Below are 70196 nucleotides of genomic sequence, written 5' to 3'. Positions count from 1 at the left end.
GCATTTGAGTGCCTTTCCTTTTCCCTTGATGATTTTGTCGTTCAGTACACTAAGTAGAAACCAGTGCCTGGAAGCTGAGAGACAGATTTAGCCATTATTATAACTCAGTGATTCAACTACACGTCCTGTTCCCGCATTAGCACCCAGTGGGATTTGCACATTCTTTTATTAATTTCCCGTCTGTTATGATCAGGCACCATTACTGATGTTAATGAGAGGTCTCTGGTGTATTACTTTGAAACAATAAGTTGAGCACCGAGGAAGCACATCCTTCATGCGACATTGACACATCAAACAGGAAAAGCAGTGTAAAATTTCCAAACTGTTGAAATGTTGCAGGGAAACCTTGTTCTGCAATTGTTTCCTGTTCGCACACTTGGAGCTGCAGTCTTTGATTCAGACTTGTAATTTATCGCTTCAGTGCCTCGTGATCTCCTGTGGGCATGAGAGTAAATTGCCCCTCAGTGTAGATGTGGAGATAGAGATCACAGCGCTACAACCTCAGCCTTGGTATGCTGATGGATGGCGGCTGAAGCTTTTTTTTCTTTTTCTTTTTTACTTGTTTGGAGCTGAGAGTCAAGAAGTCAATTAACCTGGGGTGAAAAGGTCGATTTAAGGATATTTTAACTGGCAGGGTTTTAGCCTCTCTAATATATTTCCATTCTTTAACACCTTTTCCAGTCCTGCACCTACAGAATCTGCAAAATCAATGCAGACATAAACATGTTACCATTATAGAAATAATAACGCTCATGTTTTAGCAGGTGTCATTTTTACAGTGTTAAGCCCAACAACCCAACAGTGATAAATGGCATACACGGGCAGACTAAATAGTTCATCTTATGTATTTAGGAATCATATAGAGAATAGTCTTCTCTGCTTCCTTTCAACTTGATTACATAACCCTAACCCCTAACCCCTAACCCCTAACCCTTATCCATGGTAAATGTGCACAAAGGCTTTTTTGGCCTGCATGCTGTGTAGCTCTTAGTCTGAATCTGATCTGATGCCGTCTATAAAGCTTTAAAAAACTCTATAGGATAAATGAATATTCTAGCTGGTAGTCTGGTTTGCTTCTGTATGTCGTATATAAACCATGAGTGTTTCGCAATCAGCTAAAAACTAACAGTATGCTTGAGTAAGTAAACGTTTTGCATTTACGTCTAAGGATGTCTAAGCTGTTAATAACATATATACCTTAAGTGTTTTTCCATTGAGCAACGTGTGCTGTTACAATACCCACTAGGCCATAAGTCAGTCACAGTAATTACAGACAATAATCTGTTTAATTGCTGTGAGGTGGGCGAAGGTTGTATCTCGCTGTCTGCACAGCTAATACATCATTTACACATTAATCAACGTGGGAGGCAGTCTCCAGGGGCCACACCTCCTAACAGACAGGAGTTACTTCATCAGACTGTGATATGAAGACACGCCGTGTTTGCTGAAAGTCCAACGTAAGAGCATCAGCTAATCTCGTCAATCACGTTGAAGATTAACAATAAGCGGCATTCTTAACGCACGCGTCTATTTCGGGATTGTATACATGTAGATATATTTTTTAAATCTAAGTGCTGCAGGATGTTTGAACCCTTAACGGTCTTTGTCTTATGCACGAGCACACAGCAAGCAAACCACGTGTGCAACCACCCTACCCCTAATCATAAATAAAGGGGGTGCTTTAGAAGCGACCCCATCATTGCACCACTGAAATATATACCCATCAAACAAGCTATTTCTGGTCTGAACTGCTTCATGTGGTTGATTTTCTATTTTTGCCTCAGCCTTGAGTTTTAAACTGAAGGATATTGTATACCCTGACCGAACTCAAATTGCAAATTATATGAGGGGAATCATGTGCAGATAGGATGAATCACAGTAGGTTATCATAACCAGCACTAAGTCAAACACAAGTCGTGCTGAATGCGTCCTCAAACCCCTGTCCCGAGGCTGCATCCCAAAGGTTTATTTTTACTCAGATGTGAATGGTTATGGCAGCAGACCGACATATGGCTGTAAGATCGAGTGGTCTTGGTGGAAAACGGGGACGGAAATTATAGAGGGGGAGAGCTGGTGTCACACTGGCCTCTCATTCCTCCTCTTCTCGTCAGACTGATTGGATAAATACACAAGGTTTCTCGGAGACCGGGAAACAGTAACAGGATGAGGACAGTGGTCGCATGCATCACCTGCATTTACAGCGGGAGAGTTTTTATTGAACTTTTCATCCAGAAAGTTTACAACGTAGGCCCGCTCTTTCACAGCAGTGCAGTACGCTTGAGAGTAATTGTGTCGAGCTCTGGAAGGACACTCTGTTTTGTGAGGATGTGTAACACGGCAAAAGACACTGACCCATAAAATTATAGTATGATGGACAGCAACACGAACGCCAAAATTACGGTGGCTGGGAAGTGCAAAACAAAATTACAAAGTGTGAAACAAATTTACATTTTGAAAACACTTTCATGTTTTATAAGACAAATTTACAAGATGTGAAATCCTTTAACAAGTGCTGAGACAAATTTACAAGTGGCAGAATACTCTTACCAGTTCCCAAATTTACAAACAACAGATTCTTGACGGAGAGGGAATGTACCAAATGCCGGAATCGATTGAGTGAGGGGGGTCAATTTGTTTGTTTTGGCAGAGACTTGGCGATCAGTGATATGGAGTGATACAGAGTTTGTGCTTACAGAGAGATGTTTTGCCCGTTTTGAGGAACTCATTCAAGCTAGATTAATCAGTTTTGCTTTTCTTGTGAACTTTTAAAGAATACCGATGAGACAGAAGGACCAGATATGCACTTCCGAGTCACTTCCAGCATTTGGTTCATTCCCTTTCCCTCAAGATTCCGCCATATGTAAATTTGTTTTGGGAGTGGTAAAAGTGTTTTTTTTAATTTTTTTAATTTTGTTTTTCAAAATGTAAATTTGTCTCAAACTTTGTAAAAGTTTTTCTCACTTTGTATTTTTTTTTTTGCGCTTCCCAGCCACTGGACAAAATGTTTGTAGTGCGACAGGGTTTCTTTTAAAAGTCAAACAAGTTTAAATCAAGTTCAGTTTGAGGGTTTAATATGTAGGTAAGAAAAAGTAATACGTCTTTGAATAGGGTTTGGTTAGAATGAAGTTCAGAGTCAGAATTACATAAGACAAACTAATAACGAGAGCTTCCCTTGGACTAACAGGTTTAAAGTCAAATCCTCCTGATCTCCACTGTTTTGATTTGTCTTTTTATGTCTCCTTTGTGTTATCCTTTTATGTTGGGAAATATATCGCTCAGACTTTTGCTACATCGACTGCATTTTAATGTTGCTCTCATTTCAAAAAATTTCACAAGAGGAAGTTTTGTGCGAGCTAACATTATTGTAACCTTTAGTTGTGTAATGAATCTGTGATTTGGAGTAAAGTTAAAGAGAGTCGGGATCTTTTTCCTAAAAAAAACAAAAGTAATGCCCCTTAATCATCACTTATGGGCCTCAATACTAGTGTGGTGGTGACTGCGTCTGCAGAGACCCTGTTATCTGCCTGTATCTTTTTATTTTTTGGTCGACTCTTGACGTTTCTGGGCGGGGAGTGTATGTGTTACCTCCAGCCAATGACAGAGCCCAGGTGAGTTTGGGGGTGACTACAATTCAGTGATTGGACGCCATTCCATCCGGAAAATATCGGGTACGCAGACGTTGCGGCAAAGAAGAGAAAATGTAATCATAGTGAGGCGAAACTCCATGCGGATGAAGCTAGATCTAAATCTAGGATGAACTACGGGTTGGCTCTCACCTGCGGATGCAGAGTTTGCCTGATTTCTGTTGGATAGGTAGGTAGCAAACATCGGTGGTTAGCTTGTGTTAGCTTGTAAATAATCCACTGGTGTAAAAATTAAGTGCTAAAAAGCTGCAGTTCCTTGACTGTCCACTTGAGTCTTGCTCTTAGAGTAAAGGTACCCAATTAGAGCCCAAATTAACAGGCCTGTTATTACAGCAGAAATAAACAACGTGGTTTACAACGTGGTGCAATTTATTTATTGATAACAACTGGACGGGGGCAGTTTTTAATTTTTTTTTTATTACTCATCCATTTTTTATTATATGAGGACTCACCGTGGCATAATTGGACATAATAAAAGGGCCGGGCTGATTTGAATGACATGCAGGTACGTTGTAGCTGGTGGCTTTGTTTGTGTTGTTTTTTTTAAACCTGGACGATCCTAGCAAGATGACGAACTAGACGGGTGTTTTTTAGCAACCAAGATTTGGATTTTGCCCGCCTCCGCTCCACCTCTCTGCCTTTGTTTGTATTAGCCCCAAGTTTGTTGGAGTCAGCATTCCCAGTAAGGCCACTGCTATCTTTGGGCTTCATAAGAAGTCTTCAGAAACCAGTGTTGCATGTCACATTTGAGTTGTGACATGTTTAGCAACGAGGAAGTGTTGCTACTGTGATGCTGATGAAACTCGGTGATCAGTCTCCATCCGGCTGTGTTCACTTTCACTCGTCGAAAACAAAAGCTAAAGATCCTCAAATCCACACCTGTTAGCCACTTAGCTTTTTTTGTTCACTGCCTTGTTAGTAGCACAGCTGGAGCAATTTGCCTGTTGACTGTTTTGATTACGAGCTCCTAAACTGTCGTGTTTACAGCGGGAGCGAGCTGCACACTCACTTTCTCCTGCCCAATCTGTCACTGCGGATCAGGTTTCTGGGCCATTCAGTGACTTCGAGTCACTTCTGACTGTTCCCTTTGATGTCAGTAATGTTGTACAAGGTTTGATAGTCTTGGAGAGTTTGTTGTGGCGCGGGACACACTGTACTTTGTGAGTGTGTTGACTTTGCTGCCGTCTATCCAGAGCTCTTTTTTTCAAAGACCAGACCTATTCTAAATGAGACACAATGAAGGATCCAAAAACCATTTAACCTCAGTAAGCAAGGCTGTCCTCAAACCGTGAGCTCATTGGTCGTACTGTAATTACCCGTACTCTTTGAAATCATCCATTGTCACATGTGAATTGAAGTGGATTTGCTGTGAGGGGACAATGAAGCCCCGCTGCAAAACGTCTAGCGAGTGACACTGATGTCAAACACATGTTTCCCCCCGCAGCCCAACAGAAATAGACAAGCCTATTTAGAGGTCTGGTTTGCATGCAGGCTCCAAGGACTGATGTTTGCAATCTGGGAGCCACAGTGGGTTTTTACATGATCAGTAATTCAAAAAGTGGTCGGCCAAAGAATTCCTCTTGTGCCTCTTTGTTTTGCTGTTGCCATGCACTTGTGCTAAAATATCATTTGGTGCTACGGGCCGGCATTAAGACAGCAGAAAGTATGTCGGCCGCAATCCAATAGGCCTATCAGATGTCCAGAGGAGCTGCAGAGGGGAAAACAAATATTTTCAGTAGCAGGGAGCGAAAAAACCAAAAGGCGCTCTGGTGGACAATCAAAGTGAATTAGGGGGTTTCTCGATGTTTATTACAGCTGTAACTGTCCAGATAATATCCAGATGTAGGTTTTATAGATTTGTAGCTGGGTCATTTTGAAGGACGGGAAGAAGAGGTTTGACTTCTGCGGTGCTGCTGAGAATCTGGAGTTGTCGTTATTCCGGGCGCAAGGTGTTTTTTCTGCGCTCGCCGTGCACTTGTTTTTTTTCTTGACCGAAAACATGAAACAGGAACGCAAAGTTACCAAAAAGCTCCTTCAAGCCTTTGAACTCACATCTAACAGCCAGCTGTGCTGTCTCGTAGAAGACAGAGGAGGATTTACCCTCCATTGTGGCTCAACAAAGGACTTCTGAATTAACAGGCTGCCTCAAGCAACTCTGTTCAGCGACAGGAGGAAAATACTACCTTTGTTATAAAACATTCAGCACACACTGGATTTCCTCTCTCCATACATGCTTAATGAAAAGAAAGACGTCTTTTCTTTTTTTTTTTTTCTCCAGAAGACAACTTCCCTGGATCACAAGCCGGACACATCTCTGTGTGTTTAGTGGGGGGGGGGTTGTTTACTCTTGAAGACCAGCGCGATCGCAGGCAGTTGTCAAAGGAAAACATTATTCAAACTGCCCTGCAGATTCTGCCTCAGGATGTGGAGAACCGTCATTTCAGATATGTCATTTTCACGTAATCCCTCAGCGGCGCGGGGCATGTCGTGGCACTGCAGCGCTCCACGGCGTCGAGGAAACACAGATGTGTAAATATAGAGAGAGCTAAACAACTACCGGCGGCTTTGACAGTTCAGTTTGGATAAGCGTAAAAAAAGAAGACACATTAAGTAACTGACAAAACAAACTGACAGGGCGCAGTGACGGCCTTTTTTTTTTCCCCCAATGTTTTAGATACTACGACTGTAACCAGGGTAGTTTTCCAGGAAGTCTGAAACTTCAGCTGAGATTATACACTATAATATAATATGTACTGTCGTCAGGTTTCCAGTTAGTGTCATTGGACTGACTGTGTAGTTTCTGAACATCATCTGTGAGTGATTCATGAGATACACAGAGCTGTGTTTGATGAAAGATGTTGGAGCAAGTTTGTCACATTTTCACTTCTTACAGTTTCACTAATGTAAAGATGTTTTCCGCAGTGATAATAAACCGAAGGCGAGAATATTGTCGACTTCCTGAAACCACAGCATCTGTGGAACTCTGGTTTCTTTTGCCACAAAAAGCTGTGTGCCAATCTTTCCCTCGACTGTCCTTTCTTCTCTTTGACCTCTGTTTGGCCTGGCGTTCGGTGCCTCATACCAGACGTTTGGATCCGAACGTCCTCGTCTCTTTTTTTTTTTTCTTCTTTCTGTCCACTGTGTGCCTTTTCTCTCTCTTTTTCTCCCTCTGGGTTTGCTCTTTTTTTTTTTGTGAATGTTTTGCCTCTCGTGTGTTTGAGAGGAGGTCATATGGCTGGAGTGTGATTGGTGACATCTGATGTTTCTTGACGTTCTCCTGATTGCATTTTTGTCGTTTGCGATGTTTCAAATATTTTTTCTCTGTCGTCCGGATGACTGTGATCATTTGACCATGTTTGGTCTATTCAGCACATTAGACATGTTTTTGAGTGTCAAACCATCGATCCTCTATTGCTCGTCCTCTTCTTTTCTCTTTCCAAACAATTTGCATATCCAAATGTTTGGTCTGAGGAAGTCTGTATGCTTGTGAGGCCTCTTGAGGAAAACATTTGATCTTGAGCTTTGCCAATAAGAAATCGAGCAGACTTAAAGATATCATGTTTTTGGACTGTTGATCAGAGAAACAACAGTTTGACGTCCTTCATATTAGGCTTATAGACATTTCCATCCACATTTATTTTTTACTATTTACGTACCTCTTCAAGACTATCTTGTTACCAATGATCATGATGATGATGATGATCGTTGGGAGAGGAGTTATTATGTAAAGGTAAAGTGGCCTCGGCCTGTAGAGAGTCTAAAACATAACTGACACATATCAAGTTTGTTTTTGTCTGTCTCCTCTTAAACACCAGAAACAGAATGAAACAAGCAGCCTTCAAAACAGCCAACTTTCATCAAGGGAATAAATGACAGAGAAACAGTATGCTCATAAGTAAAGTCAAAAGACATTTCTTACTCTAATCTTTAAAAGAGCAACATGTAAGATATCTTTAATTCAATTTGAAAAATGATCTTACTATATCATCAGACATTAAGGAAACATGCTATGTTGAAGTGCTGGCTTCTCTGACAAAAATACAGGAGCAAGTAAGTCCTCTCAAGTTTCGATTCCGGTCCTGAATGATCTGTATTTGTTTTGAACAGAGAAGGTAGGCCGCTTGGAAAAACGATGGTTTTTCCGGGCAAACGCCAAACCAGCAGGTGTCGCAGTGATGGAAAAGCACGGTGGGAAAGCAAACTGGTTCAGATATAAATGAATCTCCCCGACCTAAAAAAAGCCTCTGCATGTTTCTCATGAGCTCCACGAGCAGAAACGTGCTCAAACTAGACTGACACAGAGCTGGCTAAACACTGACGCTTCAGTGTCCGCGACATGGCAACTCACGCGCACATCGACTCTGGAGATGAGGGGGCGGGGCGAGGGGGAGACAGCCCTCTCTAGTGTTTTGAAATTTGGCTGCAGTACCAACTTTAAACACTACATGTCAGAGTGACATATTGCTCCTTCTTAAAGAGCTCGGCTGTTTGGCCCTGCCTCAGTTTTTTTTATACTGAGTGTAACTTATCACCTCTGGCCTCAGGTTTAATTCTTTATGAACACACATGAAAGCTATCTGATTGTGATACTTTTTTTTTTTAAAACACTTTTAAAAAGTGTTTAAACATCTCTTCAGGGTGTTAGATATGTTTAACTGTGTCTTTAATCATCTGCTGACCCTGCTTGTTTTAGTCATGCTGCCTCTTGTGGGGTCTGAGCCACAGGTTGGGATCTGTTGCTCTGTAATAATAGGATGTGTGTACATTATGGAATAGGCCTTGATGGTATGGTTGTACGCGCTCTACTGTACTTGCTGATCTTTCAGACTTTGGACTCTGCTGCTGATGAGTCAGTTTCCAAGGCAAACCCCGCAAAACACTCGTTACATGAGATCTCTAAAAAATAGCAACAGCGCCAAATGTTTACCCTGTTGTGAACTTTGACTCCGATGACACGACAAGTTACCAGCTCGATGAGAAGGCGCTTGATGAGGCTGTATAACCGACTGTCACGTACCGCACTCCGCTGTCTCTGTGCACTATCTGTCAGCGATGTGTGGGCTGAGATTACAGCAGCGTCTCAAGGCCAGCACGGTTGAGCACTCGGCTATAAGCTCCTTAAAACCAATATTGTTCTAAAGTCTACACAGGAGGATGGAAATTTCCCTGCACTTGAGGAATACCCTGCTGTAAATCCAGCCGGGACCACACACTGAGCCGCTGCTGCTGCAACAACTGTTTCAGGTTTTCTGTGTGAGTGTGTGTGTGTGTGTGTGTGTGTGTGTGTGTGTGTGTGTGTGTGTGTGTGTGTGTGTGTGTGTGTGAGGAAGTCCCTCACATTCCTCGGCTTCACCTATAGTTAAAACACCTTTTCTCCGGTTACTGCCTCAAAGTGACTCATCAGCTGTTTGCGTTTCACAACCGAGGCTTTCGCACACGACGTCTGCAGGGGCACCCTTGCATGCCTGAGAGGGGAACGACCTGTCTTGACGTCACGCCAAGATCAGAGTCCTGATGCGACACGCGAGGATATCCCGGTTGCTAGGCACCCGGGGTTCCGTGTGCAGGTAAACACAGGGTTCCTGATTGTGGCACACCTGCGTTTGACACTGCCACGCTGTCACCTGTTGCTTCATCGTTGAGTAACCATGGTTATTTTCCATCGACAGTAACTACACTAAAGGTATCTGCCATAAAAATCTGTGACAACAGTGTTGGCATGGCAACCAAATAACTCCCTGAGGGCACAGAACAGGTAAAGCTATTTTACTCTAACCTGTTGGCCTAGTTATTGCATGAGAAAGTTCATCTGCGAGTACCAAATAAAAGCTCAAATTATGTAATTAATTAAACATGTTATTACTGCGTTTACCACAGGGTTATAATTACGTCTTTGAAGTCGCTCTGACGTGTGTTTGCAACATGAACGAGCACCCTGTTCCTTAACTTGACATGTTGTGATAACCCTGCGGTGAATCTACGATAAAAGAGTGTATGTTGATGGTAAATATTTGTGAACATAAGAGAGGATACTCATGTTTTGCTTCAACCAAAGCTTCTGTAAGCAATCGTGCGACTCCAGGTACATGTCAGGTCTCCTCTCGGGCTCCGCAGAGGACTGATTTTGCCTCATGAATGAAACCTTCTCATCACGGGCCAAATATTCACGAGCTCTGCCAGAGAGAGAGGGAGAGAGAGTTCCACAGAGAGGAAGGGGGCACACGTCTACGACCTGCAACTGAGGAGCAGTGGGGATTTTTTTTTACGACTTTCTGTTATAAATGATCATGGTAGTAAAAGTTGTAAAGATGTCTGAATGAATAGACTCTGTTACAAATGTGTGCTGTGCAGAAGAGGATCCAGAACCAGAGCTCTGCTCACACAAAACTGCTGAAGAGTGATTTGAATCCAGCCTGACAAGGTGTTACTACCTACTTCAATACATGACGGCAGAATAGTCCTCATACCATCTTTCTTCCTTACGTCAATTCACACCTATGCTGTGTACCCCACACACACCCCACACATACAAATATACATTTTATGAATGACTTTTAACAGTTTACTACTAACCCTCCATTAGTGTGATGTGATTGCTATCACTGTTGTTTGGCCTCTCTAAGTAAACTGTATGAATCCTGATTTTTTTTTTTTAAACAGAGATACAGTTAGAGACAGATTTTATTTTATTTTGTTTAATCTCTTAAGGTGAGGTTTTTGAGCCCTCAGGCTTTCTACCTCCCTTGCACATGTGTTTTATTTTTTATTTTGCTTGTACCTGTTTGACTCTTCTTTCAACAACGTGGAAATAAACCAAAACTAAAACTAAAGTTAGAGACGGCTCAGCTGGCAGGCCCCTCCTCAGAGATGGAAACACCCTGAAGCTGCTTTTATTCACCTAAAAAAAAAGTCAAATGTAAGATGAGCAAAATCTCAACCCGCATACTTTGCCAGCTTTGATGCCTTTCTGTCACCTTATTGTAACCTATTATTTTGTGATTACTTGTCGAAAATAAGATCTACTTTCTCTCCTGATGCAGCAGTTTCGAGTGTCTTACAATAATGTGTATTATTGCTGTGCTTCTCTTTTAAAGAAGAGGGAGTGGGGGTGGGGGAATTAAATCTCAGTATCAGTTATGCAAAACTTTGTGCAAGTGCTGGGAAGTTCAACGAGTTATTAAGTTGCTTTTTGGTTGGTAACAGAAATTTTAAAAAAAACCTGTAGAAGGCTTGTTTATGAAGCTTCACATGAGTTGACACGACCGGTCTATGTTTTTAGGATTTCTATAAAGAAATTGCCGATTAAATGAAGGCTCTTCACTTCTTTCAAAAGAGTATCTTGGATTTGAACTCTTTGATGAAACTCAGGCACTCTCTCGGGTATTAGTTTGAAAAATTGGCAAAGTTCAATAAAAACCTAAAGCCACAGAGGTCAACTGATCATTCTTTATCTACATATCCCTGTTTTTGTCAAATGCAGCAGATTTATCTGATTTAATATTTCAGTCACTGTCTCAAATATGGAAGAAAATGTATTTCAATGTCATGCAGAATAGAATTATCAAAGTTGTTTTCTCATAAATCTTCATGTGTTGCAATGAAACGTGTCTCAAAGGAAAGAAAAGACAGCTTTGGATTAAACAGCAAGTTGTTTGTTTTGAAAAACAGGCTGCTTATTCTGTGAATACTAAAGCATTTCATTAAACTGAAAAATCTTCTTTTCCTGGACCGGATAAATCTGCTAAATAAGAGCGTCAAAAACAGATGTTTGCAAGAATATTCCTGCCACATGAATTAGGGAATCAAGTCAATCCTGGGATGGTTTTTAAGGCCAGACGTGGCATCTTTAAGTTATGGCGACATGCACTGACCCTTCAGCACCTGCTTTAAGTGACTCATGAATTAAGAATATCACAGTCCCCTTACAAGACTAACTTCAGGAATGACCTCATGCAGGACCACTGCAGTCTGGCTTGGCATGAACAATAGCCGGTCTGTGCTGCGTCCATCCGACATTTCTCTCGAGCATGTCTGCGAGCGCTGACCACAGCTTGAGTCACATCCTCCCCTCGCTCTCCTGCATGTTTACGGAGTGCTGGCGCTCTGTTGCCTATGATATCACGCGCCCTGGGTATTAAGAGGAGCACTGTTTGAAAAGACCTCCAGCACGGCGTGGAAAAGAACCATCCAGGGTTTGCTACAACCACAAACTTGATACTAGAACCCCCCCCCCCCCCTCGGTTTTCCCCTGTGTTCAGCATTCCTCACTGCTTTGTGGGACAGGTGCCTCCAGATGACACGATGTCACTATAGTGTGATGACTGCGGTGACATCACACACAAAATGACGCAGAGAGACGATGGAAAACTTTTCTCTAAATAGACATTTAATGATTTCAAACAGCGTGGTTACATAGAGGGGAAAGGGGAAACAGGTGCCGGGTGGGGGGGGGGGGGTGGAAAAAACAGGGATTTATAACTGTTCTTTTTTGTTTTACTGAGTAACTTCAATGAGCGCACTTCATGTTTTTATGCAAAGCTGAATGTCCGAGGAGTCACACTGACGAATAGAAAGCACAACAGCCGAGCAGGCAGGCATCACTCTGGCATGTATCAATGGCATCAACACGGAGGTAATGGTACAAAAACAAGTGAGCTTTTTAAATTTACAACAGATAACACTGAGTCCAAGTCCATTGACATGTAACAAATATATACAGATAAATCAACAAAAGAGGAATTGTGGTAGAACAAAGCAGCTTCATCTACTACACTGACCGGAGCGTGTTTTAAACCTGTGTGGACGTGATTACAGTAACAAATGTAACATACTCTTTTTAAACTATTTGACCCGCTGTGATAAGATTTTTTTTCTCTTGGGTTAGATGTAAACTTTACTCTTGCTGTATTGGCCTCGCTCACATTAGGAGCCACACAGTAGTATGACGTAATTAATTATTTTTTCTTTATTTTAAACCTTTCCTAAGCGAAGGCTCCTTCTAATATTTGCATTGATCCGAAATGAATATTCCTTAAACAGATACAAAAAAAAAAAAAAAAAAAAAATGATACCGACAGTTGATCTCATGACTGACACCTGCCATTTGATATCACATTAGCGGCTTGACTCCGCCCCCTCTGATTTCCACCTGCCTGCTGCCTACTGGGTCCGGAGCTGGTAATCTGTGGAGGAAATGAACAAGACTTAATCAAATGGACAATGAAAAGAGGAGGAATTGAAGAGAAATCAAGCAGAGGCAGCTGATGCTTTCCACCCAGAATGAATGAAACATGAAGGAAATGAGATGAGGATGTTTAGCAATTAGTGGCAACATTAGCGAAAAGGCCGACATGTGCAACCTCGGCAATCTCGGTGCCACAAGACTGAGGACAGTCGAGAACATATCTTAAAAAAAAAAAAAAGTTCACTTTCTCACATTTCGCAGGACGTTGCCACATTGCCTCATGTTCTACAGTGTATCCCCTTTTTCATAGAACTGCATCATTTCAAAGCTGGTTCCCACCACATTGCATTGTATTGCCCAACTGTTGCCTAATAACTGCACATATGGGCACTCTGTACAAGTATCACTGAACTCTTCGACCTACCTCCGTTCTGGGTGATGTAGCGCACCCACGGCAGGGCCTGATACCCACTCTTCTCGATGATCTTCAGGTAACGCACCTGCAGAGGGAAACAAAAGTGAATGACACAAAAAAATTCTACAGCTCATCCAAGACTGAATTCTGTGATATGAACAATGTTCAGTTTGCACACCACTGAAAGTTTTTTTTTTTTTTTTTTTTTTTAAGATTTATTTTTGGGCTTTTTGTGGAGAGATAGGACAGTGGATAGAGTTGGGAATCAGGGAGAGAGAGAGAGTAGGGAATGACATGAGGGAAAGGAGCCAGAGGTTGGATTCGAACCTGGGCCGCCCGCATGGAGGACTACAGCCTCCATACATGGGGCGCCCGCACTAACCACTGCACCACTGCACCACTGCACCACCAGCGCCTCCCAACAGTCTTTCTTACAATAACGGCATCGAGTGTGAATGCAGCAGCTCGTCTCTCTCTCTCTCGTGGCTTTGGGGTTTTCTTTCTTTTTTGAAATGCTACCTCAACTAAACTTTCAACCAATCTAGAAAAAGACAAGCGAGGGAGCTTTCACTCCACTTGGAAGTGCCCCTAATCATGCAGATTCATGCACCTCTTCATAGCGCTGTTGATCTGCGCGTAGTATCTTCTGTTCAGTTTGAGCGTACCGTGCATCAGTTTGATCATTTGACTGTCGCTTCTGAATGTTTGCAAACCAGCAGGCTGTAAAGCTGCCTCTCAGGTGCTACCTTTAAAGCCTTACAGGTGTTAAGTATTTCAGAGGCCAGAGATATACTTTCAGTGAAGTACTCTGCCAGCTGCAAGTCGTAGTAAGAGTGGTGCTGCTGATGAGGAAGCAGTAGTACGAGTCACTGTGAGAAGAGGGAAGCAGATACAGAACGGCTTTCACTAAGTTCATCTACATAACTGTAACATATTGTTTTACTTAAGGGCCTGTGTGGAGAGAAAAAATGCAGAATTAGCATTATCGGGATACAACTTTCACAAGCTATTGTGCAATATTTCACCACAAACAGTGTTAGCACATCGCTCAATTACGAGAAGGCAATCTAAAAATAACCTGCCAGCCTGACCCATCACTGCACAGCGATTTCGCCCGTCAAGTGCAGAAAAAAAACAAGGTGTTTGAATCGGTCCATGTTATTTAGATCTTTAGCGACTTTGTTTGGATGAAAGATGAAGTACTGACTTATTCATTTGATCTTCATGCCAATGACAGGGAGGACGCTCTTCTTTGTGTCGTCTCACTTTATCTTGTGGTAATAATTACAGACATCTCCTTCACGCTCCGTGTTTTTTGCAGAAAAAAAAACTTTCACACAAAACTTTCTGCAAGTAAAAGAAATAGAACTGCTCTCTCACGATTAGCAGCGATGGAAAGCACGGTACATTTTAAGGGCTGACACGACCCCTTCTCTGGGAAATGTCGCCGCTTCTCAGCTGAAAGCAGGACAGACAGGGCAGGAATTTGTGGGGACGGAGAGATGGCGGCCCTCTGGTGAGGCCTCGGTAGTGGCCGCCTTGTTATTACCTTCTACTACACGGTGAGGTCAGAGAGAGAGAGAGAGAGAGAGAGAGCGAGCGAGCGAGAGCGCCGTGGCCACCAGACACATGACGACAAACACACAGACACGGGATCAGCGAGTTTGCCTGCGCAGCACTTCTCTCCACCGAAGCCAGCAGCCAAACATGCAGCCGGCCTGACCGTGGGTACGTCGTCAGCAAAACGCCACCAGAAGCCATCCTCCGCAAAATATCATTATGGCTTGTAAGATGAGAAGGGGTAGGGAGGATGTTTGTTGTATGGCGTTTTGGTAAGTACAGACTACATGTGTGGTCTGGATTTATCAGGCTTTTCGGTCCAAGCCGGGGCCCCATAAGCATCTGCCAGCTTGTTTGGGATCCTTCGACATCACCTAAAGACGGGAGATGTGAAAATATAACTACACCTCTGCTCTCAAAGTGCGGGGTTCCTTCATTTCTAGTCACATTTACAAGGTGCAGTGACGTGCATTATACACACTCGACATGTGCCACCCCCTGCACTTAGTGGTGGAGTTAAGAGGAACTTTCTCATGCTTTGATATTTACATGTGTCTAATTAAACTCCACTCGGCCTCTTCTCACACGTACAGAGCGCTGCATTAGAGCCTGAGAGCCAGTCTGCTGCTGCTGCTGCTGCCCTGTAATAAGGGAAAAGGTTACAGGCTCGATGGGAATATTGCTCTTATTAAGTCGACTCTGAGTAGACACTGGGTGCACCGCAGTGTGACTGCAAACACGGAGCAGAGAGTTTAGGCTGTTAGATGGAGAGGAGGTACAGGGGACACCTTAGAGCGCTCTGTTTACAAAAAGGGACCAAAACATCGATTTGGCAATATCACGAGTTGTGACTCACTCGTGTGATACAATTATTGAATTGCTGGTGGCAAATGTTGAAATTTCAAATTAGAAAAAAATACGGCAATTTTTGCCAATTCTTCTCACCGCTTCACCACTTCATGCGACATGAACGAGGGAAACGTGAACAGAAGCTAATTGGCCAAACAAAGAAGTTGACAGAGGGATAAAAGAAGACGAAGAAGAAGCAGGATAATGTTGGACAGCGGTAAAAGGATGTATGATTATATTATTGTCTTGATACCAGTTTGTGCAGAATCCCTGAATTGAGATATTATCTGAATCATGAGCCATGTGTTGAGTTGTATCGTACTGTGTTTTCTACTTCTATTGTATTCAGTAACAGCTAAATTAATCCAGATAATTCAAATAAAAAATCCATATATATGTTCTAGGTCTATAATTTCAGATCCTAAATGTAAATGAAAAAACATCGTATGAAGAATCACTCTCAACCTCTTTAGGTAACAGAGCACTACGGTTTTCTTTTTTCTCTTAACGTTGAGGCTGAAAACAATAGTTGAGTCACAAATATAAACGCTGAGACATCAATTTTAAAGTAGTGCACATTTTAGATGTCAAATATAAAATTCGCCAAGGAGGTGTGTGGTTTTCAGATTCAGAGCTCTTCAGGTGGCTTCTTTCTCGACAGTTAATCAAAATACAGTAAACGGTAAAAATAAACGTTTCTTACACTTGGGCTCTTTCGCAGGTTTCTGCATATTTTTCAATGAGGTCGTCCTTTTCGACAGTCTCCATATATATGAAACAGTATATATACACAAACAGTGATGAGGACTTTGTGCTAAGATTTCTCAGACTAAACTCATCAGGTGTTTCGTCCATGCAAAAGGATGCAGTGTGTACTAAATGACTGTATGTGTTTTTATATTTTTATTGGTGTTCTTATGAATAAAGAAAGATGTGCTAAAACACAGATTGAGTGGATCACTGTTCCAAAAGTGTTTTTTTTATTATTGACAAAATCTCTTTTTGATATGAAACTGTAAAAGAAGAGTTGAGTAATCAGTGTTTTCAGTAATATGTGTTGTAAGTGTGAAGAGGAACTACAGAAGAAAAAAATCCATTAGTCACTTTCAGTGTCTTTGACCTGAAACACCTCTGACTCTCATTTTTCGGGTATGAAATGTAATCTAAATCCATTTCTGTCTATAAAATAATACATAACAGAGGAAAAGGCCTTTCCTCTGGGATATGCAAAGTGACTCCACACCTGCCTTTGTCGCTGCGCTGCGACTCCATGCACTTGCTTTTATCGGAGCATCTGTTCATTTATGGATTAGCAAAGATTTGAAAGGAAGGGAGGGAACAGATTATTTCTCTCAGCTGTCAAATGACCTTTAAAAATGACAAGTGTATTTTTACTGCCAAAAAACACCCCAATTAAAAGTACGATATATTTCAATTAACGTTCAATTAACATCAGTGTGAGCTGCTTGTTTCCGAGTGGGCTGTGTCATTTCCATAAAAACTTAATGACCTTTTATTGAGCTTCATAGGAACTGTGGAGAAGCTGGAAAAAAAGGACCAAAGAGTTCTTTTACCGACAGCTACACAGAAAGCAGAGATTTAAATCAAGTGTGAGTACGAGAGAGGGCCCTGAGGTGAAAAGAATAAAGTTGATCATAGAGGATAAATTGTGATCCAGTACCTACAAAACATGATATTGCTGTCTACTTTACAAAAGCAGAGATGCACCGATCCACTTATTTCAGTTCCGATCCGATTCCAAATCTTGTGCACCGATACCGATACTGAGTCCAATATTTTTATTATCATAACTAGTAGTGGTACTGTTGTTCTTGGTAGTATGTGTAAGGCTGCAGACAGCTGTAAGGAACTTGGCATTACATTGCATTGCGCTGGCTTCACATACAAACAGGAAGCAGCAAAAACTGTCAGGTTTTTCAAATTAAATCTTTTAAACTGAAGTGTAAGAATTGAATTTTTAATATATAGAAGGAGCTGTTCCATCTCGTCTGACTGTCGTCATGGAGACGATTTGTCGACACTGCTGTGCCTACATAACACTTTTACATACCGTAGTTATTTCAGCACATCAGGATATTAATAAATCATTATAATTCAATTTAATACTACTCAGAAATGAATATTCACAGCAATGATAATGAAATCTGAAGGAGCTGTTGGAGGAGAGACTGCTTCTTTATCCAAATGTGCAAAGTGTCCAAAGTGGAATAATTATGAGGTTTATGCATTAATCTTCTTCTGTGATCATTGAGCTGCCTTCATTTCGAGTCGTTTTATTTAAAGAAATGTTTCTCTTGTAATTTGAGGCGTTAATAAAAACATTCCAACTTCCTTGAAAAAGTACATTTTTAAGAAAGCACCGGTAAATGTTTAACTTCTGGTTCCAACATGACGCTAGAATTATTCCAATTTCAGAGTTTTAGACGAATAATGTGGAGTAAGATCTGGTGAATGTAACGCTGGGTTGTAATTGTACAAGCTGAAAACAAACTGTATTACTTCAACACAATAATAAGATATGGGTCAATGACATATTTTCAAACCATGATTGTCAGGTTGCCATCGTTCCTTCACTGCAGGACACGGGGAAGCTTCATTTCGTGTTGCTGTGGTGCTTCACACATAATCACAGGACAACTGTGATTACACAGGAGGTGCAGCACATCTGTGTAAATCTGCGGTCAGCCAGCGTTTTCATTCAAACATGAAGGAAAACATTAACTTCTCTTTAAGTATCATGGGAATTACAATCAAGATCCAATAAATCTTCCGACATGTAACCAAGAGAGACATTTTCTATCACTGTGATTAACACAAAAAAAGGCAGAGGGGTCATGACTCAGGCTGCTTTGTTTAACACTGTACCACATGAGGAGTGTCACAGTTCAACAGTGCTCTCATACTGCCCCCTCTGGACAAAAACAAGGCAGACATGAATTGTTTGAATTCCTGCTCTTGAGAGAGTTTGTGTGAGACGCTGCTGCGTGCCATAAATTCTACCTCAAGGATGACAGGGAAACAACAGCGAACCACAAGACATTTAGACTATGCATGCATGCATGCGCACTGGACTGAAAACACACAGAAAAACTGAACTGCTGCACTTGTTTGTATCGTCTCCCAGGTGGTTTACCAAACAGGAATGATCCTCTCGGTTAGACCAACAGTTTCCTGTGATTAAATCGTATACTTGTTCGTTCCCTTGTCCCTCCATGGGGAAGTCATTTCAGCTCATTTGATTTCGGCCTACTGTACGTGCTGAGACATGCAGATTAAACGTTAACGTTGACAGAGATCATGTGATTGTGTGTGTGTGTGTGTGTGTGTGTGTGTGTGTGTGTGTGTGTGTGTGTGTGTTGAGACGTACCTGGATGCCAGAGGTGGTGAAATACGGAATCTCAAACTTGACACTGATTGGTGGCTTCCCCTCTTTGTCTTCGGCCTCGACACTCGGCAGACCGAAGTGGGCTCGCATCAAATACTCTTTTCCACCCTGTGAGAAGTCAAACACAAACTATAAACCTCAAGTTTCAAACACAGACACACACACAAATAACCTATGGACACATGTAGAAACTGACTGTATCAGGTAAAATCACAAACAAACTGTATCCACAAATCACCATTGCTACTTAAAAACAGTCATTTTTTTAATCATCTGTATGATACTAATGAGTTATGATTTCTGCTCACAGGGAAGGACTTGATGGACCAGACAATCTCGCTGTTCTCAGGCACCCACTTCACGCTGCCCACTGTGGTCTTGAATTTGGGTGAGTCAGCGTCCGTTGGCACAGGAATGTGGATCTCCACGTTGTTGGCTGTGGAACGCCTTTTGAACTGGCTCTTTGCCTGAGACAAGGAACAAGCAGGTCAAGTTAAACAAGGCGTCCCGTCTTAGCAGAGCATTAACCCCCGAGGCTTATTGGTAGCCGTGTGAAAACATGAGACAAAAAAGAGCCACGGCGTCTTAGAAAACCATTACAGTATGCAGTACTCTGCTGTGATGCTTCACACGCTTGGAGCCAGTGCGGACAACAAAACCTGCTTACCCTTTTTTTTAAATTATCAGACATCACTATGGAAGCAATTGTCCACAAAAAAATGCTACAATGAAAGACACAAGAACTGGTTTAAGAAGTGAAAAAGAGACAGACCTTGATCATGTACTCGATCCGACTGTGGGAGTGCTTCTCAATAACAGATTCAATCCAGATCAGGGGCTTCACCTGAGACACAAACAACACACTTTATTTACCTACAGTCCATCTAATCTTTAATAAAGTCAATAACATAAAACATGTTTGTCAGTATATGCAAAACATGACACAGTCACCATCTAGTGGATGGCCGATGTTACTACAAGAAGAACCAACAACCTGATTAGAGGAATTTGAGTTTAACACATTTTTCCATCTTCATTAACAAACACGATGGGAGCAAAATATAAGGAACACTTTTCAATGTAATGCACTATATTACACCACCACTACCACCACATACTGGGACTTACATAATAAATATAAAGTAGAATTATCACCTCTCTAACTATGTCAAGAAAAACTGAAAGGAAGAAGTTTGTAAAGTAGAATTTCTGGTCGGACTACAGTTTTGGATTGAAGTAGATTGTATAGGGGTTCATAGTGTTGTTGCAGATGGGTGTAATGACTCAACGTAGCATTAAACAGTAAATAGTCTACACTCATGTTTGCATTGTGTTGAAACTGTTTGGGTCTCATGATGAGGAAGAGATATTGAGAAAGACAGTATGACTGCATGAAACTTACAGATACTTAGGGATAGAGAAGCGCCTTAACACTTTTTGAGGCCAATAATGCAAAAAATATATCCTGATAACTACACACCAACCTGTATGTTACATGCTGCTGCATCATCAACAGCCAACGATGATGCACTTGTTGTTTTATAATAAACGACAACCTGTAATTTCTAAAAACCTGTTTATATTTAAAAAAATATGTGATTAGATGCATACTGAGCAGGACGTTCACCCCTTAGTTACCCCAAAGATGAAACAGCATCTCTGAGCCGGCAGGACAGAACAGCTCTGTGTGAGTGTGTGTATTGAAGTCTGCGCTGTTTAAATAGCGTCGTCATATAATGGTACATCAATATTCTATTGAGTGGATCTCAATGTAAAAAGAGCTACTGTCTTAAATGACCTCAGTTAGGCATTTTTGAAACTACCTTTTTCATGTATCTTAAACCAGCTAAAGCACAAATATCAATACATGCAATACGCTTATATCGGCTGTGTACTGCTTGGCGTTGCAGGTTCTAATTTGACCCCGATACTCTTATTTGAGGTCAGCCACACTCGACTCTAAGACCTTGTTTAAAAGAGTACCATCTATGCCGAGAGGTGTCTCTGACGCACTGTACTCACATGAGTGTTGAGGCGGTAGGACATGAGCTCAAACTCTCCATCAGGGGGAATGAAAGAAATGGTGCGGTCGTTCTCAAAGCGAGACAGACGGACACACTGGTGGAACTTGACATCTTCCAACTCGACTGATTTACTCTTACCCCCTGCGTAAAAAAAAAAAAAAAACACACACATGGATGCAAATTAAAGAAAGAAAGAAAATAGATTATAGTTGCATTAACTGTCAAGTGATAAAAATCCAAAGCTCTACCTGCACTCATAAACATTTTTTAGGGCTTTTTAAAAGTCAGGTTCAAGAAACAGATGGATACACCATATGAAAACAGGATGTGCAACAAGTGTCTGACTTCAGCATACTTAGAAAGGTTAAAGCTCCTGTGAGGAGTGTTCAGCTAGTTAGGAAACCAACTATGTGACCTATGTGATCATTTATATGGAGTTATTGTTTCTGTTTTTTACCGCTTATAAGCACTGCTGCCGAGAAGGTGTCAGTAGAAGTGAGTTACTGCACGCTGCAGAAACAGACTCTGTTTACATTTTCCACAGCCAAGATTCAAAGTAAGTGATTTGTTTGACTGTTCATTTAAAGCAGGGTGAGCCCTTTGTTAGAAAACACTCCTTAAACGTGAACAGGACACGATCAGCAAAGGGGTAAGACAAACCGCTTTGTCCACAGAGCTACCAAAATCAATGCAAAGTTCCTCACAGGAGATTTAATAAAATGTAAATGTTGAATCACTGAAGCTCAGAGTCAAGCTCAAATATATATATTTATTATTTAAGATTTAGTTTTAGGCATTTTTTTCTGCCTTTATTTTAGGGAGAGGACAGTGGATAGGGTTGAGAGAGAGTGGGGAACGACAGGTCGGATTCGAACCCGGGCCGTCCACTCTCAATGACTACAGCCTCTGTACATGGTGCATGCACACTAACCACCAGGCTGTGAATATGTTACATGAGGGAACTCACGTCCAGTGTTTTCAAACAGAACCTTGTCGTTCAGTCCCAACCGCAGCTCCGGCATTCCAGACAGGAAGACGCGCATCTTAATGGAGCCCACGATCTCACTACGCAGAACATTACCATTGGCACTAACCTGAAAGACAGATGGATTACCAGTTCCAGTGTTAAGAAAATCAGCAAAAGCACCGAGCTTATTTAGTGACGCACACAGGGAGGAAGTTTACAGACACTGACAGTCACTCCTTGAGCAACACAGCACTTCTAAAACAAGGAGTTCCTACCAGGAGGTTGACTGACTCAATGACGTCCAGGAAGACCTCGTTCTTCCTGTACTTGATGCCCTCTGACCTCCAGGAGACAGCGTTGGTGACTGTGGCAGGGGGTCTCGGGGCGCCAGTGTCAAGCTTGTGCCCCTCCTGGGTTATGTATCTGTGAGACACAAACACGTAGAGAATGAGGGAAAAACAAGAGACAAAAAGGGAAACCAGCCGTCTGCAGTGGTGAATTCCCACAAAGCATCAAAGGAGAAGAGAGAGAGACTTGTGGTTACTAGAGGGAGGATAGTCTGAGTTGTTGCTGAAGTTTGGGGGAAATCCAGAGTTAGCTTGCTACGTGTGTGCATCAACCGCAGTACTGTACGTTTAAACGGTCATTCACAAATCTGTGTCAACCACAGTGCTCAGAGTTCAAACGTTCATCCGGTACACTAACACCTTTCTTACTTGCAGATTTACAGGAATGACAAAGCAATCTGTAAAAACGGATTTAACGGCGCAACAATTATTTTATTACAGCAATTCACTCCTTCTTAGGACAAGAACCCACATCCGTTCTTTAAGTTTTATTTTGAGGCTTTTTATGACTTTATGTAGAGATATGATAGTGGATAGAGAATGAAATCAGAGAGAGAGAGAGAGAGAGAGAGAGAGAGAGAGAGAGAGAGAGAGGAATGACATGCGGTAAAGGAGCCACAGGTCAGATTCAATCCTGGGCCGCTCGCGCACAAACCACTGGGCTAATGGCGCCCCACATACATACTTTTTCATTGTATTATCCTGTGTCTCCCTTTATATTTGAGAAAGTCTTCAGTTCTATACACTCTATATTTCTTGGTGTTTTTGTATTTAAATTTATTTAAATTTTGTTGCTCTATTATTTTTAATGTCTCTTGTAATTTATTTTAAAGTGCTATGTAATTAAAGATACTTATTTCTATATTGATTTGCTCTTATACTTTTGTTTTGTAAAAAAAAAAAAGAAAACATTCAAACGTGCCTGTACTCTTCTGTACATGTCAAAATGACAATAAACATCTGTTCTAATTAAATGTTATCTTTACACTAACATTGGGGATAATTAAATTTCACTATTTTAGTTGGTTGAGGAAACCAGGGATATAAACACTTAAAGAAATAGTTGATAAGAATATAACTCATGAAAAGTATCAGGTAGAAATCAAAAACATATGTTAAATAAAGACAGGCCTATGATAATGAAGATCTGTAGCACAGACAATAGTGCAGAGTGTTTTTTTAAGTGTTGCACATATTCAAGTCAAATGAAAGGACAGGAATAATACAGAAATGTGCAGGTGAACACAGAAAAATATTCATATTCATATTAGAACATTTCCACCTGATACACTGTCAGAAATGAAATAGGCTAATATATCGTTTTGGGACTCATAAGAAAAATAAATCAAGTCAAAATGCATAAACCTCTGGGCGCTGATGGCCCAGCGGTTAGGTCACGCCCCATGTCCCGCCTGCAGCTCCTTTCGCACATGTCATTCCCTACTGTACTTCCCGATTTCCAAATCTATCCACGGTCCTTTCTAGTTGAAGGGCCCAAAAATAATTCTTTTTAAAAAAAATACTTTTTAAAGCTTCCACTGACATTTGACCAAAACTACACTAAAAAGAATTTGAGTTTCAGAAACAATAACTTAGTAATCGGCTTCTCGGCTAAGAAAGTAAATTATTGTCCTGTGTGATGTTGTGCAATCACATCCTTTAAACAATGCTTCTGAACAAAAGTATTTATTTCACCAATGAATAATAAGAATAGATTTAATGGTCAGATTCAGTGACTTGATTTAGACTTGTGTTGTACAAATGTGCCAGTGTAAAGTATTTCACTCAGTGAGGTGGTGTAGTAGTTTGGCCCAAGTTGTCGATGAGTGTTGTGAGTTCTACAAGCCACCAGGTGTCAGTGTGTTTCCTGAGTTTGAGCCCCAAGAGGCAACATCTTTTCCTGGCACATACAGAGAGAGAGAGAGAGCTAAAGAAGCTTTCATCCAGCTGTTAATACTGTTAAGAAGAGCTTCTCAATCTTCTCTATACCCCATGATTGTTTTAAGAATAAAATGGAGGGATCTTTGATTGCTGTCAATTTGGAAACCGTAAAATACTGATTATTGGTCTTTTTTTTTTACATTAACTTAGGAGAAAAGGAAAAAACAGGCTTTTAATAGAAGGATACTTACTCTTGCAGAATCTTGCTGTCTGTGGTCTGAGGATAGCCAAAGTCCATCAGTTCATCCATCAGTTCATATATGATGACAAAGTTATCTCTGATGCTCTCCTCCTCCAATTCTTTGAAATACTCTGAAAACACCTGAACAAGACAAAACACTGTTTTATAATCCAGTGTGGATAAAATTGTACATACAGAGTACATGGCTTTGGTGTTGTTTTTTATTATCTTAAATCATTAGCAGTAAAGCAGGTGAGAGGAAGAAAATCTTACCTGGACAATTTTGTACAAGAAGGAGAAGACCAGTGAGACACTAGCATTTTTCTTGGACGTTGCGACCACTGACAAAAAGTAAGTTAAGAATTGTAGCAACTTCCACTTTAAGTTAAAACAGTAAAAAAACAATACATGAATCTAAAATACAACATCAAGAGTTGACATGCTGTTGGGTACTGATATAATAAAGGGAGAAATGAGGATACAGTAGAGGTTATTGTGTTTGATCCACATGAAACGGACTCCTCCGTGGGCCAAGATTGGAGAGAGCGTCCCCTCCTCCTCTTTGTCCATCAGAAGAGTCATGAAGTGCTCAATCTCCGACATGTCCACATCTCCCCGGTAGTTTCGACACACGAGGACCTGAAAGAACACGTTGTTTGTGCAGGTGCGATACTGTTACTACAAGACAAGACGGATGTAGTATTTGTGATAAACATGCGTACTTAAACGGTAATGAGTCATGACAAAGTACTATGAATGTTGGCGAGGGTTTAAAGTTTCTAACACAGCCTCAATAAATCCATGTGGTCATACTTTAAAAACTCTTTTCTGCCCACATTGATAACATTCCTGAAGAATGTTTCGTAAGGCTGCGTGGGTTGTGCTAAACTGTGGAAACATCACTGAAACATTTCGTAGATGCAAATCCACTTTTCAATTTGGGTGTCAACTTCTTCATAACGCGTCACTTTGACTATTTTACTCAGACAAAACATAGATACAGGCTTTTACGCCAACAGCTAAATTTGCCCATTCTTGCACTAGGGCTGGGTAATTAATCGAAACCGACATACAGAACCTCTAACCAACGTAATCTTGCCCGTGTCGATTATTTTCAGGGTCACATGACCACACGTCCATTCCGCGACATGGAAGCAATGTCCGTAGTTTGGACACATTTTATCTTTAGGGAAGACGAGACACCGAAGAACAAAAAGAAGTCAAATGTAACCACTGCGGAAAAACTGTTAGCAAGAAATGCAACTTATTCATGTCCTACTGTTTTAGAGAAGTTCATTTCTACTTTAAAACTGAAATGTGTCGTTTTTATTTAAGCGACGCTTTGACTTCTCTGACTAGACTCTTCTCCTCTGTCGCCCCCCGGTGGTGGAATGAACTTCCAAACTCCTCTGCACCTTTAAGAAAAAGCTAAAGACCCAGCTCTTTATGAATACCTACTAACTTAATGATGATGGTCTCCATATCATTGATGATGATGATGGTAATGACGATGGTTTTTGTTTGATAACGACGACTTATAAGATGGTTTCTATACTGATTAGAGCTCTCAAGAACTGCCCTCAATGTTGTGCTTTGCCTCTGGTCACTTCCTGTCAGCACCTGTGTGTCCAATCGGACTCAAAGCTGATCGTTTGCTCTTACTGACATTGTTCCCTTTTTTTTTCTAGATCCTTGCTTGTGTTGTTCTTACTCTCTGATGTACGTCGCTTTGGATAAAAGAGTCTGCTAAGTGAATTGTAGATTTCAGTTCCAAATATTCAATAAATAACCACAAAACAGTCAATCAGATATGCACTCTTTCATTAGAAAAAAAACATCCCAGCTTTAATAGTTGAGCATATTTGCAGTAGAGACCATGTCAGTGAACTGTGAGGGCAAAAAAGCAAAAACTAAATAATCGTAATCGAGGTCAAATGTTCAATTAATCGTGATGTTGATTTGAGGTCACATCGCCCAGCCCTATCTAGAACTAAAGGCATCTTAATTTATTACTTTTACGTCACCACTGCTTTAAAAAGTCATGTTTGGTAAGTAATAACACTTCTTACAGGATCAGAAAAGAGTCTTTAAAGTGATGTTTTGGATCCTGGGCTGCAAACAGCTGTTCACCTGTCTGCGGTTAATGTTACGTGGCCTTTTATTTTTCACTTTAATACATCACATGACATCAGCTACACTGTTTAGGTGAAATGCAGGGGCTGTGTTTACGAGCTAAACCCCTCACAAAGCATCTCAAACTGTTTGGTAATGTTATATCAGACTGAGACACATCATAATAATCTGACAGCTAAAGAATGTGTTAGCTCGGCTAGCGTTAGCTTTAGCAAAAGCAGCATCAGCCCCTTTTTTCTTACCTTTCCTTTCAAATCCAAGACATACACCGCACTCGCAGACATCTCGAACTAATTTATTCGAGCTTAGTTCAGCTCGTTATCAGCACCGTGTTGATTATTTTATCTGATAATAACTAGTTAAGGGCTAACATTAAAGAACAGACATTCATTCATAATACTGAAAAGAGGAAATCCACTCTTTCCCTTTTTTTTTTGTCACACCATCCACAGAGCTGAGGAGCGCCCCCTGTGGGCCAGGAGGATCAGAATCAGAATCAGAATCGGGGTTTCTTGCCAAGTACATTTACAAATACAAGGAATTTGACTTGGTGTATTGGTGCTAAACAATTAACAGGGATATAAACAACAACTTAAATAATACAGCAGGATGAATTATGTGTATTTCTCAAAGGAATGATGGGATGTGGTAAGTGGCGAGTCTGGTGGGGCCCTGGGCAAAAATTAACAGGGGGCCCCTCCAACCAGCGTTCATCTTTATGATGTTATAAGTAGGCTAATAATGTAATTCCTCTTCCTGTGGACTTTCATTAACAAACATTTTCACAGTAATAATGCATGTGATGCTTGGAAGGGCAACAATATGTTGTCAGATGGGGCGCTCTCAGGGAGGTTTCTTTCTGTCATTGCAAACTTTTCACATTTTTTGCCACTGCTGTGGTTTAAAGTTTGTCAGACCTCGATGGGGCCCCCTATACTGGCCTGGGGCCCTAAGCAGTTGCCTGCCTTGCCTGTTGACAGACAGCGACTCTGGATGTGGTAAGTGGCAAATCCTGTTGAATAAAATCAAATAAATAAAAATATACTGGATGAATTACTTTCCAAGCACCTCCGTGACACTGCGGTGTGGGCACTGATGCTTTTCACACAACTGAAGTTATTTAAGTTAATTAGTTATTTTGATTCGGTTTAGTTTAAATTAGGTTTTACTTTTGTAAATAAAAGCCTACTTTTATTTTTATTGTTGTCTCTGTATCATAAATGGTTCAGAGAAAGATAACAAGCAACTTCTTTAAAAAAAAAAAAATACACTTTAAAGTATTGTACACGTAAGGGTTACAAGTTTGAACTTCTTCAGTAAGAAAGCTCATCCAAAATTTAAACTAACGTGCCTGAGACAAATCCTGAGGATAGGCCTCGTGTCACTCAGTGTGCTCGTGTGTCAAAGACAAAAAAAATACATTTACTCTATTATTTTATTTTATTTCAGTCAGTTTTGTAAACACACAAAACAGTTGGTTAACGTGTTTTGGTGAAGCCTTGTTTTAATAAAGTTTCAGTTAACGAAAATGTTTTTTAAATGTTTTTTATTTTTGTATTTCCTTAGCGATAATCTTGGTAGGTGGGGGATAAATTAATTCACAAAAAGGCAAAGAACCAGGAAAAAATATATCCAGTTTTTGAAGCACTTTCGTGTCAAGACTATCCTAATTTTAGAATCTGAGTTTGCTGAATGATACAAAATATAATCAGGTATTTACTCGGGTGTGAACTTAGACAAGGTACCTTAAAGTACTTTTGCTAAAGGGATGCTATGTGTGCTCTTATGTGTCTGTTTCCCCCATTAAAACAGAAATAAATGAATGCATTTAAAATGACCTTAAATGTTACGTCCACATAATAAAGAGCCAACTAGAGTAACTAGTCTTTATTAACTATCTGCCTTGTGCAGTGAGTCTCTTACAATCCAACACTCATTATGTATTTCCATTGTAATTGTGCAAAAATGTGTGACTAATTTGAACTCATTCAAAATCGTTCTCTTCATTCAGCTGCACTTAATTAGTGCAACTCTTTATTGTCTTAAGTTCTGATGGGGCCTCCATCCTAACCTAATACTGAAACATAACTAAACTTCCTAATCTCACTGAGAATAACATCTGTGGTGTTAAACAGCAGCCAAGCAACAAGTTATGACTTCATCAGAGGTGAAAAGACCCCTGAAACACGAGACATATATTATGCTTATTAATGTGTCAGTGTAGGAGAGTACACAAAGCTACATTGAGGTAGCGCAGGCTTAACAGTGAAATAACATGGGTTTAAAAGCTTGTTCTATAACACAAACTCAAACAGCTGCTACTTTCCACAGCTGTGCGTGTGCAGAGATCGGGATGTGAAGTGATGACGGGGAGTGAAGAAGAAGTTACAACAGAGCATTTGAGGGGAGGAAGTTTTGGAGAAACACAGTTTTTAAATTCTGCTTCATAAATTAAAAAACAAAAGTGGTTAAAGCAGATAAAAATGTGTGTGAGTGTGAGAGTGCAAACTGACGAGCATCTTTTTTCTCCCCCTGCTCAGATCAGCGTCTCCATTTGGAAAGCCTTTCCGCACCGAGCTTGTGCAAGACAACTGTGCCTCATCAAAGTGACACATCCCAATTCCCCTTGGCCTGTAAGATGGAGTCTAGACATTGTCAGAAGTCATAGATACAAGTGGACTGAGCGACAGAGCCAAATATAACAGATTGCCACGTCCCTCAGATACTTCCATACGCTATATGCTGTACAGTGTGTGTGTGTGTGTGTGTGTGTGTGTGTGTGTGTTTGTGACTCTGGTCTGTGAGAATGTGGGCAGTGGATGTGGTTGCGTAGTTAATAAACATGTTTGTGCAGAAGCCTCAGAGCTGAACAGGCCCGGTGACGTGTGTAGTTGTGTTACAGAATGGGCTTGTTAGAGTGGACTATGACTCAGTGAATCACACAGGTGTTACGCACTCTTAAGTGCAGGTGTTGCCACGGCCAACTTTTGTAATATGAGACTTTCAATTGCATCTCTTTGGACTGATTTATGTAAGAAATAAATCCAATAATTGCTTGTCAAATTCTTCCCGCTGATCGCAAAGTGGAAACCCTGAGGAGCAAAGTGTAGCATCAGTGCCAACATGTAGTTTGCATGACATCAGTCACTAAAGGCTATTAAAACGGTTCTACTCTCTCCTCTCCGAGCATTCATACACACTCGAATCTGTTCCACCATTCCCATGGCTTTGTGATTTATACTTAGCAGGACTTTGACTCTACTCCCAAGACGATCCTGTGGCTTTCTGGGGGAGTTTTTTACCATACAAGGAGAAGAGGAGTTTAGCTGGGTTTCCTGTGGGAGGTTTCTGATTTCTCTCACTCCGCATCTGATTCACTCTGCCTCTCTCTCTCTCTCTCTCTCTCTCTCTCCCTCACCTCCTCCTCCTCCTCCCCCCCCCCCCCCCCCCCCCTCTCCTCTTCTGGTTCCTCGTCAGGCCTCTTTGCTTCTAACCATACAGCCCAAACAAGTCAAAGAATGCTGATATTAGAAGAAAACATCACCAAAACATTTCCAAAATCAACATTTGTAACGTTAAATTGTCCCGGTTGTATCCGAGCTATGTGTTATCATAACATTGCACACAAGGAGCGTCCTGACAGACCAAATAAGGCACGCAGCCCCAGCCCTTTATCATTACAGGACGTGATGTAAGCTTGTTCAAGCTATCAAACTGCCACCACTTTCATAAACTCAGGCCAAAAAAGGGCTGCAGCTCCCCCCCCCCCCCCCTTCTAAACAGAGTTGTGTTCGTCCACTTACAGAACTATTGGTCTCTCTTAAAGAAAAGAGATTTCCTCAGACTGCTGCAAAGCTAACGTAAAGTTTTACACACACTTAGTCACAATTTCTCTCGTGCTGCACACACACTTTTACACACTTTTTACAATACACATTAAAAGTCAACCCAATTGTTCCCAAAGGTCGATTCAAACCATAAAAAAACAAACTACTGCGCTCATGAATGTTAATGCTTTAACTGTTTTCTGCATTTCTCTGCTAGTTTGATCTCTTGCTCCTCACTTGTATGTATGCAATACCTGGTGTGTGTGTGTGTGTGTGTGTGTGTGTGCGTGTGTGTGTGTGTGTGTGTGTGTGTGTGTGTGTGTGTGTGTGTGTGTGCGCAGTAGTAAGGAGTGTGTTAAATTATTATGATGTTTTTATGTATTGTTCAACATCTGTGCTGGTAAAGACAACGATCCAATTCAGCGGTTAGGTTTGTGTCACCTGTACTTGTGAACTGCAGTTTAAGTAAAGGTCTATATAATAAATAAATAAAATTAAAATTTTTGCATTCATTCTTTTCCATGTGAAATCTTGGTTTAAGTTAAATGTCCTATGTCCTAAATCCTATTAGAAAAAAAAATGGAGGAAAACTTAAGACCAAAAAATATTGGCATAAATGCAGTGTCATTTAGGGCACTGATAGCGGTTATGTTGCGCACCACATATACAGAGGCTGTAGTCCTCATCGCAGTGGCCCTGGGTTCTAATCCGACCTCCGACCTTTGCTGCATGTCATCCCCCACAATGTCTCTCTACAGCTGTCCCATCTAATAAAGATAAAAAAATGCCCCCAAAAAATATACATCTACAAATGTAGCGTTACTACACCCTGAAAAAGGCACAGGCTGAATCACGTTGGTGTATTTTAAATGTTTCTAGACCTATGAATTATATTTTTCAAACCATCCTGAGTGCCTGGATAATTTATAACCAATGTTTTTGTTCTTAAGCTTTCCTCCACTTTTTCTTAAAATAATACCTTCAATGAGCACCGCTGGTTTGAGGGATTCCAGAAGCACTCCTGTTGTCTCTCTTCTTCACCTTCTATTAGTGTCGAACATACACACGTTCGATGTGGTATGAGGCAGAATTAGATTGAATCACTAAATGATCAGCTAATCTGAGCTTTGATAACATCCTAAACTGGACTGAAATAAGAGAATTCTTACGACACATAAGGAGGAAATCCTGCCTGCATATTATACTTTTTTGTAAAGCGTCTCGAGATAACTTTTGTAATGAATTGGCGCTGTACAAATAATGATTGATTGATTGATTGATTGATTGATTGATTGATTGATTGATTGATTGATTGACATAAAGGGACATTTAGTGCAGTTTTAAGGGACAGTTTAAGATGCTTTTTTTGTACAATATGCTCCGTAAGTCAAAGTGAAGAAAACTGAATATCAGGTGTTGTTTCTAATTTCCCCTCCTGTGAAGAGTTCTCTTTGCCAGAACACAATCGTTCTATAAGAAATCACATCAAACTATGGGATGGACACTGCAACAAGTGTCAGTGCAGCATGAAAAACAAGAGACAGTGTACATGAGTCCAAGTTTATTCTCAGATGTAACTGAAGGGGCCTCTGTGTGCCTCACTGTTCTCTGAGTTTCCTTCTAATCTCTATTTTTAGATAGGGCAGCTGGCACAGATGAGCTGAAATCAAGCAGACAGGTCTATAGGTGCTGACGTCATTTGCAATAACACACACGTGCGCGCGCACACACACACACACACACACACACACACACAGAAACACAGTTCCCAATGATTTCAAATTAACCATCGCTTGCACAAGCTTCTAATATTAAAGATATCTATTTTCTTTTGGTACAATTTTTTAAGCTTTTCTTGTCATTTTTTTCTGCAAATAAGTCCCATGACATTAATACCATGCGTACCATGCGTATCTCATCGGTGCATAAAATCATATTCCTGGAAACCATCTGTGTAAAACAAGTTGTGACCGCCTGTCAACAAAGTTTTCATGCATTTGTGGGCCTTCCAAATTACAGAAAACATGACTAAATAAAGGTCTGTCAGGCCAGTAGTAATTAAGAGGATGTTAATTGCAGGAGACCTGTGGTTTATGTCTGTGCAGCTCGACCGAAAAGCTGCAGCAGCCTGGTGTAGATCACATACAGACAGCCCCAATTTTCTTTGGCTGGATCATTTTCCATACAGCCCTTTTTCATTCAGCGGTAGAATGAAAACTATGTCCTTCTCTAACCAACTCTGGTATTAACATCAATTTGAACATTCCTAAGTAAGAACACAGGCGTATGGATATGCAGCTCATCAGCGGGGGAGAAAAATGAAACCTCAGAAACTCATATTACTGATGTGAACAATGTTCTTTTGATGTCTGGGCTCCGGATCATTCTGCTGCTTCTTATCAGATATTTCTCTCCTCACTTCTGTCCAAAACAAAAAGGCCATGACCCAAAAAAAAAGGACAGGGGTGGGATGTTGCCAACACATCTACATCATGTTGTTCCTCCTAAGAGCCTTGAAGAGGTGAGGTTCAGATCAGGGAGGGAGGGGTGGGGTGGGGTTGGGGGGGGCATAGTGAGGTTTAGAGTAGCCAAAGTGGGGAGTGGCAGACGGGGTAAACGGTGGGAAAGGGCTGTCACTGGAGACCGGGGCTGCCTCAAAACCTCGAGTGAAGTTGAAATCACGCAGAGCTCCTCCAACTCTCACTTTGCATCCTCCTCTCCTCTGCTCACTCTCCGTCTGTCTCCCTCCTCCTCCTCCTCTTCTCTGCATCCGTTGGTTGATCTTCCAGTTGGCCCTGTGAGGGATCTTCCTCTGAACATCTGCAGCAGCTTTTTCACCTACAGATATAAAAAAAAGGGATTTTCTTCTGTTTTTTTTGGTGAGCCACTGAAACCCAGCCATCACCATGGAGGCCATCAAGAAGAAGATGCAGATGCTGAAGCTGGACAAGGAGACCGCCATCGACAGGGCGGAACAGGCTGAGTCCGACAAGAAGGCAGCGGAGGACAAATCCAAGCAGGTGAGACAAGATGTGATGGTGTCAAATAAGAATGACGTGAATCATCCAAGGCAGAAAATATTACAGTGTCTCAGCAGTTAAAAGAAGTCTATGAACAAATACACAACACAAGTAAGATTAGAAAAGTGCGAACATAATGAGCACAGCATACAAGTTCTAATAAGAGACGGCTTAACAGACCATAAAAAAAAAAAATAAAAAAAAAATGTAAAATACATTAATAATTAAGGTGCCTAAATGAATAGATTTGAACAATCTCTTGATAAAATACTTGTAACAAAAACATTTTTTGGTTCATTTATTTGGGGTTTTTGTGGGTCCATTGAAGTATCTGCAAAATAAATTCATATTTTAGATGTGATTTATTTTTTTTATCTCGTGATAGATGACATGACCAGAAAAATCCAAAGTAGTAGTTTTGATTTAAGAGGTGAAAAAGCTCCAGCAACACTTGGAGTGAAGATCAACTTTATTGACAAATAACTGAAAGTGTTGAAGTGTCGCTGGAGCTTTTTGACTTCTAGCATTTCACTCTTCATGCACATTTGTAGTTGGTGAAGTTCTGATGTGTTGAGTCAAGAAATACAAATCAAGGTAGTAAAATCTAGTTGCCAAGTTCAAAGTTCAAATAGTTTTTAAGTGTCTTTTATCCACTGATTATTTTAATTTATTTTGATTATTATTATTATTATTATTATTATTATGTGATTATTGATTATTTAATTGATTTGATAAAAAAAAAGAATCTCCCATTTGCAAATGAAATTAATTCCCATCCATAATTGTATCTTAATTTAATCAATAAATAAATGTAAAAAGTGCTCAAACTCCTTGTGCAGAGTGTAGCTCTGCATACGATGTCACATATTTTCCAAAGCACCAAATGCTGAATTACAAAGAGCAGCTGATACCGAGCCCCTGGGCCGTGTCTTCTGGTGGGCAGGGGGAAGAAGGGGGGGGGGGGGGGGGGGGGGGGGGAGGAGGAGGAGGAGGTCCACAGGGATGCAAGAAGAGAATCACAAAGTGACGACTGGTGAAATATTTTCAACAGCAAACCTCAGGGATTTTTTCAGACTACCAGAAATATGCTGCGGAGGATCAGCCAATCAGCAGCAGCTGGTGCTTTTAATCTTAAACTGAGAAGAACTGCATTACCCAGCATCCTTATCTGAATTTGAGTCTGTTCAGGAAAACCTCCCAAATTGCACACACGTCCATATTTGGTGCTGCATTGCACAAGCCTTACACAGAGTGATATTTTGAGGGCTAACTTAATGATAGCATACTTTATACAAGCAAAGCAGAACTTGGGGATGTAATGGGATATTTGAGGTTTTCAAAACGAGGCAATTATTTCACAGTAGGAGGCGGTTTTGTCATCATGGCGGTACGGGAGGAATGCTGGAGGGCAGGGAGTTTGAGATTCACTGAAAAAAGCCAGGATCTTCATTAAAGCAAGTGGAAAGAATCCTCTTCCCGGGTGGCTAATGCTCTAATGACACCCTCAGAGAGAACAAGCACTGACAGTTGTCAGTTGGCAGCACACACATGGACCCTCAGCATGTCTTCCAGATCAAGACGGAGTCAGCATGAAATCCTAGAAGATTACGCAGAGGGCTTTAGTTTGTTTGGATGGCAGCAATACAAGCAGCGCTAAGAGATGCTTTCTTTGCTATTCTTGGTCAGATGGGACCAACCTCAGAGCGCAGACAGAGCTGACGGAAGACACTGAAAATACACAGAACACATACTTAATATCAACAACATATACAGACAACAGACAATGTCCTGGGTACTCTTGATTATCCACAGACTTCATCATGGAGAGTTAACATTGGAACTACTTTTTTCAAAAGAAATAGTCCTGATGAAAACTTTTGATGATGTAAGATCTGCGGCTATAATCATGGGAACACTTCCTGCGTTTTGAGCCATGCTGGCAACGGGGCTACATGTAGGCTGTTATCTCTTGAGTAATATAAACACATATTAAATGGTTTTGGCATGAAATGATGTTTAGACATTCATGATTCCCAGAGGATGAATCATTATCCCTTTGGTGCTCACCTGATGTTTCCCTTCTTGCCACCATGAGGTTTATATTTGTGGTATTGAGAGAAAAAAAAGACTACAGGATGGATTGCTGGGATGTTTAAACAGACAATCATATCCTCTGAAAACTATTTAGTCTGCTGTATATTATGACTTTTAATCTGGAACCATCGAGTGGTCCAATAATCGGTTTACGAACAAATATTTTTAAATGATAACCCCATCAGTCTCTTCGTGGTTTATGAGCGATTAAGAAAATGTTAGCATGTTAAATAAAGACTGTATCAAAAGAAGAAGCAGATTATAGATTCCAAGCAATACTTCAAAGCTTCAAACTTGCTTTATTTCTAATGTCCAACAGGGGTCGACTTAATTAGTTAAAAAAAAATATTGCTATGAGAAAATGAAATATACTGTTTATATGTTATATTTATCACATCAACAAACATTTCCGTACTGTATTAACAATCTTAATTAACAATTTCAAATATAATTTAACACCTCCCAATGTTCATATTTGTAAATTTTGGTCCCATTATAAGAAACACACAACATTATGATTAAACAGTTCAGACCAAGTCATTTGATTGGACGAGAGGCATTCCAAGAGTTCTGATAAAGAGCATGGCATCACTGGGACTTGTCACTTTGTGTATCACTCCGCCTCAGGCAGCAGCTCTGAATACAGCAGACAGCGCTTGTTTCTATTCAAATCTATCTGAAACCTCAGAAAGGAAGCTATGGTTTCATGGTTTCTTGATAAATTACAACATACAGGTAAATGAGTGTAAAACAAAGTAGTTGGTCTGTGGTAACCATGGACACAAGCCAAGCAACATAGAGCAGGAGAATGTTTGGGTTGCTTGGCAACAGTCTATAGTTTCAGTTAAATTGTAGAACAATCTGCTGTCGATTATTAGGCTACTTAAAACTACAATCATCTGTCTTTTTAATTGTTGAATAAAACAATATCACACTGGAGGTTTTAGTTTAGTTTATTTGCAAATTATTTCAAACAGTCAAACAGAATGAATAAAAAAATGAAACACATGTGCAGGTGAGGTAGAAACCCATGAGGGCTTATCTCAAAACCTCACTTTAAGAGATTAAACAAAGTTAAAATAAAATACAGTAAAAATAACAAAGTAAGAATATTTACTATCACAAATAAAATGTACCCAAATGAAAATGACATACAAACATTGAAAACATAAAAATAGAGCAAAACAGGACATACAGAATGTAGACAACATAACAAGATCAGGACAATTCACTATTCACTACAAATCTTTCTGACATCAAAGAATTTCTGAGGTTGTGATGTTGAACTGAATATCAGCACTGTGATTATCTTTGACACTCAGCCTGGTGCCTTAAGCCTTAACGAATGAATCACATCAGTACTGATATAGCCTATAGTAGGCCTACACCATTAACTCTGTCACGTAATACTGCTTAACTAGTTGATCAAGTAGATTTTGCTTATTGTGTGGCTACCTTGATGCTAACATTTGGAACTAACAGACCACAGTGGCATGGCAATGTGGAGGCCTATCCACCCATATGTAGCCTACAAGATTTAAAAAACGCCAAACGTGTGGCAATAAAATTGTAGTCCACTAAATAATGTGTGACATCATGCTGGTGGCTAAGTTCACTTCTTACAGTCTCTAATGCTCACACACTAAAATGGCATGGTAAACGTGGTGAGCACCAACGTGAAATAAGCATGTTAGCATGATAAAATGAGAAAGTAAGCATGTTGGTATTTGCATTTAGCTCAAAGCATCAGAGTGCAACACCACACATTAACACATGCCTTTTTTAACTCAGGTTTTTTATCAGTCATGTTCTCACATCTGAGTGCTTCTGGGTATTGACAAAGTGTTTCTATCTAAATATGTAAAGTGAGCTTGGAGGATAACTCCAAACTGCTCCAACGCTGCCTTAAAAAATACAAGATAATTCATCTATTTTTCCATGCAGTGTTTCACTCATACTTTTTCCCTTTTGAAGAGCAACATCTTGGATTGCGTTCATCGTATCCATCCTGACATTGTGTCGTGTTTGTCTTCTTTCAGCTGGAGGACGAGCTGCTGGCTCTGCAGAAGAAACTGAAGGGAACAGAGGATGAGCTTGATAAGTACTCGGAGGCCCTGAAGGAAGCTCAGGAGAAACTGGAGCTGTCTGAGAAGAAGGCCGCAGATGTGAGTGAACCACAGAAAGGGACATCTGAAATGCATTACACTGGAACACCACAACCTCTAAGTTTCAGACTTCAGTAAACTATTGATAACAACTCTGTCAGATGGACTTAAGTATAAAGATCGAGAGCGGGGGGGACGGGGGGGGTCAGTAATTGAGACACATTCAGGTCTGCAAACAGATGTTATTTTCAAAGAAATGAAGTGCTTATGACACTCAGTCTGAGTGTTGTTTTGACTACCAACACCCTCAAAAAGGCCGTGCCTGAACGCATTTTAATAATTAACTTGTTTCCTAATTAATGAAAAACAGCAGCCAATTTTGAAAACACTGACATGTAGAGATAAAATTGTTAGAAACTATATCAAAGTCCAACATCAGAATCAGGTATTTACCATTTTGTAATAGTGGAAAGTTATAGGGCACAATCTTTAAAAGTCCCTCAATATGACTTCAACTAAATGAAGAAAGAAGGCAAAGGTACGGAAAGCTTTGCCCTGAGATTGAATTTAGACATCTCTTTCTGTCTTTTACGAATCACAAACAAAAACACACAATATATGACAGAGAGAATTAACACAAAACCTGTAATCTTCAGCACCTACTGATCAACCTCAAAAGAAGCAGACCAACAAACCTTAAATGGATTCTGAAATGACTGAGCTGTACGTCTTTGTACAGAATCACAGTCTGAGTTATTGGTGTATTCCTGAGGCCTGTAACAAAGCTTTTCCTCAAGCACAGACAGAACTTGGCCGGCCTGTAGCCGACCAGGAATCTCAGGAATGCAGCTTAAGCAAACAGAGAACCCCATACTGCAGTTTCTAATGAAATCAATGCTCTGGCCCTTTTTTTGGGGGCGGAGACACTCTCTGCTCTGTTTGGCCTTACAACGCGTACCTGACCTGCAACAAAGCTGATAAAGGTGACTTTTCACCTTTAAGGAGCATCTTTGATTTACAGATATGCCTCAGTTACCTGGAATAGAGATGTTCTGGTGACGTTTTATCTTTTATCTCGAGAAGAAATATGTAGAAAAACAGTCCTGACTTTTGCTTTTCATGGGCAGTAACAACACGTCGGCTATTAATGACATGACAATGAAACTTCTTTAGTCATGTAGTTTTTACATCATAATGATTGTCTTCAATTACTGACTGATTTCTTAATTTCTTAAAAAATTATTCATGATGTAGGAAAAACAACACCATGTTTTGTTTTTATACTCATACTATGCCTTTAGTTTACTGTTATTGGTGCTATCTATGTGATAAATGGATTATCATCAGCTCCAATAACTGTTTTTTTCATAGTTTCCTAATTCCAACTATGAGTATTTTTTTTCTGACCACAACAAAACACAAACATATAGCTCAGGTTGAGCCGGCGCCCCATATTCAGATACTACAGTCCTCGACACCATCACCTTCTGGTTCAGCTCCCGGCCTCGGCTCTTTGACGCATGTCTACTCCGCTCTATCCTTCCCAAATGTTTTGCCTCCCTTCAATAAAAAGAAGAAGGTCCAAGAATAATCTACAGGGGGGAAAAAAGAAAGAAGAATTGACCTACAAAAGATATTAAAGATTAAACTCTCACAACCAGTGGAAGCAGAGCATGTTTGGCACTGTAATACAATCCTTCATTTATTGTGAAAGTATTAGCTTCTTATTTCTAACACTGGAATTAATATTTGTGCTTAAAGACAAGTGGAAGTAGCCAGCAGTGGGCAGCTTCCCAGTTTCACAAACCTTAACATAATGCATTCATTTTTTATCTCAAAATGCTTTTTTTTCAAATGATTTTTCAATACAGCATGTAGCTCATTTGGTAAAAAAAAGGGTTCATGATAGTAAAATAGTTGATAAAGCAGGGTATGTCTAAAGTGTAGATGTGTGCTGTAATTGAGAGGTTTGTTTATATTGGCTCGACCGTTAGGCCTCTTAAAGAGATCAATCAAAGTCCTTATATTTCTAGATATTCATGAGATCGCCACAACCAAATTCAAAACAATTAGCCTTTACAATGCAATCCAATCTGTTCTATCTTTGTATTTACCAACTTGCCTACAGCTGAATTTCTGCTCTTGCGGGAATCAATAAACGATTATCTTGTGTTAAATTCTCTCACACAGTGGAACCTGCGCATGGTTGGCCTTGACTAAAAAATAATATCATTTATTAATTGCCATAATGAATGAATATGCAGCATCTTTTTTTACCCCCCGTTTTTGAAAGCAAGTGAGGTAAAACCCCTCAAAGGTTAGAGGTCTGATCACACATGATTTGTGTCTCAGCAGCCAGAAGATCTTCTTCCTGTAGACTTGTCCAACCCTATTTCTTCTCTTAGTATATTTTACACAGCTTCTGAGGGATGCTGGATGGGTATTAAAGTGACACAGGGACAGACAGAGAAAATAAATCAATGAAGAGCGAGGAGGAGGAGGAGGAGGAGGAGGTGGAGACAGAAGGGGGGCCCTGGAGGAATGTGTCGCCACCCTATGGCTGCAGGTCATGCCTGCAAGCAAATCAATTTACATTCCAGTCCAATGCAGGTCAACAACCCTTGTTCGAGAGTGTTATTGCTGCCACACCCAAACCTTACACCCTCCCTCCTTTCCTCCCCCCTTTTCTAGAAGTAAACTTTGGACCTTTGAATTTACAACTCTGTCCTTTCAGACTCCTTCCTATCCTCCCCCATCTGAACCATATCAATCATATGTCTTGATTTTCCACATTTAATAAGCTGTGATTCATCAGACTGGTGAATGCGATGAATCAGAACTGTATAGCCTACTCGTCCTCTCATGATCTCTGCCCTGCTTCCTCCTGATCACACTAGAAAAATGCAGTTTAGGCAACACCTTAAATTTGCCTTATAAGTCCACAATGGAACCGCTTCGGCTCCCTCTCACAGACTTTTACACACCTCTTTTGTGGAGGAAAAGGAGCAGTGCCTTCCCCTCCTAAATCCGGTGATGTCATCGGAGACCAGGCTTCTTCACAGGATTGGAGGATCTCGCCATAAATTTCCTGAAAACTCCCAACCCCTTTTTTTTTCCTCTCCTCTCTCTCCCCATCCCAACAGTGCACGTCCCTGACTTCCTGCCCGAGAGGGGAAAAAAAGCCTTTTCCTCGGAGCTTGAAACTTCAAATCGATAACTTTTAAGGGGACACAGCCGGTCAAATTTAGGCTGCTACTTTTTTTTCTCCTCCCTCCTTCCGCATTCTTTTTCGGTCGAGAAAACAACTTAATCGAGGTAATGGAGGTGGTAAAGAAGAAAATCCAAAGCCTCCAGCAACAAGTTGACGATGCGGAAGATCATGCACTGGAAGTACAAAGGGCGTTGGACACTGAACGGGAACAGCGCGAAAAAGTGAGAAAATGTGTCCATTTTTACAACTTCTGTCGCAATTTTCATTTGACTTTTAGTCTCACTCGCCGCCTAGGCATCTTTATTGAGAACTTCATAACTTGCTCTTGTACTTCAGGTAGCCTAACAAGTAGACTATCATCCTCTCATTCCGGCCCGAAAATATTTTACAACTTTTCCTCCGAACCCCATTGGTAAATGTGTTGTTTTTACTTTGCAAGGTGTCCTGAAGGGTCGTTTTAGAGGCTTTGAGGAAGTTGAGGCATCGTTTTATGGACATTCCTTCGCGGACCTTTGTTCGGCTGTGTTATCTAACTCAAACCCGCCCCATATCTTCCTCAAACACGAAGAACTGCACCGAGTGCCTTCACTTCATACTGTCAGCTTAGTTGTGAAATACCGAAGGATGGCAGGATTGTAATGTCTCATAATCTTGGACAAACACCTTTTTTATTGTCATATACACTCTGAAAGTGGTTCATGTTTGGTTATTTTTCTGCTTTTTTTATTTTATTTTTAGCATTTTTAATTTGTCATTTGACTCATAAGTGTACAAAATGAAGAGCTGATCTATTTCTTAATCCTCTTGAGTCACTACACAGGAAGGAGAGGGCAGACATGGTTATCTGTGGTATCAGCCCAACAGGAAACAGGCCAAGGAGAGCTAATCTGTTGTCTCACAAACATCCATGGTTTCACTTGACAACCATTACGACAATCGAGCTGTAAAACTTGAGATGCGTCAGGGTTTACTGCTGTCAGCCTCTTCGTCTACATCAGCAGTTTTCCGAGTATCTGGTCAAGCTGCAAAGTCCAGAAGTCATTATGGTTGTTGAGAATAAAACTGCTTACCTGTAAAAGACCTGACCTATATGAATGAAGACAACTGGAATATATCGGTTCCAAACTGACCATATTATTGTGACCAGTCAACTAAAAAATGCTCCAAGTATCTGGATTGATTGCAGATCATGAAAAGGCCTAATTACAGAACTTTTAATAAACTAAAAACAATATTAAGACCATTATACTCCAAGAAACTCTATTTTCTTTGAGTTGGCAATGCAAGAAATTAGCTTTAATCACCTCATTAGACCACTTTTTAAAAATCAATAAATATACAATGTATAGCACGTTTCAAACATGCAGCTTCAGCCATCCTAAACAGTATCCTTCCTCCTGCGGCTGCACTGTGTTTCCTGGCTGACCTCTGACATCTCTCTCTTCCTCTCTGTGTCGCTGTAGGCGGAGGGCGATGTGGCATCCCTGAACCGCAGGATCCAGCTGGTGGAGGAGGAGCTGGACCGCGCTCAGGAAAGACTGGGCACAGCCCTGCAGAAACTGGAGGCGGCTGAGAAGGCTGCAGATGAGAGCGAGAGGTGAGAATCAACATTTAAAAACTAAGTTGTAATGCGTCATCCGATCACTTTACAGAAACAACACACTTTTTGAGATACTCTTAGATATTATATAGGTTAAACACAACCATTGATGTCATAGACTGAATAAAACATGAACATAGTCCCATTAGTTTCTAAAGAGAAGCCGAACGATGACCATATGAAATGCTTTCTCGACCTAACTTTTTATCGATCTAAAAAAACGGGCAAAGAGGTGACGCGGAGGCGGGCCTGAAGCCTCCTGATGCACAGCAACAACACTCCCAGCTGTCAGTCGAATAGGTCAGGACCCTATTTCTGTAAATCGCGGAGCCTTAGCATAACCAAAACAAATGAGTTATAAAACAAAAATGCAACCATTGTACAGTTCTAACAAAAAAAAGAAGAGATATATGAACCAAATGTTTTTGTTTTTTTAAATAGCTCTGTAAAAACGATTATTTCTTCTGTAAATTATATTTTGACATTGGGCTTAATGGGGGTTCATTGGCTTTTGGAGCCGGCCTCAAGTGGACAATCAAGGAACTTCAACTTATTGCCCCCCCGGTGTTAGCTTCAGCCATAGCCACTTGGTTCTCCAAAAAGAAAATACTGTAACCATAGCTGGATATAAAACAACATCAGGAGGGATCTGTTTGGGGGTTGTAACTGTTTGAGAAAAATTCAAATGCAAAGATATAATAAAATAAACTTTATACATTTTACAATACAATTTAAATGCTGATTCATACAGATACAAAATAAGGACAGGAGACATCTCCAAAGATAAATTCCAAATTAAAAGTTTGATTTAAAAAAAAAAAAAAAAAAAAACTTCCAACGTAACAAAAACAACTTGCAAAAAAATATATAAGTTGATAATTTAAGTTTTTAGGAACAGTCTTCATTTATTTCTATATATTTTTCAGGTTATCTGCGTGGATACATTATCTATGAGCCCATGTTTAATTTTAAGTTTTATGGATGGGGAGAACTATAGCAGAGATAATACTGTGGTGTTGTTTAACTGCAAACTGTCCGTCTTTGTGATCTTCAGGGGCATGAAGGTGATTGAGAACCGAGCCATGAAAGACGAAGAGAAGATGGAGCTCCAGGAGATGCAGCTCAAAGAAGCCAAACAAATCGCCGAGGAGGCCGACCGCAAATACGAGGAGGTACATCCACTGGAGAGATCTCATTAGAGCTGACTTAGAGTTCACACATGGATCTGATATCATTCTGTATTTGCTCACCTGTGTTGGTTTATTTTTATACTCCAGTCTGCCCGTAAACTGGTGATCCTGGAGGGTGACCTGGAGAGAACAGAAGACAGGGCAGAAATTGCAGAGCTGTAAGCAGAAATTCACTGAATCTCTCAAGACACCTACACCTTTTTTAAAAATAAGTTTTCAGTCACATTTATATGAATTTCTGTCTTTGTACAGTAAGTGTGGAGAGCTGGAAGAAGAGCTGAAGAACGTCACCAACAACCTGAAGTCTCTACAGGCTCAGTCTGACAAGGTGAGTGGTGTCAATCTGTCCTGTAGATTTAAAGGGAAGCATCCAATATGCTTCTGCACAGAATGAGCTTCAAACACCAAAACAATGATCGTATTTTCTTAGAAAGATACATTTCAGCACAGATAATCTGGCCCTAGCGGTTATGTTGCATGCCCCCTGTACAGAGGCTTAAGACCTCATCACACCCGCCATCCCACCGATTCTCGTATTGAGCATTAAAAGCCTGGAAAAAAACTCATTTTCAGAAAGAAAAATGTTGTTGTTTTTTTTCATTGAAATGATTGTCTCTGTCTGTTTCTCTCTAGTATTCTACAAAAGAGGACAGTTACGAGGAAGAGATCAGAACACTGAATGAAAAACTTAAGGATGTAAGTTCATGTCTGTCTAAGCGCTGTCCTCTGGTGGGAGCTGTGACTGGATGATCAATATGTTTTATTGTGTGTCTTTGTCGTAAGGCTGAATCCCGTGCAGAGCGTTCAGAAAAAGCAGTTGCCGTGCTGGAAAAGAACGTAGATGACTTAGAAGGTACGTTTAATTATCATCCTCCTTTTCAATCCTTTCTTTGATTCACTTTGTTTGAAACTTTCCCGCTCCGTATTTCTCATTCTTAATCTAAGATCTCTTTGTTTCTTCCTTTCCTCTTTGGTCTGCAATTCCCTCTGCACCTCTTCCACCTGCTCTCCCTGTCTCTGACCTCTGACCTCTGACCTCTGACCTGCAGACGAAGTGTACACTCAGAAGCTCAAGTACAAGGCTATCAGCGAGGAGCTGGATCATGCCCTCAGTGATATGAACACCTTGTAAACCTTGCGTTCAGCTCGTGATGTTTTCACTTTCTCTTTGCCTCCTCTTGTCTGATCAGAAGCACTTTGTCTCTTGTTTTCTCCCTTTGCTTTAAAGTTCTCCTTTCTCCTTTTGCTTTAGTTCAATAAAGGACTTCTTTCTGTTTTACCCCGTCTTCTTCTATTTCTTTAACGTCTTGAGTGTGCTCCACAAACTACATGTCATCTGCTCAACCATTGCACTTTAGTGCTAATCAATCTGTTCACTGATATAGGCATTTTCTTTAACTGCTCTTACCTTTTTATTGCAGACGGCATACATGAAGCGAAAAAGGATAACGTAAATATGCATCAACTTCTGGAACAAACACTGCACGAGCTGGGGAGCTTGTAATATGCCAAGAAGAACATCAACCAATAAATGAAAAAACAACCCCCTTTTTTTTTGTTGTTTGAAGATATTTTCTACATGCCACCCATTGTCTGTAATTTCACTCTTTATCCTGGTAGCTAAAACACATGTTTCCCTTTTTATATATTTATGCTTCTTTTGTTTCCTAACTGGTTTTTTTTTTAATGGTTTTCCATATGATATTCAGTATCGGTGCTGGAAATTGTGTTTTTAGACCAAACCCTTGCAACAAATAAAAGTGACGAAGATCCTGATGTTTTTGTGTGTGTGTGTGTGTGTGTGTGTGTGTGTGTGTGTGTGTGTGTGTGTGTGTGTGTGTGTGTGTGTGTGTGTGTGTGTGTGTGTGTGTGTGTGTGTGTGTGTGTGTGTGTGTGTGTGTGTGTGTGTGTGTGTGTGTGTGTGTGTGTGTGTGTGTGTGTGTGTGTGTGTGTGTGTGTGTGTGTGTGTGTGTGTGTGTGTGTGTGTGTGTGTGTGTGTGTGTGTGTGTGTGTGTGTGTGTGTGTGTGTGTGTGTGTGTGTGTGTGTGTGTGTGTGTGTGTGTGTGTGTGTGTGTGTGTGTGTGTGTGTGTGTGTGTGTGTGTGTGTGTGTGTGTGTGTGTGTGTGTGTGTGTGTGTGTGTGTGTGTGTGTGTGTGTGTGTGTGTGTGTGTGTGTGTGTGTGTGTGTGTGTGTGTGTGTGTGTGTGTTCTGCCTTACACAGTAAATTTGTCAAACAGGAAACTAGAGCTTTGCTGCTCCCACAACAACAACTGAGTCTGACATGACAACTAATTGTCAGTATTTACTACAGTGATCAAACAATACACCGGTATATGCAAGACATAATACTGACCTTGTTTTTAATTATAATAATGACATCACTCACCATGGTGTTTGACTTAGTTTAGTTACTTTAAATACCCAAAACTTATGTATTTCCTTTTTTTTTTTTTTGTGAAACTAAATAATAATGAAGTCATCAGAACAAGTGAACAGCCTCCGAAGAATATTTGAAAACAGCAATCCAATCGAATTTGTACTGTCTTACTACAGGAAATGCAACAATGTTCAGTGTTTATATATCAGTGAAATAAACACGTATTATCAGGAAAATATAAGCATATCAAAAGTAATTGTAGGCTTGTTAGAAACACTTCATATTCAAGAATGCTTTGTAAAGGAAATCTTATTTTACTTAGTATCTACTATTACTGAATAATACATGTAGTGGAGTAAAACACAATTTATTGCACTTAAAGTTGTATCAGTTCAAAGCATTTGTAGTTTGGGTCAAAATCATTGGTGGAAAGCAATTACACTAACTTCCTTTAAATGACTAACTCCTTCATACTTAACTGATTATTTACAATTTACACATCGACATCTCAGAGGAAACTATAACAAACTTTTTGGACACTTTCTGACAGCTTTACTTACTGTTCAGATGAAAGTTTCTCATACCTGTCCTGTTAAGTGAAGATAGTATTTGGTAATGTAAAAAAAATATGTTTCACACATGATAGAGCAGAGGTTCTCAACTGGTGGTTCAGGACACAAAACTGGGTCACAGAGCAATTTTCAGTGGGTTGTCAATGTGTGCCCGGAAAAAGAAAGTCTATGATGCGCTTTTAAAAACGTGTTTGTTTTGTTCCGTTTCTCTGATGTGTCACTTTTTGTTCAATCTGAGGTCCAAATTCCACAACTTTTCATTAAATAAATCTGAGTGGTAGAGCATTATCAGAAATTTGGGTCACAGTTTGTCGTTAAGGAAGTGGTGGTGGGTCCTGAGGTTAGACGGATGTAGGGTAGCCTGTCTTTGTACAAACAAAAATGAACGCATACCTTTACTTATGTAGTAATATTAAAATGTTGATAATATCAAATACCTTCTGTAGAACTGATGTTAAGTGACAGATGTGAAATGTAGACCACAATATTTCTAAGTGCCTTTTATTTGATATTTGCCTTTTCTTAAAGCGCAATCACACAGCATGCTTAGTAGGGCTGGGTGATATGGACCAAAACTCACATCTCGATATTGTTTAGCTGAATGGCGATACTCGATATATATCGATATGTATTTTTATTAACAGTGAAAACAGATGGAAAAATAAACTACCTGTTTGTGAATTTAAAAAGTAATATTCTAAAATAAAAATGTTCCTTTAATACAATAAAAGAGAGAGAGAGGAGGAGCAGGGTGAAGAGGGACAGACAGTCAGTCATCATCAGTGAGATGAGGAAAAAGTGACCTGGCACCTCTCTAACGTTATTTAAATGCAACATAAACTATATCGATATTAACGATTTTGTCTTACCCTATATCTTGTTTGAAAATATACAGCCCTAATGCTTCTTTGCCTTAAGTTTCCCAATTAAAGTGATTTCAATAAAGAGAGTGAAATGGGGGGAAAAAAGACCTTCAGTAGAACATTTGAAAGCTTGACCTACTTAAGTATTTAAAATGATCGTGGGTCAATTGGATGACTTTTACTTTATAAAAAGGGTCACACAGCTGCTGCTGCTGCACCACCGCTGCTGAAATGTGTATTTCAACAATAGATGGAATAAATATATCCCTTTTCAAACTGGTTCTCTTTACTAAATGTATTTACAGGTGAGGTAGCTACTTCAAAACATGTTATGAGGCTACAGTTAACGCCCAGTGTGCCCCGTGACGTGTAACCTGCAGGTGTATTCCGGGCCAGCAGGGGGCGTCCTGTCGACACTTTAACAGCGCAGCTTCGCCGGGCGGGATTTCCGCAATAATATCAAGTATGGCGAAGACATACGACTATTTGTTTAAATTACTGTTAATAGGCGACTCTGGTGTCGGGAAGACCTGTGTCCTGTTCAGGTTTTCAGAAGACGCCTTCAATTCAACGTTTATCTCAACTATAGGTACAGTTTTGCTCTTGTGAATCTTTATCTTTCTGTGTGTTTACAGTACGCGAAGGCTCCGTCTACTTACTGGAATGCTAGGGGTGCTACTTTGATAGCTGGAAGTATTTTCTCTTTGCCTGTTACTCTCAGAGATAAAGTGATTAAAAATGACTGTTTAATAAGAGACGATAAGGGAAGACTTACTTGTGGGAATGTGTTGCTTAAGGTTAACGTTTTAGTTTGAAGTGTTAGTGTTCTGGTTGATTGTTCAGTTAATGCCGGGTGTCTCCCCTGTTATATTAGCCGTGAGGCCCCGTCTACATGCTGGCATGACACCGGAAAGCTTGCGATTTTTAACGCGCCATTCACGACTAAATACAAGCAATAAATAAATGTTGTTGTTGTTTTCTGTACATGTTACTTCAATATACCGTGGCGTGAAGCCGAGTCGTCGTTTAATCTTTGTTATTGCGTGTCTTTAACTAACAAGCTAAGGATGTAATTAACATGCATGATTCCTCTGTTTGTGTCCTTACAGGAATTGATTTCAAGATCAGGACAATAGAGCTCGACGGCAAGAAGATAAAGTTGCAGATATGGTAAGTTTAAATTAAAAAACCCTTTATTTAATACGTATGTTTTATTAATGTTGAGCTTTTATGTATGTATGGATGTCACACACTTTAAGGCAAGGTGCCCACAAGTCTTTAACACTCTATGAAAACATGCATAAGATTATACATTTTATATTTTCTGTTTTAAAACGAAATGTAAAGGTATTTTATTGTAATGTTGGCAGAATGCATCCCTCTCTATGTTTCCGTCCCGGGACCACAACATTACAGGTTTTATGGCCTTTGACCTTTGCATCAAATCTCAGCAACACTAAATTCTTTGAGTTCATTAAAGTCTTCAAAAAAACCACTCAAATTGCAGGAACTCATCACTATTAGTGATTTTAAAACTCGGCTCACAAGTTTTTTTTAAATGGCTAATTTTGGAGTGTGTAAATGTTTCACTGCGTAGTATTTTATCATCGTCACATAATTGTTATTTTAGTGTGTATTGTGGTGTTGTGTTTTGTTTTTGTTTAACATGATCTTGTCCTCCTTCTCCTCCTCCTCCTTCTTCTTCACCTTCTGGACTGCATTTGTCCATTGCTGCTGCCATTTTGGCCAGGCCTTGCTCGAAAAAGAGGTCATTTGATCTCAAGCAATTCTGCCTGGTAAAATAAAGGTTAAATTAAAAAAAAAAAAAGAGGATGGTTAAGAACAATTTACAGACAAATAGCTGTGCCGTTATAGAAAACATAAAGGGTCTGCAGCAAAAAATTAGATATTCTTGATACCTTCTCCTCCTTCAATATCTTAAGTTTTCTTCTTTGTTTTTACTATATATATATATCTTATTCCTCAATATACAGTCTGTAAAGAGGGATGTGTAGTTACATTTATTTTCAGATATTATCACGATGACAGTTCTCTGCTCGCATGAGGTGAGCTGTTGTACAGAGTCATGGCCTTCGGTAGGAAAGATTTCCTGTATCTGTCCTTGTGACAGCGGCGTTGAATCAGATTAGTGATCAGAATTCAAATGATAAAGCTAATTTGAAAATTAAAATCCATTAACAGAAATGTAATTTTCAGAATATGGTTGTATTATTTGACTCAAAAATAAAATGATGATTAATTTATCTAATTTGAATTTTAGTTTTCAACTTCAAAAATGCAAAAAGAAAAAAAAAAGAAAATTACATTTGCCTTTTCATTTTCAAAAAATGCCCCCGCTAAATTTATATCATAATTCAAATGAAAAAGCAAATTTTAAAATGAAAATGCAGTAACAGAAACACGTTTTAACTTTCAGATTATAGGTGCTTTATTTGACTTATATTTAAAATTAATATTCAGTCATCCAGTTTGCATTATACTTTTACTCTCTATGTATGCATATTGTATGACATCATTCAAATGAAAACTAAAAGGTCTTTGGCTTTTTGTTTTCAAACTTGCCGTGCTAAAAAGTGATCATAATTCAAACCAACTCGAAAATAATATGACAAAGTGAACGGCGCAGGAAAGTGCTATTTGTTCAACAGGTGTTCTACGCCTCAAAGCAAAGGGCCAAAGAGCACACATATCAGGATGCTTTACTTCAGTGATAATTTACAGTCAATTCTGGTGTTTTTCAGGGATACTGCTGGCCAGGAGCGCTTCCGAACAATCACAACCGCCTACTACAGAGGAGCAATGGTGGGTGTCATCAAAACAAATCTCCCTTTTCTTGGACGCTACATGTTCTTGGTTCCGTTCACACTTTTATTTCTTTTTTCTTTACAGGGCATCATGCTTGTCTACGACATCACCAACGAGAAGTCTTTTGAAAATATCAAGAACTGGATAAGAAACATAGAGGAGGTGTGTAACAGCCTAAATAGACTATCATTAACTTGTGTTCAAGCTTATGAAAAACAGCCAATAGCACCATAGCAGATGTGTTCTTTTATTAAATTGTTGTTTTCTTTATCCAGCATGCATCATCTGATGTTGAGAAGATGGTCCTTGGCAACAAGTGTGACATCAATGACAAGCGGCAGGTGTCCAAAGACAGAGGGGAGAAGGTGGGAAGTTATTTTTATAATCAAATATAATACAAGTATGAATATAACTCGTGTTTCATTAGAACGACTGATGTTAACAGACTTAACTTGATGTCATTTTCTTACATTTTCTTTTAGCTTGCATTGGAGTACGGGATAAAGTTCATGGAGACCAGTGCAAAGGCCAACATCAACGTTGAGAATGTAAGAGCCATTCTAGCTGGAGTTAGGAGATGATTCAAACATTGTGTGGCATCTGTATAACAATTTTTTTTTTCATTCAGTCATTTCTGACACTTGCAAGAGACATCAAATCCAAAATGGACACAAAATTGGTAAGAAGACGTCTTTTGGTTATCTTTGGTTAGCAGCTTGAGTAACTGATAAAATGTCATAATTCATTTTCATACATTAAATTACTTACTTTTTTGAGTATGAAACTTCTCATTACCACAGCAGCTGGCTTCTGCATGTGAAAAAGTACATTACAATTCTGTGGATAGGATTCTTCCACCATATGAGGACAGGCAGTTAGGCGTTTCTTGTACCTGACACATCGGTTAACACACCTTCTTAATGTTTCACGTTTGCAGGAGGGCAACACGCCGCAGGGGACCAGTCACGGAGTCAAGATCTCAGAGCCTCAGAAAAAGACCAGCTTCTTCCGCTGTAGCTTACTCTGAGGACTGAGGCCTTCAACAACTGGCTGGACATAAATGGACTGTGCTTGCTGTTAGCACTTCCTTTCCCCTTCCCTCTTTTGACCGATCCACGGCCTGTCCTCCCAGTCCACACACAAACCATAATATTCCAAGTAAGCGGAGGAGGTCCCCTCCTCTCTTCTTCTTCCTCTGAAAGCTTCCAGTGGTGCATCTCTTCCATTTTTAGGAGATCGGTTGTCTTCATTGGTCAGAGTGCTTGACTGGTTGAGGACTCAGCCAGGAGTGTATTCTCCACAGCTTCCTTTTCACAGAAAGACAAGCTCTTACTCCTGATGTTAGTCTCTTTGTACCACACACTCATATTTCACACAGCCAGTAGCACAACCGAGGACGAGAAACCGTTGAATTTATGTCAAAGTTATGGGATTCCAATTACAAAAAGTAATATCTATATCTATTTTTTACGAGTGCTCTTTCCCCTATTTGTGTTATAAATGCTAACCAGAGACTGAAAGGCTTGCACTTTAGTGAAACAGAGCTGCACATGCTTTCATTTTCACCTGAGCTGTCCAGAATCCCTCAAAGAGGCAGTCCCAGATCAGAGAAGAATCAGATTGGAAGGTTTTCAATGTGAGCTCTGTTCTTCGCGCGTTTGTCATCCTTAGCAATCATTCGATGCGTTTCATCTTGTCTCATTCATTACACAATGCCTCCAACTTTGATTAACCTTTCCGCAATAGCTCTCAGGTGCTGGGAGGCGCTTTGGCAATGCAAAAACTAGAAATACAATCCAGATTTTTGACTGCGTAGATTAAGCACGGCTGTTAAATAAATATCAGTGTTGTTGAGAAGACAAGATTCTGCTGAAGCTTTGTGTGGTTAAGAGACCAGCAAGAACTTCTTGTCATGTTAAATTGCTCAGTGAATAGGTGTCAAAATTGAAAGTATGCTTAATCTATATTTTACAGAAATATCAAGATATGCTGCAAATATATATATATCGCCCACAGTAGAGTTCTTTGTAATAAGAGCCGAGGCCATATTTAGTAATTATTTAATAATCAGTAAGTCTAAAACTTATTCCCAAGAATAATACATTTATTTTTTGTTCTAAAAATGTCAGAAAATATCTTAGAGAGAGTTTTCTTATGTCTAAGCTGAAGCTTCTTTTTGTCAAATTACCTGTTAAAAAAAACACCCTAAAAACATTTAATTTCCTATCATGTAAGGTAAAGAAAGAAAGCAAATCCACACGATTGAGAATGTAGAAATGGCAACAACATTTATTATTTATGCTTAATGATTCACCTTAAAGGTGAATATCAAAATATGACCGGGCAATTTATGTTTGAAAAAAAAAAAAAAAGAACAGCTTGTCCTCTAAATTGGTTTGCTTGAAAGTGTCGCCTTTTAAATTTGACTCGGAAGTTTCTGAAGCAGCTCTGATTCACAGTAAAGCTAAATGACGTCCTGGTTACACTGATCAACAAATCCAAGTCTAGCACTGTAAGCCCCCTTCTTCTTCTTCTCCTGCTATCCACGCAGCTCTCCTTGCACTTTACCAGTAACTCGTGTTTTGTGTGTAGTCTGTGCCAAGTGATAGTTTTGCAATACAACAATACAATTACTTAGTTTAAAAAAAAAAAAGTGTTAATCTATTGAGTCTTTGTAGGATGACGGGCATAACTCCTAAATTTTACTACACCTTAATCTCCTTCTGCTATCTCACTGCTTGTGAAGCACTGTCCCGGTTTTAGATCACTGACAAAAATGCCCTGTCATACTTAAATATATATATATATTTATATAAAAAGAATAATCATTTGCAAGCCTGTGTTTCTATGCTACTGCCCTGCCAAACTGTAGTTTAAAAAGTGATTGTTTTCCCCGTGTACACTGGCTCCATGTAAGCTCCAGACGGTCCCATAGTTAGCTGTTGTACATTTTCCTGTGTGTTTGTGTTTGATCATAGTTTGACAGCTAGGTGGCACCGCAGGCAAAGTAGACGTAACAGATGAGCACCTGAACTCCAATTATAATCAGTATTTTATTAAGAACACGAGCCATAGTGAACTCGACGTGTGTTATCCATGCACCCTCTTTTTAACATTTATGTCTCCGACTTTTTCCACCATTCCTCATGTTCCGTTCCTGCATTTGTTGCTAGTCTGAAAATCCAACTCCTGTATGCACAATATCGAGGGAGGATCAGCTTTTGCTTGCCTGCACTTTTTTTTTTTTAAATATCAAATCATTTGGGACCTCATGACTACCATGGCCATTTGTCTTAACCGCTAATACTCAGTTCTGTCATAGGTGAGCTATGCATTGTGAATCTTGGACCTGTGCATATTTGTGTGAAGTAAGTTTTCAGACATACTTGTAGTCCTGTACAGTTGAATGTATGGGTTTGTTTTTTGTTTGTTTGTTTTGCATCATTCGCTGAGTCTTCAACAGGCACTGCTAAATCAATGTGGGTGAAGTTTAGAGTGATGAAAGGTTGAGTAGGAAGAGTCTTGATGTTGAAATGTGGAGACGGAGCCGCCGTCTCGTTGGAGTGATGCCGTAGCTTTAAGTCAGGAACAGAAACGTAGGGAGGAGACTTTTGTGGGACTCAGCGCTGTATCATTTGTCGGCTGAAATGATACCTTCTCTTTGATTTTGTTTTGAAATCATATCCTCTTTCTTAAGACTCCTATCGCACATCATATTATACTGTACACCCCCTTTTTACAGCCATATTTTCATTCCATCTATTGGGAAGTACACAGGGAGAATGAAAAATTACATTTTGAAAAAAAGAGAAATAAACACACATTGTAAATACCACATTGAAAAAAAGAGATCTACTTAAAGTGTACTGTACTTTCTAAACCCATATGATAATTTATCTACAATTTGTAGATATGTGTACTTTTGATTTAATAAAATAAGATGATAAAATTTACTTTCCTGAATTCTGTCTCTTTATTCCCCATGCTCCCACAATGCAGCCTGCCTGCGTTCATGACAAATAGCTCTCCTTTTCTGGCCTCTGTGACCCGCTGGAATATTCTGCCATGTGTTTCTTTTATAGTCCGCTGTAACTCTATCCCTTTAGATACAAAACAAAAATGTACTGTTGATGGTCACAGCTAATGAGGCGTGTCTTGATTGATTAGCCGACGTGTCCAACTGATGATAAACCTGCTGTCACACCATGACGGCTTGTTATGGTTGCTGCTGCAACAATACAAAAAAATGCACATTTACAGTGATGCTCAGAGTTAAAGGCGACGTGTAATCGTTGTATTTCTCTGCTTTCTAAAAATCAAAGTTTAATGACCTCTGATGAAGGTAAGAATATTTTTATTTTGCAGTTTTTATTACAAATGACAACACAACAAGCACAATGTATATATATTCACAGGAGGGTAAAAGTACTAGAAGTCAAGATTCCCACACTTGAAAAATAATCTTCAGTGTTAAAAGTTCTTCCTCAGATTCTCTTTTTAAGTCAAGAAATTCACATTTTGGCTAACTTTCTTCAGATCCTTATGTGGAAGGTGCTGTGAACAGAAACCAGAAAAGTTAAAATTTAATTCATTTCTTTGTATTCAGGATTAAAAATAAAAGTACGGAAAGCCACAATACATTACATTACATTATGCATAACCTAACCATTGTGTTGTTGTGTATTATATGTACATGTATATTTAGCTCCTCCCTGCCGACCTACCTGAGGAAGTCTGGTGCTCGAACAATCATGTGCTGGAAGTCCTCGAGTGACAGACGCCCGTCGTTGTCCAGGTCGGCTTCATCGATCACTTTCTCACACACCATCCTCACCTCGTCCTCCGTCAGCTCGTTACGGGTCAGTTTGTTCAGGGTTTTCTCCAGGTCGGCCCTGCAGATGAAGTCGTCGTTGTTGAAATCTTGGAAAAGAAGCAAAAGGAGAGGTGCAATGACATCGAAAAATTACCACTGGAGCAAATATTTTCATAATAACTTCAAGACAATTAAAAACAAGAAGAAGTAAAAAACTACACGAGATTGATTGCTTCCAGCTTCAGAAATATTACTGTTTTTTGTTTTTTTTTACAAACAGAAGAGTACAACACAATAATACAAAAGACGAGACAAAACAAGCAGATGACACCCTAAATAACAAGACAAAACAACAAAACAAGAATTACAGTCTTCAATGAGATGTAACGAAAGAAAAAAGATCAGTTCATACATAGAGAAATAAACAGCCCAGGCATCACTGGAAACATAACATATATTAATAAGAAATCTGTTTTAAGGTGAGAGAACTAAACATGTCGACTCTTTGTTTTTCTCCTCTATGCATATTTGACTGAAACCTCTCCACCCCGGTTATGGGCATACAGGGCTTTAAACAGAGCTTGTCCTTTCAATCTCTACTTGATTCAAGTGAGAATTACTCCTGATTTTGGTTTAATCCGTAATCTGTATAAAAAGATGGAGGACATGGCAGCTCCCCAAAAGTAAAGCCAAAACACTGAAGCTCCCCTATTGACTGGCTGCAGTATAGGTCATAAGCTCCGCCCCCTCCATGTTAACAGATGGGACATGGGTCAAACTAGAAAATCAAAATACTAGTAAAATAGCATGGTTAGGTTTCTGTCTTCAAAGTCAGTTCTTAACATGCAGGTTAATGACAAAGTGTCAAAAAGTGAAAAATGAATGAATAAAATTAGTTTTATCAGTGTGTGTTGTAGTTAGCCAAAAGAGGGGGGGGGCATCAATGCTGCAGCTCCACCAGCTGATATCTACAGCACTTTCTCTAGCTTCAAATGATGACCCACCACAATGTGTCACAAGGGATATTTTGGCTTTGTTTTTGTACAATGGTAGGAGGTTAAGATGCGTCGTCCATCTTTCTATACGGTGGTTTATAACCAACCGTTTAATCTTGATTACAGCTTGTTGGTTGTGGGCACTGAGGGGTGGACTTGACCTGTTAGACCCTTAACATGCCTTGTTCCTCCAAGCGAAGGATTACAGCCCCCCCCCTGAATACAAGGGGCCAGACATTGGATTGTATACCGCCTCTATAGGTCTGAATAATGGATGAGAAGTTCCTTTGACCCATGACCACAGGGTGATGTGTATATAACTTCTTCATCTGTCAGCGTCTCTTAATTAGGGGCAACCCTAGTCCTGCGGCCGGGCACAGGACGGGCCCGAGCACGGCTTTGAAAAGCTCTTTACCTCCATAATGGGCTGGTTAATCATTAATACCGTTCCATGCACCATCCGTCATGGTTACAGCTCCAAACCCCTCATCGTGCTCCCTTTGCATGTAATGCTTCCATATTGAAGTTTAAGTAGATTTTCATGATTCATCTAATGCTGTTCAACTTACTGGGGGATTGTAATTAGTTCGCGCCTGTTTCCAAATAAGTTGAGACGTTTTGTAAAATGTAAATAAAGACATAATATGACGGTTTGCAAAACCTCCATGTTTAATCTCGAATCCTCAGATCTCAGGATAGATTTCCCTTTTAACCTCAGTTAACCTTAAATTAACTGAGGTCCAGAGAAGGCCGCAGCATTTCTAGAACTGTAATAAATCCACTTTCCTGTTTGCATGGTAGAGTTTAAGGTTGTGTTGATAGATGCAGAGCCTCTCTCCATCTTTACTAAGTCCACTCAGCTTCTCTGGGATGCTTCTTTTCATACCGTATTCGTGTTATTAACCTGTTGCACAAGGTGTTTTCTTTAGCAAATCAGAACTTTTAAAGTCTTTTGTTGACACTCCCAAACTTTTTGACACATGCTGCTGGCATATAATTCAAATTGGGTATATTATTTCCAATTGCAATAAAAAAAAAAAAAAGCTTCTTTTTTTTCTGTTTCGATGTTTTTCATCTCACCACGTTCTGTTTTTATTGACATATTACAAAGCTTCCAAATATAACATTGTTATACCAAAACTTTTATTTTAGGGAATTAATGATTCAGTTTCTCTAAAGTGGGGCCAATTTTGACATCAGGGTTCCTGTTAACAGTCTCTTGTTGCACAATAACATTTAATAACATTTAACAGCGCCAAAACACAAACTTAAAACAGTTTTCTCCACGATGCTTGATGGGCCTTTAGGATTTTATGAGATAAATATGATTGGAGTAAGATCAACACGATTCTTGGACAGGAAATTCTGCATTATTTCTGTTTGACCCTAAAACAATTGAATGTCCAATGCTCTATATCCCTTACTGGAATTCTTGCAAAGCAGGTTTGTTGAGAAAAAGTATCTACTTTTGTATTTGCATAGTGAATGTATAATGTAAAAAATAGTTCCTTCTATGGTATAATAATCATCAAATTTGGTTTAAATGTAATAATATCAGAAGAAAAGCAAGTTTAAATGGAAAGATAAGAATTTGGTGGTTTTTAAATATTATTTTTCTTATACAGTAGAAACAAGGAAAATTACAATAACACAATGAAAATGTGCTGATGCCATATTTTGTAGTTATACCAACTCAAGGGTTGTTTTACCGTAGATCTTGAAAGCGTAGTAGGCCTTGAGGTCACGCGGGGCCATCTCACTCAGGACTGAGAACATGTCCAGAAAGTCGTCCAGGGTCATGTTTCCCTCTCCGTCCTCCGAGAAAACCTCGGCGATCCTCTGACGAAATGGGTTGTCCTGCAAATTAGGGGACACCGGCAGGCCTTCAGTTATAACAGTCTGATTAAACTTGTGTGAATAATTCAGTGTGGTCAGTCATACAGAACTATAAAGAGCCGCTCTTCACATTTGATGGCTCTCCTTCGCTCTGTTACTGTGTGTTTTTGTTCAGTGATTTCTCATGTCTGATATCTCTAAGTTATAGCCTTGTTATAATTTGATAAAAACACATTTCCACAGGAACTCTCCCTTTCTCAGGTCACGTCAGTGAACGCCGCCGTGTTAGCACTCCTGTTTACCTTGCTGTCATTGTTTAAAGAGGCATATAATTGACCCATTTCCAACAAGTGTGCCCTGAGGGACTAGCCAGCATTCTTCAAGTTTAAAGGAGTCGGATAACGTATAACCTTTCAAAGAATTCTGTCGATTAGTTGGCCATTAATTATGGATTGGGAACACAGGGAGAGAGCGGGTCTGCAGGGTGTGTGGACCAGTGGGTCTACCTTCAGCTCGGGCATGGTGCCAATCAGCTCATATGGTAGCGTCACATCTGGTTGGTTGGTGTAGTCAAGGGGAACGAGCTGCGGTGCCAAATCCCTATAGCGGTAGAAAAGCCTAGGAAAGGTTTGAAAAATGAACTTTCATCATTGTATGAATGGGAAAGGATAGCATGCTTTCATTTTCATTAGAAATTGCACAAAACGAATGTTGCTCTGCTTCTCTAAAACAAAAGAGTAACATTCATCACATAACCTCTGGAATTCGTCGAAACATGTCTGTTGATAATAGTTGAAAAAAAAAATAGCTCGTTAAAAGAATTTCTCAAAAGTGTTGTGGGAATCATTGCACCATACAAGCATGTTGTTGCATGAATGTTACAACAACATAATGATATTGCACAGGAAGTGTTGTGCATCATGCTCATACTGACAAAAGTAAGACCTGTGGTGTGTGTGTGTGTGTGTGTGTGTTTCTTAGTGTTCTGAAACATCTACATGGCAGAGGAGAATGTTGCTTTTTATATTTTGTTGGTGTTTATTGGAGAGAGGAAATTAGTAATTCAAATGCAGTTTCTATTTCTTTTCTCTGTAGTGTTGGTGAACAGTAAAAACCCAGTGGAGACGATCATTTCCTGGACAAATGAGTTCCTTTAGATCTCTCAGTAGTTGCCTGTCTGACTGTTGTTACAGTGGTTTAGAGTTACAGTGTAGTATGTGGCAGGCGTATTATCACATATTACTGTCAAGCCCTTTTCAGATTGCGATTTTGCATCAGCGCCAGAACTAAGCTCAGCCATCAATACGTCTTTGTACATATATATATATTTGTATCGCAATGGTGTAAGTTTGGTGTCCAAGTCTGTGAATTCCCATTGCCTTACAGCGAAGAGGAAGCAGAAAGAAACACGGCACATACACACGCACAGTCAGACGTGCACACCGAACAGCGCTGTGCTCCCTCGCTGGCTCTGCCGATCCCTTCTCACCCCTGTAACGCTCTGTTACTACCTCTGAAGACAGTTCAGAGGGGGGGGATCACTTCATCCCCCAATTATTCCTCTACAACATTCATCTTGAAGGTAAAGACATCACACTGACGTAAACTTTGCGCCTTGAAACCGCAGTCTGAAGAGTGTTTCAGTTATATTAAAGCTCCCGTAAAGAGCTTTTTGCTTCAAATAAAACAGACCAGAATTAATACTGAAGTTTTAACATGACCTAAGAAAGCAAACAAGACTGATTATTTTATTTATAGTTCTTTACTAGCCTGTAAAGCCAACCACGGGGTATATGTGTCACACGATGGTTATCAGCACTTTGCCTTTTCTGAAATGTGTCCAAACATTCAGTATGAGGTGCATGTTTGACATTTTATAATTAAAAAGGATTGATTGTTTCAGAAATGATCACTCACACATGAACAGGAAACGATTAGTAAAGGGATAAACACTTTGCCCACAGGGGGCGCCAAAGTCGACGCAACTCGAAAAGTTCCTCAGGGTAGCTTTAACATTTAAAAATAAAAAAATGATTGGCTCACCTGAGAATTTCTTTTCTTGTGAAATATGTACAATCCTGCAAAAAACAAAGATCTATTTTGTTATACTATAATTTAGATATAAAAGTACTTTTTTGTTAAATCTTAAAAATGGTAATAATATCTTATATATGGAGATATGAGATACATATAGAGTTAAACAGAACAAACATTTCTCTCTGAAATAAAGCAGAATAGAGCTGATTGCAAACTCTAAAGCATATCTCTCAAAATGAATATTTAAAGTATTAAATTACTACAATGCTCAAAGAATTCAAATCAACAAATATGATCAGTCAAGCTCTAACTTAGTTCAACACTTTAAAGAAAGCCCCTCATGACCCCGGTCCCCTTCTGTTCACTAAAACAAAGTAGTGACAGTCCCACAGGACATGCTAATCTTGTTTATATTTGGTGGTACGCCGTGTAGATAAGAGCAGCACAGCACAGAGAGAATGAGGCTAAAGAAACCGGAGTGACACCTACCTGATAGGCGTCTAGCTGCTGAGCTGTGAAGATGGTCTGTTTATTCCCCATGTCTGAGCATGCAGACGCCAAGCCTCACGTCCATCGCTGCTCCACCATCAGTGCTTTTTTTTTTTTTTTATGGTGTGTGGATATGTCAGATATGAAATACTGGGACAAAAGGAAGCCAGAGCCAAAGAGGGGATCGGGTGTCAGGCTGCCATGGGCCCTTTGGTCCCCATTATAATGGCAGCATTTCATCGTTTTCTCCATTGTGAATAGCAGCCCCTCTGACAATGAATAAGGGCTGTCGTCCAGCATCATGCCAAGTGGTATCAACCCCCTTTAGTGCCACTGTATGGCCAACGCCTCGGTCACCGCTCAGGTTACACTCTGTAGAGACAGGGTTTTGTCATGGGCAAATAGACGTTTTGATGGGAGACAAGTTTTGTTTCAGCAGAGCACATAACTATTGGATGTTTATCCAACGAGTAGATTTAACCTGTCAGTTTCAGATCAGGTATTATATATCTGACCTAAAACTGAAAGGTAGAAAATGTTTTTATTTGCATTTGAATCATACTTGCAAAGTAATTCAACTAAAGCAGGGAATTCAACTAAAAAAATACTTTGCATATAAAAAGTGTTTGTACAGGTCTTAAAGAGTCTCACTGGCTTACCTTCATATTTGGTTTGTAATAAGTTTATGACATGAGTATTAAACTGAATTTAATGAGATATTTATATTTAAACTTTGTTTGAAAGTTACTCTACACTTTTATCTGTATCATCTGCAATGAGGGCTCACATATAGTCCTACTTCATTTTACAGTGTCACGTTGTTATCGTATCAGCTTTTATCAGGACTCTACAGCCATTAGTCCAAAGTGATTTCTGCAGAATAGCTTCTATGTTTTTGACCCATACTGTTGTTATGTGCAAAATCTACACAAAAAAAACCCTGTAATTTTTCTTATTTATTTTTTCTAAAATAATTGGATGGCTTTTCATTGTGATGTTATGGTCTGACTGTTATTGTCTGACTAAGCCGACGACAGCCAGCCAGGCTATTTAACTACATAAAAGCAAAGCAATAAATGAAGAAGTTAAGTTTTGTTAAATAGAGTCATGAAGTTCAGGCAGTTAAATACATGTACAACTATTCTACATTATGGTGGATTTTTAACAATGTCCGTCTCTCTTTCTGTACCAGAAAACTCAATCTCATTATATCACAAGTGGAAAAAAAGGAAGACAGATTCCACCTTTTGTAAAGATTTCGAGCAGCAGTAGTGTCAACTTCAAGCTCCTGTGAGTAACTTTTGCGTTTCTGATGATGTTGGTGCCCCCTTGTGGACAAATTGGTAAATAGTATCTTTTAAGAAAAATAAGATCTCGCTTCATTTAGTTGTTTTTTGGGTTTTTTTTTTATTAAGTTATTTTAGGGTTGTTTGCCTTTATTGGACAGGACAGCTGAAGAGAGACAGGAAAAACCATGGCTGCTGCGATGAGGACAGCCTCTGTACTCTTCCGTAGGGTGAGTGACACAATTTTTGCTATAAAAAAAATGTAAAAGAAAAAAAACAGACGGTTTCTGCAGGTGCCATAAATCATGTTGTATGACTCCTACCCCTGGCAGTTATAATTATAGTTAGTGCTGATGTTCTCATTTCCTTTTGTAGCTCACTTCAGTGTGAATTGCCTGTTAAGAAACCAGCTCAAAACTACTCATATAAGCTTTAACGTTGGTATTTTCTTTAAAAAAAATCAACTGTCATTTGATGACACACTGACATGTCGACCTTTGCTTATTTTTCTCTGAAGGAGCAGCTGCAGATGTTGAGGTTTCCTGTCATCAGCAGCTCCAGTGTTGATTACAGGTTAGACATCCAGATGTTACACCTGCCTCAGATGTCTCTTTCATTAGCATGACTGCACACATTCTCATCCAGTTTGCTGGGTTTGGAAGCAGAACCTAAACCATGGCATTTTTGAACACAACTTTAAAATACCTGTTAATATTATTTTATCTACACAGTTAAATATCAGCAGCGATATGCTCACTGAAACCTACTTTACCATCAAGATCACTGATCCAGTGAAATGAGCCAACAGGAGATGACCAGTTTAACGCTGTCTCCTCTACTTCCTATTCTGTTTGCTGGGCACACAGGCTATAAGAAACACCCTCAATACACTGCAATCCAGAACTATCTTTAACTACAACCTTAAAAAGAGCCTAATAAGAGGTTGTTTCATGGCTGTGCGGTTGGATTGGAGATGTTTAATGTTTACAGTTTTGCATGATCAAACCCAGCTTTAGATGTAGGAGTAAAGAACAAGTGTGTTCTTTTTTCCTAGTTATCTATTTATAAAGATATATAATCTAAAATATCTCATTAATCATCTAAAACACAGATTTCAGTTCATATTTTTCAGCTTCTTTTCAGGCTTGTTGTGCGTGTAAAGGAGGGTCTCTCTGAGAGCTATGACTGTGGTTCAAAGCCATTATCCTACTGTAGTTGTTTTATTCATCCAGTTAACAACACAGGAGAACCTCAGCGCCATCTGGTGGTGATGCTGAGGTTCTGCAGACTGTGAACACTATCCAGGATCAGATCAGTTTTTAAACTCAAAAAGGATTCATTCAAGGCCTGTAGGATATAAGAAAAAAAATGTTGTGTGATTCTATTCTAGTGTTAAATGTTGCAATAATAATGACATGAGGTGTGATAAATAATCAATAATGATTCACAATTTTTGCTGTTCTTCATGTTTTACATAATATGTGTTTTTTTTCCCATAATATCTCACACACACCCTAAATCCAAAATAAATGAAAAAAAGCTTATTTTTTTTATCTCTAAATTAGCACCAATTAATCTTAGGTAAACTGATAGCTCGCATGCCTTGAGCTTTTAATAACTGCATCAAATGGTGTGAAAGCATGGACATTATATTTAAGTTCGATGATGGTTGTTTTTTTATTTAAAAAAGTATTCAAGATTGCAAATTTTGGAAAGATGGAAAACCGAATGTTGACCTCAGAATGATAAATGACCTGGAATTAAGAAAACTTGCTTCAAATAAATTCACTCTGTAATCTCTTGTTTACACATTTTATTCTGACTATGTAATAGTTCACAAAAACATAAAATATACACATTCACATCTTTCACAGGATCTCACTTCCATCACTGCCATATATTATAATTTATGAATATTTACATATATTACATCGCTCCATACTGGACTCTGCACATTACTCACTATTCTTTGAGTTTTTTAAAGGGCAGCTTTAAGAGATTGACTTTGTACTTTTGATGAATATCTGTGCAGCCCAGCTTCTTTGACAGTGTTCAGTGGCAGCCGCAGCTTCCCGCCACCATGTCGTTATACTGTTTGAGCACCACGTTCTCGTCGTCGTCGAAGTAGAGGAGGTTAATGGAGAAGAGCTTGTCGGGCACGCAGCACGGCGTGTCGATGCCTTTCATCAGCTTCAGGGCGTTGATGATGGACTGGACCGTGGCGTGGTTGGTGGGCCTCATGTTCTGGCCCAGGGGGAAGGGGCAGGAGCCTTTGCAGTGGTAGGCGTTGTAACCCCGGGGGGACACGATCCAACCGGACCAACCGATCTCCTCGAAGTCGACGTAGAGGGGCAGGCGCTGGCAGGGGGAAGACGCACCTTCCTCCTCGCTGAAGTCTAGGGAGCGGGCGCTGCGGGAGGGTGGACCTGACAGGGGGGCCTGGGGCAGCGTGGAAGTGGGAGTGGTGTCGTTTGGGTCTGTTGGAGGAAAGGGGAGAGTTTTGTTAGACTCTTTTTGTACATTGAGTTTAAAGCAGGTCAACAAAATGTGTCAGGGTGACGCTAAGACATCTCAAGAAACAACCACTTTATGTTTGTTATGCCTCTAAATATTTTATATTTTTTTCTCTTAATCAGGAAAAAAAAATGGCAACTCCTTTTTAAGCTGTGGTGGACTGGATGACACCTTTTAAAAACATCAATTCAACTGATACAACGGATGAAAGGACTGATTTGTCAGCCGGTGAGCACTACAGATGAGATTTCCCCGGAACAACTTATATTAAATGATATGAAATGTATACATTTGAAAGTTATTTCTGGCTTTACAGTCATTCTTTTCCTTGTACAAATAGTAGTGTTGAAGAAGAAGAAGGGGGGCGGTAAGGAGGCCAGGGTTTCTCTTAGGCCCCCTAACTCTCGTCTACACCTCTGCTCATGTTACTGACCATGTGTTTAGTTTAACTAGTGCAGGAGATCAAGTGTGAAAGAAGTCTTACCGAGGCTTTCAAGAGTGGCGGAGCGGCGCCCGTCGTCGGTGAAGAGGACCAGCATGGGCTGTTTGCTCTGGTGGTGGTTGCGTCCTGAAGCAAAGCGAATCAGTTTCATGTCCATCTGGCTCCCTCCCAGAGTCCTGACCACCACATGGAGCCCGAGGTTACTGCCTTCATCCATTGTCCAGGACCGGACCTTCAAGAAGAAGAAGATCAAAAACAGTCGATTAAAAAAAAACACAGAACGTGTACAGATGTTTGTTCAGAGATAATAAACTTCACGAGTTAAAGGAGGCTTCACAGGAAAGTGGATACTCACTGCTTGTGTGATGGTGAACACTTCCCAACCAGTAGAGTGGACTGGGATCAGTCGAGAAGACAACAACTTCTTCTCCTGTGTGCTGTTGCTTCTGCTGGGGTCAAGCAGCTGGTAGACACTGATCTGAAGAAAAAAAACAGAAGAGATGGGGGGGATTACAGTCATGTCCAAGAGAAGGGGGGGGGGGGGGGGTGCTCTTGGGTGTGTTTCATTATTTTCCGGGTTACTTTAAGTGTCTTTAACAGTACAAACCTGGCAGAAGTGATGTCTTTGAAATGTCAGTGTTGCCTGAGGTCGCAGCTTGAAGAGATGGAGCTCCGCTGTGAGGATCTTCTCACTTCTGGCAACCATGGACAGATTGAACCTGTACTCCACCTGTTCACTGCGCACTGCAATGGAAGTCACATCATTAGAAAAACTCAACAAACATTGCTTAAAAAAAACCAAAAAAAAAACGTACGCAAGCTCAAAATCATCAAGCTCTTACATTTGTCAAAGAAGCTGCGCACAGTGTTCCCCTCCAGGAGGTTCGGGTCCTTGGTCACACCGTCCACATCGGCCACCGTGTTGTACAGATCGAGCATGTACTGAGGCGGCTGCTTGTGTCCGTGGATAGCCGGAGGGTCCTCCATCCCAAACACCTCCAAAAGCCTCTTGATGGCTGCTGAGCGGACTTCCTCCGGCTCGTTTTCGGCGGTGAAATGATTCTCCAGGTAATTGACTGAAGGCCGTGCAGCGGTGTTGAACACCAGTGTAGCAAGGCTGATCACAAACATCAACATCTCTGAGGCTTGGGTAGATTCCCGGTGCGTCCGTGTCTTAAGATCCACAACCAGTCTGCAACTTTGAGTTGGAGTGACTGAGGGCTCCTGGAGTCTCCACTTTTATATCAAATGCTCCCGTTCACTCCGCAGTGCCCCTGAAGTCTTGGTAAACAGCAGTAAAGATGCTATTTGGTCGCAAATGTAAATCACCAATCAGCGAATGTAAAGGAAGACTAATGGCGGTGCTAACAAGGTGTGAACCCGATTGTAGATTTCATCCAAGCCCATTGTCCCCACGTCTGGCAATAAAGGTTCAAATAAACTAATTTCAGCCTTTGAAAAAAGCGTGTTGCTCATCCACGAGAAGCTGTGTCGTTATGGGATGTACTTCTATCAGAATTCTCGTTTTTATATCGAGCAATATGGACGGAGAGCACTTGGAGCTGATCTCTTGAGGAAGTGTACTCTCCACGGGAGGTCATCTGCGCTTAAATGAATCCATTAAATTAGAATAATGGGCACAGTGTCTTAGGTGGAAACCAATTACTTCGATAAAGAGAAGGGTGTCGCTGGCTTCACGTCGCGAGATTTGCATTCTGCTAATCCAGTTCCAGCTGGATAATCACTCAACTTGCAGGTTTTTTTTTTTAGTTTTTTTTTTTTTTTTTACAAGAATTCAAAGTTGAAAATAGATTATCATAATTTAAAGCCAGCTGATCTTTCCTTTCTCTTTGCATATAGACACCTTTCTTCAATTTATGTTTGATACAAGTCGTTCTCAATACAAATCGTATGAACAAAGTTCATCATCGTTTTGAGCGAGTAGCTTTTCTTTAACTACTTTCCATAAGAAGTCTCTATTTCTAAATGAATGACTCCACAAAGTCAATCATAAGTTCGTGTTTAAATTAGTTATCCATTGACTTCTCAAGGCAAACTCAATATCAAACTCAGAAGGGTCTCCAAACACCGGGTCTTCTTGGTTACTCTGATCTTTACGCACGATTACGCACGAGAAAAAAGACAGATGGACTCTGGAAAAAAAAAAACGTTGTTTTCCCTCCACTGAAGCAAACATTTATGAGATCAAAGCGTCTTCTGAATGACACCTTGAAAGCAAGTTATAAAGCAGCTCTCTTAAGATGAAAGAAGAAGAAAAACAAGTGCTTTTCACACGTGGGTCTAAAAAAAAAAGGGCTTATTACCGACCTGCACGTGTGTTTTCTTAAACAGGCTTCTTTCAAGTCATTCTTCAAAGACTGATATCTGCTCTTTGATACTGCTTTACATTTATTTCATATTTCATTCATTTAGCATGCCTTAAAGTCTAAAAGATATTTAGTCCGTCCTGCTTATACCTGCAAATGTTTCTAATTGAAAGTTTGAACTTAAATACATAAAGGCTACACACTAATACATCTATTCAATCTATATTTCTGTCCATCTTTATTTAATTTAAGGAGGGGTATCCAAATGATTTACTCAGGTAGAGCATCTTGACAGCCACCCCCTTGCTCCCTATCCCTCTTCCTGCATCTTATCCCATCTCTCCCCCTATCCCTTTCCAAGCCCGGTGCAGTCTAGTCCTGTGAAGGCTGTTTCGTCATGAGCCGGGGATCCGGCCGAAGATTTCTGCTTTTTAATAAGGCAGTTTTTTCTTACCACTGTAACTTTTGCTGCTTTGCTAAAGTGCTCATGATGGATAGGCCGGATCTTTGTAACATAGCAATAAGTAAGGTCTTTTACCTGCTTTTTGTAACATAACAATGAGTAAGGTCTTTTACCTGCTTTTTGTAACATAACAATGAGTAAGGTCTTTTACCTGCTTCTTGTAAAGTGTCTCGAGATAACACTTGTTATGAGTTGACGCTATACAAATAAAAGTTGATTGATTGATTGATGTAAAATCTGTTTTTATTTAGTAACATCAGGTAAACCTCTCCAAAGTTCTTTTAAGTTTCATTTGATTTTGAAAGAGAACAAGTATTGCACAATTTGTCACAGATTGTTGTATTAAATTTATTTACAAAATTATCATTTTTACATATATTACATATAATACAATAATACTTTAGGGTGGGGAGTTCATAAAAAAAAGTTCAGTATTTGATCAGCGATAGACTCCGGCCTCTGACGGTTAGAATGATCCCCCCGATGGGAAGGCAGTGTTCAGTTTTGGCACAGACAGGAGGTGATGGAGTGAACCGTGCGGATCTGTCCGTGCTGGTTGAGGAAGCTGTGGCTCTCGTAGCCCAGAGGAACACAGGAACTGGACTCTCCGTCCGCCCACAAGTGGCAGATTTCTGGATCAGATGGACTCCTGCGGCAGAACGAAGAAAGAACATTTAAATCATTGTATCATAAAACTGTAAAGATTTACATGTGTGTCTGACGCATGCGTATGTGACGACATTTTTAGATGAATGGATCTTCATGACGCCTGCTGTTGACGAGCCCAGTAACACTGAATGAACTTCATCTGAGGCTATTTTGTGTTCCTTTATGCCTTTCCATTGACATTAACGTTTTACTGTAAGGTTGCACTAAAGGTGAGTTCCTATGTGAACTTTTTTTGATGATATCGTCCTTCTGATTAAGCGCCGTATAGCCTAGCAGCTAAGTCGCATGCACCATGTACAGAGGCCATAGTCCTCACTGCAGCGGCTGCGGGTTCAAATCCAACCTCGGCCCTTCCTGTTTCTCTTCAGCTGTCCTATCTAATAAAGGCAAAACAGCCCCAAAATATCTTTAATAAGGAATCTGCTAATAAATAATTCAACCACGCAAAACCAGAATAGATCTGTATTATCACATGTAACTTTCATTAAATCCTTTCTATAAAACATGCATTCACTTGTTTAGGAGTGAAAACAAACCCTTGCTGTAAAATGATCCTACTATTATAATGTTTTAAATGTTATAAGCTTTAAATTTTTCATTATAAATGTATAAAATGATTTAGAATTTTGGGATGTGAGGGCCTCTAGAAATGAAAGATAAGGACGGTGTGAGGATGAATTTAAAGAACATTTGTCAGAAATAGCAACATGACATTTTTATTTGAAAGATCTTTGCTGCTTTAAAAACATGGAGTCTTTGGTTTACATATTTCCTAGTGTTCAAAGCATTTAGGTTCAGATAAGAGCTGCAAGACGGGAGATGAAAAAAGGAAACTGGATGAATGAAAATGGGTTAACTAAATTCAAATATACACTTTTGTATTTCTTTGTGCAGCAGGCAAACAAACTTAAATTACATAATAAATAAGAGCTGAATAATTCTTCTTTAGACCGTGATAAAGAGTACAATCTTTCATTATTAGAGGGTCTACTCTTTTCCTAAAATAAAGAAGATTGTATAAGAGGCACATTTGCTGTCGGAATTAAACTAAAAGGCCAACATGCTGAGGGCAGAAAGTGTCAGAGTTCACGGGTAATTGTTACGAGTGTGGCCGGGGAGGTGTTTGTGTTGGGCTCTCTGTGGAGCAGCTGTGTTCATACCTACCTGAGAAGACATCGTTTTCCTGTAGTGCAGCCTCCCAAACATCTGCCCACATCTATTTCCTGTGGAAAATTAGCAACACAGAGAGACGGGCCGTCAGCTCGCAGCTGGTCACAAATATTGACACAGTTGAGTCGGGGGTTAAAATGCTGTTTAACATGTTAACTGCTTTCATTCGACACCTGCGGGGCCATTTGTGTTTGCACTGCCCTCGCACTTCAGGTGCTGGAGGAGACAAACGGTGTGCAGGAATTTAACCTAAAACTCATTGTGGAAACTAAATCTTAAATTCTGAAGCTTAAAACATAATGTAGTGTTTTTAACTATTTGTGATATTGAGTTGTGGTTTGTTGCTTTAAATATACGGGGAAGTTTCTGGGAGAATCATGAGTAAATCCTCAATGTCTTCACGGTCAACAACACAATTTAAATCAGGTTTAATCCTGTTTCCAAGAGGTAAGCCAATCTCGGACTATCAAATCTGCGCCCGGTCCCTGGTGTGTAATTTTTGCATGTTATGTCTGAATAAGCATGCAGCACATCCTGCAGTCTGGCAGTGCAGACACAGACCAGTGGATTAGCTTGATTAAGTGCTGTCTTCCACACGTCTCTGATGCATAAAGATACTTCATTACTGTCTGGCACCCAGCTGCAGCCCCCGTTTCCTCTAAAGTTGATCACAATAGAAAGTGTGAAACCTGCAGCACAAATGAATCCCTCTGCTGAAGCTGAGTATGCCGTGCTTATTACAGAGGAAATGAATCCTATTTTTTTAAAAGGATGAATTTAAAAAATCTAAACTGATACGCCCACATGTTCGATGTGGAG

General features: G+C 40.0%; 6 protein-coding genes across 9 annotated transcripts in view; 2 read left to right on the top strand and 4 right to left on the bottom strand.

The window, feature by feature from the left end:
* Nucleotides 1–12009: 12009 nt before the first annotated feature.
* ap1m1 (adaptor related protein complex 1 subunit mu 1) lies at nt 12010–27096 on the bottom strand. Its single transcript, XM_061045284.1, has 12 exons — nt 26894–27096; nt 25001–25157; nt 24792–24859; nt 24529–24659; nt 22325–22472; nt 22050–22176; nt 21081–21223; nt 19831–19902; nt 19367–19525; nt 19041–19166; nt 13253–13328; nt 12010–12826 (listed from the first exon to the last, which is right to left on the bottom strand). Exons 1-12 carry the CDS (start codon nt 26933–26935, stop codon nt 12804–12806), a joined length of 1272 nt encoding a protein of 423 aa, XP_060901267.1. The 5' UTR covers nt 26936–27096; the 3' UTR covers nt 12010–12803.
* Nucleotides 27097–33098: 6002 nt separating this feature from the next.
* Nucleotides 33099–45476, top strand: LOC132979455 (tropomyosin alpha-1 chain-like). Of its 4 annotated transcripts, none has more exons than XM_061045281.1 (9): nt 33099–33498; nt 37632–37757; nt 42372–42505; nt 43563–43680; nt 43786–43856; nt 43951–44026; nt 44332–44394; nt 44482–44551; nt 45120–45476. In XM_061045281.1, the coding sequence occupies exons 1-9, from the start codon at nt 33385–33387 to the stop codon at nt 45200–45202; spliced, it is 855 nt and encodes a 284-aa protein (XP_060901264.1). In that variant the 5' UTR covers nt 33099–33384; the 3' UTR covers nt 45203–45476. The 4 variants fall into 4 exon arrangements, with proteins under 4 accessions (XP_060901264.1, XP_060901263.1, XP_060901266.1 ...); XM_061045280.1 differs by lacking the exon at nt 45120–45476 and adding an exon at nt 44748–44969; XM_061045283.1 differs by lacking the exons at nt 33099–33498; nt 37632–37757 and adding an exon at nt 40513–41129.
* A 2442-nt stretch (nt 45477–47918) lies between these two features.
* Nucleotides 47919–54289, top strand: LOC132979454 (ras-related protein Rab-8A-like). The gene is made up of 8 exons (XM_061045279.1): nt 47919–48099; nt 48620–48680; nt 50273–50333; nt 50421–50498; nt 50612–50701; nt 50819–50884; nt 50965–51015; nt 51274–54289. The coding sequence occupies exons 1-8, from the start codon at nt 47976–47978 to the stop codon at nt 51361–51363; spliced, it is 621 nt and encodes a 206-aa protein (XP_060901262.1). The 5' UTR covers nt 47919–47975; the 3' UTR covers nt 51364–54289.
* Nucleotides 54290–54561: 272 nt separating this feature from the next.
* cib3 (calcium and integrin binding family member 3) lies at nt 54562–60780 on the bottom strand. Its single transcript, XM_061043692.1, has 6 exons — nt 60507–60780; nt 60024–60058; nt 58487–58598; nt 57854–58001; nt 55061–55256; nt 54562–54890 (listed from the first exon to the last, which is right to left on the bottom strand). Exons 1-6 carry the CDS (start codon nt 60555–60557, stop codon nt 54869–54871), a joined length of 564 nt encoding a protein of 187 aa, XP_060899675.1. The 5' UTR covers nt 60558–60780; the 3' UTR covers nt 54562–54868.
* A 2810-nt stretch (nt 60781–63590) lies between these two features.
* On the bottom strand, nt 63591–66476 carry admp (anti-dorsalizing morphogenic protein). The gene is made up of 5 exons (XM_061043691.1): nt 65591–66476; nt 65356–65492; nt 65104–65226; nt 64791–64980; nt 63591–64269 (listed from the first exon to the last, which is right to left on the bottom strand). Exons 1-5 carry the CDS (start codon nt 65883–65885, stop codon nt 63845–63847), a joined length of 1170 nt encoding a protein of 389 aa, XP_060899674.1. The 5' UTR covers nt 65886–66476; the 3' UTR covers nt 63591–63844.
* A 1296-nt stretch (nt 66477–67772) lies between these two features.
* The window catches only part of pnhd (pinhead), a 5073-nt gene continuing 2649 nt past the window's right edge, over nt 67773–70196 (bottom strand). Inside the window, exons 6-7 of the mRNA XM_061045278.1 lie at nt 69372–69430; nt 67773–68187 (exon numbers count right to left, since the gene is read on the bottom strand). Of these exons, the coding sequence (XP_060901261.1) occupies nt 68037–68187; nt 69372–69430 (210 nt within the window). The 3' untranslated portion in view covers nt 67773–68036. The remainder of the gene's footprint in view (nt 68188–69371; nt 69431–70196) is intronic.

The sequence above is a fragment of the Labrus mixtus genome, chromosome 8 (assembly GCF_963584025.1).
Source record: "Labrus mixtus chromosome 8, fLabMix1.1, whole genome shotgun sequence".
In the NCBI taxonomy this organism is placed as follows: Eukaryota; Metazoa; Chordata; class Actinopteri; order Labriformes; family Labridae; genus Labrus; species Labrus mixtus.
This window is presented reverse-complemented; position numbering and strand designations above follow the sequence as displayed.

Excerpts from the sequence above, each read along its gene's own strand:
- ap1m1 (XM_061045284.1), bottom strand. The coding sequence starts at position 26,935 with ATGTCTGCGAGTGCGGTGTATGTCTTGGATTTGAAAGGAAAG. Across the intron at positions 24,860-25,000 it reads CAAACACAATAACCTCTACT|TGGTCGCAACGTCCAAGAAA; the intron begins GTATCCTCATTT and ends ACTTTTTGTCAG. Across the intron at positions 19,903-21,080 it reads CCTACCGCCTCAACACTCAT|GTGAAGCCCCTGATCTGGAT; the intron begins GTGAGTACAGTG and ends TTTGTGTCTCAG.
- LOC132979455 (XM_061045281.1), top strand. The coding sequence starts at position 33,385 with ATGGAGGCCATCAAGAAGAAGATGCAGATGCTGAAGCTGGACAAGGAG. Across the intron at positions 37,758-42,371 it reads CTGAGAAGAAGGCCGCAGAT|GCGGAGGGCGATGTGGCATC; the intron begins GTGAGTGAACCA and ends GTGTCGCTGTAG. Across the intron at positions 44,552-45,119 it reads GAACGTAGATGACTTAGAAG|ACGGCATACATGAAGCGAAA; the intron begins GTACGTTTAATT and ends TTTTTATTGCAG.
- LOC132979454 (XM_061045279.1), top strand. The coding sequence starts at position 47,976 with ATGGCGAAGACATACGACTATTTGTTTAAATTACTGTTAATAGGCGAC. Across the intron at positions 48,100-48,619 it reads AACGTTTATCTCAACTATAG|GAATTGATTTCAAGATCAGG; the intron begins GTACAGTTTTGC and ends GTGTCCTTACAG. Across the intron at positions 50,499-50,611 it reads GGATAAGAAACATAGAGGAG|CATGCATCATCTGATGTTGA; the intron begins GTGTGTAACAGC and ends TTCTTTATCCAG.
- cib3 (XM_061043692.1), bottom strand. The coding sequence starts at position 60,557 with ATGGGGAATAAACAGACCATCTTCACAGCTCAGCAGCTAGACGCCTAT. Across the intron at positions 60,059-60,506 it reads AGCAGCTAGACGCCTATCAG|GATTGTACATATTTCACAAG; the intron begins GTAGGTGTCACT and ends TGTTTTTTGCAG. Across the intron at positions 58,002-58,486 it reads GCACCATGCCCGAGCTGAAG|GACAACCCATTTCGTCAGAG; the intron begins GTAGACCCACTG and ends CCTAATTTGCAG.
- admp (XM_061043691.1), bottom strand. The coding sequence starts at position 65,885 with ATGTTGATGTTTGTGATCAGCCTTGCTACACTGGTGTTCAACACCGCT. Across the intron at positions 64,981-65,103 it reads TGTTCACCATCACACAAGCA|GTCCGGTCCTGGACAATGGA; the intron begins GTGAGTATCCAC and ends TTCTTCTTGAAG. Across the intron at positions 64,270-64,790 it reads CGCCACTCTTGAAAGCCTCG|ACCCAAACGACACCACTCCC; the intron begins GTAAGACTTCTT and ends TTCCTCCAACAG.